General features: G+C 43.8%; 2 protein-coding genes across 2 annotated transcripts; one reads left to right on the forward strand and one right to left on the reverse strand.

The window, feature by feature from the left end:
* The first annotated feature begins 2,418 nt into the window (after positions 1-2,418).
* LOC136372806 (sodium channel protein type 8 subunit alpha-like) lies at positions 2,419-58,575 on the forward strand. Its single transcript, XM_066337620.1, is given in 39 exon segments — positions 2,419-2,730; positions 13,110-13,228; positions 15,959-16,051; positions 16,398-16,526; positions 19,036-19,127; positions 24,530-24,755; positions 25,144-25,206; positions 25,709-25,850; positions 27,523-27,730; positions 28,012-28,295; positions 30,152-30,287; positions 30,290-30,510; positions 31,609-31,669; positions 31,672-31,743; positions 33,661-33,899; positions 34,070-34,243; positions 35,128-35,327; positions 35,329-35,482; positions 37,518-37,537; positions 37,539-37,579; positions 37,582-37,752; positions 37,755-37,820; positions 37,823-37,906; positions 37,909-37,982; positions 39,655-39,772; positions 40,656-40,810; positions 41,745-41,820; positions 41,823-41,917; positions 46,671-46,793; positions 51,150-51,434; positions 52,155-52,208; positions 52,927-53,061; positions 53,758-53,812; positions 53,815-53,861; positions 55,519-55,789; positions 57,391-58,165; positions 58,167-58,378; positions 58,381-58,488; positions 58,491-58,575. Coding segments are annotated over 39 exon segments (5,901 nt in total). The 5' UTR covers positions 2,419-2,454; the 3' UTR covers positions 58,538-58,575.
* A 10,392-nt stretch (positions 58,576-68,967) lies between these two features.
* Positions 68,968-69,632, reverse strand: TMDD1 (transmembrane and death domain 1). Its single transcript, XM_066337431.1, is given in 2 exon segments — positions 68,968-69,516; positions 69,519-69,632. Coding segments are annotated over 2 exon segments (663 nt in total).
* Between the last annotated feature and the right edge of the window lie 1,455 nt (positions 69,633-71,087).

The raw sequence follows: 71,087 nt of genomic DNA on the forward strand, positions 1-71,087 counted from the left end.
CCTTTGTGCCTGTGTTTGCCCCTCCCAGAACGTTCAGGATTTAAGAATTTGAGGAGCAGGGTGCTCCATGTGTGGTTTCTGACCCTTGTCCCTGTGTTTGCTCCCTGTAGACCTTTGAGAATTTGAAGAACAGGATGCTCCATGTGTATTTTCTCACCTTGTGCCCATGTTTGCTCCCCCCAGAACTTTCATGATTTGAGGAACAGGATGCTCCATGTGTGGTTTCTGACTTTCTCCCCGTGTCTCCCCCCAGAACTTTGAGAATTTGAGGAACAGGATGCTCCATGTATGTTTTCTGACCTTGTGCCTGTGTTTGCTCCCCCCAGAACTTTGATGATTTGAAGAACAATGTACTCCCTGTATATTTTCTGACCCTCTCCCCATGTCTCCCCCTGTAGACCTTTAATGATTTGAAGAACAAGGTACTCCCTGTGTATTTTCTGACCTTCTCCCCATGTCTCCCCCCAGAACTTTAATGATTTGAAGAAGAAGGTACTCCCTGTGTATTTTCTGACCCTCTCCCCGTGTCTCCCCCTGTAGAACTTTGATGATTTGAAGAACACTGTACTCCCCATGTGTTTTCTGACCTTCTCCCTGTGATTGCTCCTCCCAGACCTTTGAGAATTTGGGGAGCAGGGCTCTCCCCAGGTGTTTTCTGGCCTTGTGCCTGTGTTTGCTCCCCGAGAACTTTGATGATTTTAAGAACAAGGTACTCCCTGTGTATTTTCTGACCCTCTCCCCGTGTCTCCCCCCAGAACTTTGATGATTTGAGGAACAGGCTCTCCCTGTGTATTTTCTGACTTTCTCCCTGTGTCTCCCCCTGTAGAACTTTCATGATTTTAAGAACAGTGTACTCCCTGTATATTTTCTGACTTTGTCCCCATGTCTCCCCCCAGAACTTGGAGAATTTGAAGAACAGTGTACTCCCTGTATATTTTCTGACCCTCTCCCCGTGTCTCCCCCCAGAACTTTAATGATTTTAAGAACAAGGTACTCCCTGTGTATTTTCTGACCCTCTCCCCGTGTCTCCCCCTGTAGAACTTTAATGATTTTAAGAACAAGGTACTCCCTGTGTACTTTCTGACCCTCTCCCCGTGTCTCCCCCTGTAGAACTTTGATGATTTGAAGAACACTGTACTCCCCATGTGTTTTCTGACCTTCTCCCTGTGATTGCTCCTCCCAGACCTTTGAGAATTTGGGGAGCAGGGCTCTCCCCAGGTGTTTTCTGACCTTGTGCCTGTGTTTGCTCCCCCCAGAACTTTAATGATTTGAAGAACAGTGTACTCCCTGTATATTTTCTGACCCTCTCCCTGTGTCTCCCCCCAGAACTTTAATGATTTTAAGAACAAGGTACTCCCTGTGTATTTTCTGACCCTCTCCCCGTGTCTCCCCCCAGAACTTTGATGATTTGAAGAACAATGTACTCCCTGTATATTTTCTGACCCTCTCCCCGTGTCTCCCCCTGTAGAACTTTAATGATTTTAAGAACAAGGTACTCCCTGTATATTTTCTGACCCTCTCCCCATGTCTCCCCCCAGAACTTTGATGATTTGAAGAACACTGTACTCCCCATGTGTTTTCTGACCTTCTCCCTGTGATTGCTCCTCCCAGACCTTTGAGAATTTGGGGAGCAGGGCTCTCCCCAGGTGTTTTCTGACCTTGTGCCTGTGTTTGCTCCCCCCAGAACTTTGATGATTTGAGGAACAGGCTCTCCCTGTGTATTTTCTGACCTTCTCCCCGTGTCTCCCCCTGTAAAACTTTAATGATTTTAAAAACAGCGTACTCCCTGTATATTTTCTGACCCTCTCCCCATGTCTCCCCCCAGAACTTTCATGATTTGAAGAACAAGGTACTCCCTGTGTATTTTCTGACCCTCTCCCCGTGTCTCCCCCTGTAGACCTTTGATGATTTGAAGAACAGTGTACTCCTTGTATATTTTCTGACCCTCTTCCCATGTCTCCCCCCAGAACTTTCATGATTCGAGGAACAGGCTCTCCCTGTGTATTTTCTGACCCTCTCCCCATGTCTCCCCCCAGAACTTTGATGATTTGAAGAACAGTGTACTCCCTGTATATTTTCTGACTTTGTCCCCATGTCTCCCCCCAGAACTTTGAGAATTTGAAGAACAGGGTGCTCCATGTGTGTTTTCTCACCTTGTGCCTGTGTTTGCTCCCCCCAGAACTTTAATGATTTGAAGAACAGTGTACTCCCTGTGTACTTTCTGACCCTCTCCCCGTGTCTCCCCCTGTAGACCTTTAATGATTTGAAGAACAGTGTACTCCCTGTGTATTTTCTGACCCTCTCCCCGTGTCTCCCCCCAGAACTTTGATGATTTGAAGAACAATGTACTCCCTGTATACTTTCTGACCCTCTCCCCGTGTCTCCCCCCTCGCAGAGCCCTGACCTGCCCAGGGGCCGCAGCGGTGCTGAAGACAGCTGCTGCAGGATGAGAAGATGGCAGCGCGGCTGCTGGCACCCCCGGGCCCCGAGAGTTTCAAACCCTTCACCCCGGAGTCTCTGGCCAACATCGAGAAGCACATCGCCGAGCTGAAGAAGAAACAACGCTCCAAGCAGGACAGCAGCCACCGAGATGAGGATGAGGACAGCAAACCAAAACCCAACAGTGACCTTGAGGCGGGGAAGAATTTGCCTTTCATCTACGGGGACATCCCCAAAGGGCTGGTCGCTGTGCCGCTGGAGGACTTTGACCCTTATTATATGACCCAGAAAGTGAGTCTCTGCGAGGAAGGAGTGGTTTAAAAAAGCGCCTTGTTACCTCGGGGAGTTGCAGGTTTGGGTATGGTGTGAAGGTGGAGAAAGGGAGATTTGGATGGGGCTGGTTTGGGTTGTTTGGCTTTTTAAAATGTTTTTTCTGAAGTATTTTTCTGAAGTAGTATTTTTCTGAAGTAGTATTTTTCTGAAGTAGTATTTTTCTGAAGTAGTATTTTTCTGAAGTAGTATTTTTCTGAAGTAGTATTTTTCTGAAATATTTTAAGTATTAGTCTTAAATATTTTTCTTAACTATTTTTCTGAAATATTTTTCTTAACTATTTTTCTGAAATATTTTTCTTAACTATTTTTCTGAAATATTTTTCTTAACTATTTTTCTGAAATATTTTTATTAACTATTTTTCTGAAATAATATTTTTATTAACTATTTTTCTGAAATATTTTTCTTAAATATTTCTCTGAAATATTTTTCTTAAGTATTTTTTTGAAATATTTATCTGAAATATTTTTCTTAAGTATCTTCTGAACTATTTTTCTGAACTATTTTTTTTGAAATATTTTTCTGAAGAATTTTTCTGAAGAATTTTTCTGAACTATTTTTCTTAAGTGTTTTTCTGAAATATTTTTCTTAAAATATTTTTCTTAATCAAGGTGATGCGATCAGAGTTTAAGGCTGGCTCGCTCTCCTGACGAGTTCTGTCAACTAAAACGAGTCCAAGTCGTGCTGCTGTGCTGATTTTAACCATCAGGGCAATCAGGAGAGTTTAATTGGAGGGTAACAGTAAAAGTTTCCGTGTGTGTTTCATCACTTACGTGGAATTCAGTCTGAAGGTGACGGTGACGAGGCGCTGGGACGCAGAAATGGCAAAAATGGAGAGTGATTTTTGATTCCCTTTCATCTGAATTTTTATTTGGCTGGAGCTAAGGTGGATTTTGTGGGGTGTTGGAGGAAATGGTGTCGATGAGGGGAGCAGTTGTCAAAGTCATTTTGGGGGTGAAGGGGAGGAACCTTCTGGTGATGGAACCAGGAGCGTGGTCACTGATTCCTTTAGAAGGGCTACACCCCTTCCTAAACACCAAAATGTTTAATTTCATGGCTTTTTTTTGATCCAAATATCATGGATTTGGGGATCTGCCTCTGGGGGAACTGCAGATTGTGTGTGACAGGAGCTGGGATGTGCCTCTCCAGAGCTCAGCAGAACGGGCTGCATCCCCAATCCGTGTCCTGGGTACCCAAAGCCGGATGAGTTTTTGTTTTGGGCCGTGCTCAGGAGGGATTTTTGTGGCTCTCAGGGGCGTTTCTCACACGGAATTTGGGGAGTGATGGGTGTGGCTGACCCTCCTTTTGCTCTGTTCACACTGATTCATTTTGGGGGATTGTTTCCTGTGCTGTGAAATTCGGGGGCTCCCAGCTGATGTCATCCTTCAGGAGATCCACGAGCTGCTCTGGGAAGAAGGCAGCTTAATTATCCTCAGGGAATCGTTTTTATCTATTCAATATTTTCTCTTTGTTAAACCAATCTGGTTCTGGTGAGAGCAGGGTTATTACAGGAGGGTTTGGAGGGATCTTAAAGCTCATCTCATCCCACCTCTGCCATGGCAGGGACACTTTCCACTGTCTCAGGCCGCTCCAAGCCTTTCCTTGGATTCTTCCAGGGATTTAGGGACAGCCTCAGCTCCTCTGGACACCCTGCCCACCTTAAAAAGGTCTCTTGACCCTTAGCACCCACCACAGAGCTGTCAAAAAATATCTGGGAGATATTTGAAGCCTCTTTTTCTCCTGTCAGATGGGAGAATTGGTCTAATTGATTTATTTTTTTATTATTATTATTTTTTTCTGGCTAGAATAGGTGGAGATCCTGAAAGGGCAGAGCTGTGTGGTTCTCCACATTCCAGCACCAACAGGAGGCTCAGGGAACCCCCCCTTTACCCCTCCCTGCCTTATCCATCTCCACGTTTGCCTCCCGACGCGAGGCTATTAATAAACCTTTCGTTTTTAGAGGGAGGAACGAGCTGCTTTCCCCTCTCTGAAGGCATCTGTCACATCTCTGGGAAGCTCCTGGTGGGAATCCTTGGCGAGCTGAGCTGCAGGGAAGGTTCTGGAAGATGGGAGGAAAAGCCTCCCCAGCCCTGCTGACCTTCCCCAAATAACCATTTTAACACCAGGCAGGAGGAAAAGCAGAAAAAAAACTCCTTGTGGTGGTTACTCACTGGTGCAGAGGGAGCTGCTAAAGGGGGAGAAGCAGCAGGTGAGATAGAAACATCTCCTGGGCCACGAGGAGTCCACAAAATGCCAGAAGGACGCCAAATTTTAAAGATAAAAGCTTGAATTTATCATTCAGGTGCTGGAGATCTCCCCCCACAATCCCTGCATCCACCAAGGTCCTGCCTGAGGTGCTCCTTGCTGCTTCCAGCAGTCAGTGACTTTCCACAAAGAAATTATTTTTTTTTTCCTTCTTTAAGGCCATTAAAAAAAAGGCCCTTCTCTGAATCATCAGGAATCTGCTTGAATCATGGGAAGTTTTCCAAGGTTTTTTTTTGTTTTTTTTTTTTTTTTGGTGTGTGTGTGTGTGTGTGTTTGTGTTTTTTGTTGGTTTTTTTTTTGTTTTTTTTTTCCTTTTTTTTCTTTTTTTTTTTTTTTGGTTTTTTTGGGGGGTGGTTATTTGGTTGTTTTTTTTTCTTTTTTTTTGTCGTTTTGGGGTTTTTTGGTTTGTTTTTTGTTTTTGTTTTTTTTTGTTTGGTTGGTTGGTTGGTTGGGGTTTTTTTATTATTATTATTATTTTTTGTGGGTTTTTTTTTAATTTATTTAATTTATTTCTTCCCTCCCCTCACCACAAAGCTTTGCATCACAGCTCTGAGCTTTTTGCAGGGACAAATCAGCTGCTTGGCTTTTCCCCTGCAGGAGGACACAATGATCTTGGTTCGTCTAAAGAAACTGAAACTGCATTTTTACCAGAGCAGCTGGAATCTCCCAGCACCTGTAAACTGATATTTAAAGGAGAAACAGTGTGACCTGGGAACAGAACCACGGCACAGGGAGCAGTCACAACTCCTGGGTTTTTACTCCAGCAGTGAGTTTGGCCAAGGTGCTGCTCTTTCCTCTGCTCAGTTACATCTGGCAGAACGGGAGAGTGACAGAATTCCAGGATATTTGAAGTTGGAAAAGAACCTCCAGGATCGAGTTTGACTTGTTCCCAGCTCTGGTTCAAGTTCTAGCCCCTCTGTCTGTTGAAGTGAGGGGTAAATCGTGGCTCTGAGGAGAATTTGGGCTCCCTTTGCTCACAGGTAGCAGCTTTGGGAGCTGCTTTAACTCCTTTTTGTCTCTGTGTAAAAACCAGAAAAAATTATTTTTTTCATCTTTCACAACTTGTGGCCTTCCAGTTCCTGCCCTGAAGCACAAGGTAGGAGCAATAGTTGCCCTTTTTTTGTTATGGAAACCAAAAATATTTCAATTAATATGTCCCAAAAGGCAGGTGACAGGAAATTCCTCGTTCACATGTGCAAACAAAATTCAGGAAAACTTCCTGTGTGAGCAGCCCCGGTCGTGGGAGCAGAGCAGCTTCATGGTGTCAAACCCTTCCATGGTTATTCAACAAGGCATCAGCTCCATCTTTCCTCTTTCATTCCTAAAGCTTCATCAGGATTTCCCTTTGGAATGGTTTTTTTCCATCTTTTACACCCTCTCTCTCCTTCTGATCCGTTTATGGCCCAGCCCACCTATTAAACAACTCCTCACCTTGATCTTCACCTCTGAAGGTGATGTTGGCCAGGTTGTGACTTTTTCATTTCTCTGAAGGTGATGTTGGCCAGGTTGTGACTTTTTCATTTCTCTGAAGGTGATGTTGGCCAGGTTTTGGACTTTTTCATTTCTCTGAAGGTGATGTTGGCCAGGTTGTGTCTTTTCCCCTTTCTCTGAAGGTGATGTTGGCCAGGTTTTAGCCTTTTCCCATTTCTCTGAAGGTGATGTTGGCCAGGTTGTGACTTTTTCATTTCTCTGAAGGTGATGTTGGCCAGGTTGTGGCTTTTTCCCATTTCTCTGAAGGTGATGTTGGCCAGGTTGTGGCTTTTTCCCATTTCTCTGAAGGTGATGTTGGCCAGGTTTTGGCCTTTTCCATTTCTCTGAAGGTGATGTTGGCCAGGTTGTGACTTTTTCTCTGAAGGTGATGTTGGCCAGGTTTTGGCCTTTTCCATTTCTCTAAAGGTGATGTTGGCCAGGTTGTGACTTTTCCCTTTCTCTGAAGGTGATGTTGGCCAGGTTGTGACCTTTTTCATTTCTCTGAAGGTGATGTTGGCCAGGTTGTGACTTTTTCTCTGAAGGTGATGTTGGCCAGGTTGTGACTTTTTCCCTTTCTCTGAAGGTGATGTTGGCCAGGTTGTGATTTTTCCCATTTCTCTGAAGGTGATGTTGGCCAGGTTTTAGCCTTTTCCCATTTTTCTGAAGGTGATGTTGGCCAGGTTGTGACTTTTCCCATTTCTCTGAAGGTGATGTTGGCCAGGTTGTGACTTTTCCCATTTCTCTGAAGGTGATGTTGACCAGGTTGTAGCCTTTTCTCTAAACGTGATGTTGGCCAGGTTTTGGCCTTTTCCATTTCTCTGAAAGTGATGTTGGCCAGGTTGTGATTTTTCCCTTTCTCTGAAGGTGATGTTGGCCAGGTTGTGACTTTTCCCCTTTCTCTAAACGTGATGTTGACCAGGTTGTGTCTTTCTCCCATTTCTCTGAAGGTGATGTTGGCCAGGTTGTGACCTTTTCCCTTTCCCTGGGTAGGAATTCCACATAACCAGGTGAAAATGCAAAGTTTCAGTGCAGCAGAAGGCCCCTGGGTGCTCTCTGAGGCTGCAGCTGGGTTCAGGTGGATGGATTTCAGTGAAAAAGGAAGACACACGTGTGAGATCTGAGGTGGGCTGGGATGTTTGAGGTCACCCACAGCTGCCAGAGGAGCCACCTGAGGAACGTCTCCTTCGTGCCAAGGGAGTGACTTGCAGCTTTGTCCCGTCACATGGCAGCTTTGGAAAGGAGCCCTGTGGGTCCAGAGTGTCACCTTGGCCCAGGGACAGCACAGGGAGGTGAGGGACCAGCTGCCAGGAGGCACGTCTGCCTCTGGGATGTGCCCGTGCTGTCTGCAGGGAGAGCTGGTGACTCTGCAAGGTCACCACGCCGTCCCTGCCTTTGCATCCCAGTGAAGTCACCAAAACACAGGGAACAGACTCAGAACCATCTCAAAAAAAAAAAAAAAAAAAAATCGGCTTTTTATTCTCATTTCCAGAGTCTCGTTGCCATTTCCAGAGTCTCGTTGCCTTTTCCAGGTCTTGAGTGCTTCGTGGTGGTTTTTTCTTCACTCTGCCTCTCCAGTTGGCTTCAAAAGAGCAGGAAAAATGAGTGTGGAAGGGGAGGAGTGGAGGCAGGAGGCTGGATTCCCTGGCAGTCGCCTGCAGAGGTTGGAGTGTGATGGGGCTGTGTGTGGCTGTAGCTGCTGTGGATCCAGGGAATGCCAAGTGAGGAATCTCTGCTCCCATCTCCTGAATAACTGCAGCCCACTGGTGATGGGGGAAAAGGTGGCGAATTATTTCTGGCCCAGAGTGGATTTCCTTGCACAGGCAGATGGTGAGGTCGTTAAAACATAAAAATCAAGGTGCTCTCTTAAAAATCAGCAGCTCCACGTCCCCTCTGTGCTGGGGGTGTGACAAATGGAATTTTGAGAAAAGAAATTTGTCTCTTTTACAAGCTAAAGAATCCCAGAGTGGTTTGCACTGGAAGGGACCTTAATGCCCTGACAGGGACAGGGTCACCTTCCACTGTCCCAGGGTGCTCCAAACCTGGCCTTGGACACTTCCAGGGATCCAGGAGCACTCACAGCTCCTCTGGGCATCTCCCCACCCTTCCAGGGAGGAATTCCTTCCCAATATCCCCTGTAACCCTGCCCTCTGGCAGTTTGAGGCCATTGCCCCTCGTCCTGGCATTTCAGCTCTCTCTCCATCCTTCCTGCAGCTCCTTCAGGCACTGGAAGGCCACAATCAGATCACCCAAAGCTTCTCTTCTCCAGCCTGAAGGCAGCTCTGCAGGTGGGCTCTCACCTGAGCAGGGCTGGAGGCTCAGCCCAGGTTTGGGGGGCTCCTGAGGCATCTCCAGCACCTCAACCCCTTCACCCCAGAGCTGCTCTCTGAACGTGTCTGTAATCCTTCAGCCCTCAGAGCGCCCGAGTTGGCTGTAAATCGATTTTCCAGCAGCTCCAGTGCCTCTCTCGAGGTGTCAGCAGGAAGTCATCCCTCTCCTCTGCTCAGACACGGAGCGTCATCGTGTCACTGCTGCAGGAATGGGCTTCCATATGTTTCTGAGGCTGTTCCTAAAGCTGTTTTCTTCTGAAAAAAAAAGAAAAAAAATTCCTCCTGCCCACTCCCCCTCGCTCCTCAGCCGTTACAGAGCTGCTCAGTGGAAAAGCTGCAGGAAGAAGAAGAAGAAGGAATGTTTTAAATCTTCCTGGAGCTGGAATGATTCTTGCCATCCCTCGGTCGCTTCTATTGCTCTCCCAAACTCAGTCGTGGTTTTGCTGATTGATTTAGGGAATTTATCTTTTGGGACCTTCCTTCTTTTTATGAACACCTATTTCCAAAACTGTTTGTCTTTTGGGACTTTTCCTTGTTTTTATATGAAACCTCTTCCCAAGGTTTTGGTGGGTTCCTGATGGGAACTAAAACTGAAGGAGTTTTTTCACAGCTCTGACAACGAAAGGAGGCTTTGGGAAGTCCAACCAGACTCAGCCAGCTCTTAAAATGACTGCAAAATTATTTTTTCAGGTGCTCCCTTCCTCTGAGTTTTGAGCTTTGCTTCAGCACATCTTAAAAGCTCTTAAAGATGTTCTTGGCCCAGGTCCAGAAGATGTTTTAAGAACTTGGAGCCATTTTGAAATGGAGTTTTCATCTGTCAGCAGCAGAGCAGAGAACTCAGAGAGGCTTTAAACTGCCAAACGCTTCTTGGCTTTTGGGCTTTTCTCTTGATGAGACCAAGTGGAGATTTTTGTGGGCTGCCCAGGGGAAATGTGGATCTCGGAACAGTCGTCATGGACGAGCAGAACTGGAATGATGACACCTGCCTGGTGTCAGGGTGGTGCTGAAAGGCCCAGGGGGTGACTGGGCTTTACAGGCAGGAATAACCCAACAGGTTTTGTGGTCTGAAAGGAGAAATCTGGGCAGAGCACGGAGAGAAAACAAAGAGCTGCCCTAGTTACATAAAACAGGCGAGGGGCGAAGCGAGGAGAGCGTGGGGTTGATGTTTGGTAGGAAATGGGATGAAAACTTGGATTTCTTTATGATCTGGCATTGCAAAGAGCTGCCCAGGGAGGTTTGGAGTCCCCATCCCTGGAGATGTCCAAGGAATGACAGGATGTGGCACTGAGAGCTCTGAGCTGGGCAAAAAGCTCACCAACTTTTGGGTTGTTCTGCCTCCACGAAGCCTGACACTATAATTTCTGTGTCTCCAGGGGAAGGATGGTTTTACTCCTGGCTGCCTGATTTTGGCAGGATGACCCACGGGATTTTTTCCCCGTGGGAAATGGAGATAGATTGAAAATTTGGGGAATTCCTTTCTCCTTCCAGCTCACTCTGCCCCACGTAATGTTCAGCACAGTCGTGTTGGGGGTTTCCTTGCTCAAAAACTGTGGGAGATCCCACAAGCAGGAGCTTGGGACAACCCTGGTGGGATGAATATCTTCCTTCAGAGCAAAAAGAGATTTAAAAAGGAAGGGGATGTGAGTCCTGGAAAGTTTGTGGTGTCAGGGAACAGGGGGGAGAGCTGGTTCCTAGAATTGGGTGTCCCCCGAGCACTCTGCGATGGCAATTTTGCCAATCCTTTTTAGGTGGTTTGTCCATGCCAAGGTGATCTGGTCATTAATTCTTGATGCTGCGATTGAAGAGCTGTCCGGGGTTGTCTTTAAAGTGCTTTTGGTGGGGATGCATTAGTGGCTCTGCTAACGAACCTTCCCCTCTCAGCGCTGGACCACAACCTGATTTGGATTTCCTTTTGCAAATAATAATTTACTGCTCGATGGTCCGATTCGACCAAACCCCTTGTTTCATTGAGGAGGGTGGAAATGACAAATTTCCTAAAGGAGTGAGTCTCCTGGGGGATGTGCTGGCAGAGAGCCCTGGTGGATTCCCTTGGGTTGGGCTCTGAGCTGTGCCAGAAAGGGGCTGGAGACAGGAGTGAGTCCTGCTGAGCTTTGGGGCCATCCTGGAGAGGATAAAAATGGCATTAATTTGTGCCAGGGGAAGGGGTTTGGCTTCTCAGTGAACACAAATTGGTGGTTTTTTTTTAATTTCCACCTCTGGGTTGGGTGGTGGGTGCTTTGGGTGGGCTGGTGTGAAGCACCCACAGACCCAGTGAGGGCTGAGCTGAGAGAATAAAGTAGATTTTTTTTATTAAAAGGGCTTAAAGGTACACCTTTAAGCAGGGCAGGGCAAGAGCCTGGCCAGGGCTATGCCCAAGGTGGCACAAATGGACCCACAATGGGCACAAAATGGGCACAAAATGGGCACAAAATGGGCATAAAATGGGCACAAAATGGACCCACAAAAAGGCATAAAATGGACACAAAAAGGCATAAAATGGACCCACAATGGGCACAAAATGGGCACAAAAAGGCACAAAATGGACCCGCAATTGGCACAAAAAGGGCACAAAACGGTCACAAAATGCACAATCAGTCACGAGATTTCACACTTTTATAAGTTTTGGTCCATTTGCGTCTTGGGGTTTAATTGTGCAATTACAGCTTCAGATTATGAGGTCCCATCCTTCTTGTTTTCTCACTTCAGTCCACTGTTATTTATGCTTTTGGGTCTGAAAACTTGGAATAGTTGTGCTTGGTCTTCAGCAGGAAAAGGATTTGTTTTGTGTCCCTGCTCTGTGCAGAGCTGAGTGACACTGACTGTGAGGCTCAGAACTGCCCAGACTCTGAAAAACCTGAAAACTTTAAATCCTCACTCCTGATGCTTCCACGTGCTCTCTGCAGGGAGCTGGAGCGGCGGAATTCCACGTGGAGCATTCCACAGGTTCTTCCTAAAGAAATGAACCTCACACCCCTGAACCTGGATGTGCTGGGGTTTGGGGGTGACCTGTGCTGGGCTGGGGGACACTTTTCACCCTGTTTTCATGGTTTTCATCCACATTTTCATCCTGTTTGCCTGTCAGCCTCTATTCCCAGTTCTTAACAGCGAGATTTGTTGTGTGTTGGATTATCCCTGTTTTTTAACCCGGAGATGAGGCTCCTGAGAGGTTATTTTGAAGACTTTTTAATCCATTTTCAGCATCGTAAGAGGGGTGAGGTGGTGCAGATGTTACAATTCACACCATCACAATCAAAATATTGTGATAATCTCCCCTATTTCCTAATTACAACCCGTTATCAGGTTGTTTTTTTTTTTTTTTTTTTGGCCTGTCAGCTTTTGCCAATCATCTAAAAATACCTCACGTGGGTCCTGCTACAAGACACCTTCCCTATTCTATTTCTCCAAAATATCTGGTCTATTTTCGAGGCCATCATTTAAAACTGATTTCCAGTTCAGTTTTTCTCTCTCAGCAAAGTCTGTCCTATCCCATGTGGCCTTTCTTAAACCAACATATTTTATCTCAGAGTTTGCACAGAGATGCATGAAACTGTGTGAACCTTCTGCTTCAGGCTTTGAGAATCCCACTACAAATCCGTTTTTCACGGTTGTGGTTATTCAGGGAGGGTTTTGGGAAGGCTGAAATTCCCAAATTATTATTTGGGAATAACCTGAAACAGAGACTGGACAGAGGTGGAGGATAAAGCAGGAATTTATTTGAAAAGCCTGGAATTTATTTGATCCACCTTGGGCAGGACCGGGAGCCTGACCAAGGGTCCGTTACTAATAATCACCAAAAAAAAAAAAAAAAAAAAAAAAAGTCGCAAGATTTTACATTTTTATAAGTTTTGCAGTTGCATTTTGGGGTTGAATTGTCCAATTCCAGCTCCCTCTTGTCCCTCCTTTCAGCCCACCCTTGTTTGTGCTTTTGGGCAGAAAGTTGTCTCCTTGGTCTTCAGCAGGAAAAGGATTTATTTTTGTCTCCCTGCTCCGTGAAGGGACAATTAATATGAGGCTTCAAAATAATGGATATTTCGAATTATTATCTGGAGGAATGGATATTTTTTCATTGATATTTTGTTAATTAACCACCAATGTCCCGCTGGGTGATGTACAGGTGAGTTGTACCCTAAAGGGAGCTTCATAAAGATTATTTTTTTTTTTAAAAAAGACAGAAAATGATGGTTATTTTACCCTGGAAGTTGTTTGTCTACTTTGTACGATTCCTGCTGTGATTTTCCTGCATTAACTCTCTCTTTCTCTTTTTTTTTTCTCTGCAGACCTTTGTAGTACTAAACAGAGGGAAAACACTCTTCCGATTTAGTGCCACACCTGCCTTGTACATTTTAAGTCCTTTTAACCTGTTTAGAAGAATAGCTATTAAAATTTTGATACATTCATATCCTTTTCGATTACTGAGTTGCCTTTGCCTTTCTGTATACTCTTGATTTTTTTTTTTTTCATTTGAAAATCTCTTCGCTGTTGTCTTCTGCTCAGTTCACAAATAATGAACGTCTATTCTTCAGAATAGACACAAAATCCAGGTTTTTACTGGATTAAAAAGAAGGATTTTTTTTTTTTTTAGCTACATCCAGTGAAGGGAAATTCTCCTTTATTTTCCCTGAGCGGATGTGACTTAAGGTTGTGCTTCATGGGAAGGGTTTAAGAGCTACTGAAATAACCATTTCAGTTATTATATTAATATTATAATTAATTACATATAAAAATATAAAATTTACTAATGTTATAATATTATAAATATATAATGTTATAATATTATAGATATACTAAATATAATATTATAATTATATTAATATTGAACGAATATAATAAAATAACACATCACAATATAATATACAACAATATAATAATCTATAATAAAGTAATATAATAATCTATAATAAAGTAATATATCATCTATAATAAAGTAATATATCATCTATATTATAAGTAAGATAATAAAGTAATCTATATAAAGTAATAGATAATATAATATAAAGTAATATAAAGTATTATAATATATATAAAGCAATACAATTTAATGAACTAAATAGGAAAATATTATCTAGAAATACATAGAATTATTAGCTGGAGAGCAAGCCATTGCTCCCTTGGCTGCAGTCAGACACTGAATAATTTCTTGCTCTTTTGGCATCTCTAAAACTTCTTCCTAAGTGCAAAGCTCTTCCAAAACGTCTAAAGGAGCTTTAGAAGCTGATGGAGTTATTAGGAGAAAAAAAAAAATAAAAAAAATAATGTATTTTATTGACTGAGCTGCTTCAGCCTGTTGATTTATTTACTTTTAGGAAATGGCTCTGAGATGGAAACACATCCTCATGGGTCAGAGGCTTCTGAAATCTCTCATTTCCCGTGTCCCAGATGGAGGAAAAGCTTTTCCATTTCTTCTGAAATCTCTCCTTTCCCGTGTCCCAGATGGAGGAAAAGCTTTTCCATCTTCTCAGGGTTGGCTCGGGAATATTTTTCTTTGGCTCTTTGTTGTTTTTCTCGTGGGTTTTTCCTCCCCTCTGGAGGTGCTGAGGGGTGGAATTCTGCCGAGGTGCTGCTCAAGGCTCTTGGGTCTGGATGGTTTGGTCGTTCGGGGAGTCGAAGAAATTATTTGGATCGAGTTGGGTTTTGGAATGAGTTGGATTTCCCAACACTGCTACTAATTCAGCAGTTAAAATATACACTCCCAGGCTTCTGATTTGGAAATTGTGCTGCCCAAATCAGTCAAAAAACTGATTAAAGTGATTAATCAGTCAATTAACTGATTAATCAGTCAATTAACCAACCCCAGCCCAGAGAGGGCAGAGAGGCTTGGAAGGTTCCTGTGGTTTTTTCTCCAGGTTAAATCCCGATTTCCCCTGGGCTGTGACAACAGACAGGACATTTTGATGTCACTGGAAGGAAAAATTTGGGGACACCGTTTTCGTTTAGGGGGTCTGAAGTCGAGTTGCTGAGACGTAGCAGAAATTGATTTATCTAAACCAATATTGGTTTATGTAAAACCGACATTGGTTTGTATAAAGCTAATTTTAAAACTTGATATAAAGCAGAAAAAATTGTTGGATGGTGACATAAAAGGCTATTTATGTGGTCATATATTTATAGAGTATGTTATGTGGTATATAAATAGCATGTATAATACAGTATATTAAAATATATCAGTCATATATTTATATATAATGTATTTATAGTATTTATTAGTATTTATTATTTAATTAATACTAAAATAGTAATTTTATTATTTATTTAATAGTATTTATTATTTTAATATATATCATTGTATTATGTATATTGTGCATAATACAGTGTATTAAAATATCTAAATTATATACATTATATAAAATGCATATTATATAGTATTCTATTTAATAGATATGTATTATACATAATGCAGTATATTAAATATCTAAATTATATACATGATATAAAATGTACCTTATATATTATTCAATTTTATATAATATGGATACACTAATACAGTATATTAAAATATTTAAATTATATACATTACATAAAATGTATTTATATAGTATTCTGTTTATATAATATAGATTATACATAATACAGTATATTAAAACATCTAAATTATATATATTTATAGAATGTATACTATATATCATTATATACTATTGTAGTATACATTATTGTGTTATATATAACATATATTATATTATCTATTATATATACTATTGTAGTCTACATTATTGTATTATACATAATATATATTATATATAAACAATCCAAACAATAATTAAAAACATATAAACATTGCATGCAACAGTGTATATCACATACAGCTATTGCATTTAATACAAACACAAATAAATATAAACAAATAAATAGAAATAGCAAATTAAAAAATAACAAATTAAAATAACAAATTGAAATAACAAATTGAAATAAAAAATTAAATAAAAATTAAAAAATGAAACAAACAACAGATAAATATTAAAAAAAACCCCAATAAATATGAATAACCTTATTTCCCATGACTCAGCCCTCATTAGTAACCACAGAGAAGAGGAAATGGTTGAATTTTCCTTCACTCAGTGACCTTTGGGGACTTTGAGGGAATGTCAAAAGTGTCAACGTGTGTCCCTTTGCCTCCTTGACTCTGTCCCACAGTATTTAGCATGATCCTTATGTGCACTATTTTGGACCAAACTGTGTATTCATTGACTTTTAGTAACCCTCCGGAATGGTCAAAGAATGTGGAGTAAGTACAAAATCGTTGCATTTAAAACACCTTTTAAACACGATTGAAACCTCTCCAAATGCTGAGTTTGTTCCCTTGAGGACCCTGCTCCTCCTTTGCCTTTTTTTATTTCCTTTTTTTTTTTTTTTTTTTTTGCATGAGCGCCTTATTTTTTTTGAGCTTTTTTTATTTCGATTGAAGCCTTCATAATTGCTTCATAATTCACTTTTTTTTTTTAATTTTTTTTTTTTGGAGCTTTTTTATTTCGATTGAAGCCTTCATAATTCACTCTTTTTTTTTTTTTTTTTTTTTTTTTTTTTTTTTTTTTTTTAATTGGGGTTTGGTTTTTTTTTTTTTTCCACGACAGGTACACATTCACCGGATTTACCACGTTCGAATCACTCGTGAAAATCATCGCCAGAGGTTTCTGTATAGATGGGTTCACCTTCCTGAGGGATCCCTGGAACTGGCTGGATTTCAGTGTCATCATGATGGCGTAAGTTGGTGCTCATTCCAGGGCTTTGTGTGTGCGTGGGGAGTGGATTTTTGTAAGGAAAAAAGGAAAAAAATCGAGGAAAATTTAAATTAAAACCACTCTCTCCACCTTGATTTTCCTCAAGGTTTAGCCTGGAGGGATTTCAGCTCTAAACTGGAAGAGCAGGGAGTTAGTGCAGCTGCTGCAAAAAAAATAAATTACGATTTTCTGAGAATTGCCTTGGATAATAGAAGATTTTAGGTGGGTTCGTGCACCAGAGGGGCCAATCAATATAGGAACCAAATAACTTTAAATTCCAGTCCTTTACCACTCCTTCCCTCTTGGGCTGTGACTGGAGATTGGACTGTGGTAACCATGAGAAGCTGTTAATTAGCGGCGCTTATTAACCCGTTTCCCATGGAGCTGCAGTGTCAGAAGGAGATTTGGTGGATTTTCCTTCCTCTTTCTCTTCTCTCGTGCCTCACTGGGCTGAATCACATCAGGAGACTCATCCCAATCCCTGATTTTTAATTTGTTTATTTTTTTTTTTTCCATATTGCCTTGAGCTCAAACTGATGGAAAACCTTTGTCACTGGCACTCTTCAGCTGCTGGTGGAAGAAATATTTTTTTCCCTTTTTACACTAATTTTTTGGAGCGTTGCACTTGGCGAGGTTGGGCCAATATTCCCAACGTCTGATGGAACAGAGGAAAGCTTCAGGAGCTTCATTTCCAAGGGTTCAGAGCACTTGAGTTGAAGTAAAAAAAAACCACTTCAATCATATTTTGCTGGGGTTCTACCCCAAGTTTGAGTTTGCTGAGTTTTTGGGTTTTTTTTTCTCCACCTTCTTAGCGTTTATTTAAACGATATGGAAAAAAATTGAACAAAATCCATGAAAAAGCCAATAATCAACGCCTGAGTTTCACTTCAGAGCAGTCAGGTGCCCCACGTGAGCACCCAGGTTGGCTGCCACCGACCAAATCCCGCCTGGGAATTGGCAATTCCTGAATTTCTCCCGAAATTACCAAATATCATTCTCGGGCACCTTCAAAAGAGCCCAGGGCATTGGTCTCCAAGGAATGTCTAAATCCCTCACTGGTGTCCATAACTCTCTCCTTTCAAGGTTTTGCTTCTGTATAATCCTTTTTTTGTGTCAAGGGCATTATTTAAAACACACTGAGAGGGTCAGAGTGGGTTTTTTTTAAAGCTCTCGAGGCGCTTTTTGCACCAGGAAAACCTTGAACGTTGAGCATTTTTTTTTTGTTTTTTTTCATACCAAGTTTCTCCTCTGGCAGCACAGAGGAATATTCTCTGGGCTGGGGTAAAATAGAGCCCAGTTCCTTTGCCTCTTCTCCCTTGATGATCTTTGGGTTTAACCCCCCAAAAAAATAAAAATAAAAAAAGAGGAGAAGTAAACCTTCCCGTGGCTCACCAGCAGACGTTGAAGCAGAAAGGATTAAAACTGGAGGATGCTAATTAAAACCAAGGATGCTGATTAAATGGAAGGATGTTAATCAAAGCAGAAGATGATTATGTTTGCTAAAAAAACACCGAAGCCAAGCGAATGAAGCCCCTGACCTGAGGTGATGGTGCAGTCAGGGAATCATGAGTGGGTTTGGATTGGGAAGGACCTTAAAAGCTCATCCAGTTCCAGCCCCTGCCATGGGCAGGGACAGCTCCCACTGGACCACGGTGGCTCTGGGTGGTGTCCTCAAATATTTAGTGCTTTTTTGAAATTGCTTTTTTGTGCCCAGATGGCAGAGTTTTGAACTTTTCTTAAAGGTTCTCTTCAAGTTTCTTCTTGTTTTTTTTTTTTGATATCGCCCCAAACTCCTCACAGTTATCCACCAGGACATCAAAAAGATGATGTTGGAGAGGGTCCAAAGCAGGGACAAGGGGATGAGGGAGGGTCTGGAGGAGTGGCTGAGGGCTCTGGGTGTGTTCAGATGGAGAACACACTGAGGGTGACTCCGTGGGGGCTGCAGCTTCATCCCGAGGGACAGCTCCGATCTCCTGCTCCCTGTGACAGGGACAGGACACGGGGGAATGGCTGGAGCTGTGTCAGGGGAGGGATATCAGGAAAGATTCTTCTCCCAGAGGGTTCAGGCACTGCACAGGCTCCCCAGGGAATGGGACACAGCCCCGAGGCTGCCACAGCTCCAGAAGCATTTGGATTCCACTCCCAGAAGATGCCCCAGGGTGGGATTTTTTGGGGTGTCTGTGCAGAGCCAAGGCTTGAACTGGATGATTTTTGTAGGTTCCTTCCAACTCAGGACACTCCATGATTTCCAGTGAGGATGAGTAATCCCAACCAGGAACCCTGGGCAAGCTGCTTGAGGAGCAGAGACACTTAAACCACATTTTACCCCTCTGCACTTCGCCTCTCTCTCTCTTTTTTTTTTTTTTTTTTTTTGTCTTTTTCAATGCCGATTCTGAAGCGTTTCAAATCACAAGCTGCTTCCTTTTTACGATTTGTGCGAAGGGGGGAGGTGACCCCAACGGTGCCATTTAACTCTGGTTTAATTCTGCAGGTATATAACAGAGTTTGTAAACCTAGGCAATGTTTCAGCTCTGCGCACTTTCAGGGTTTCTGAGAGCTTTGAAACTATTTCTGTAATTCCAGGTAAGGCGGCCGCCCCGCTTGGTGTTTAGCTGTCGGGTACAGGCCCCTGTGAGTGATGTATTTTGCTTTTTGTCTGTAAGTTGGTGTTTTATTTTTTGGGTGTGTGTATTGTCATTGGTGTTTTTTTTTTGTTTTTGTTTTGTTTTTGTTTTTTCCTTTTTTTTTGTGTGTGTGACCTCCCTCATTGCAGATATGTCACAGAGTTTGTGGACCTTGGGAATGTCTCAGCATTGAGAACTTTCAGGAGTTCTCCGAGCTTTGAAAACTATCTCTGTAATTCCAGGTGAGAACCATTCAGCATTAAAGGCTGGGCTTGTGTGTGGCTCCTCTCTGTATTTCCCTCTCCCTTCCCTGCACTGCTCATTCCTCACAACTGCCACTGGATGGGGGTTTTTTTTGGATGGGATTTGCAGTCTGTGTGACAAAACAGTTCGAATTCAAAGCTCCTGGGCCATCAAATTATGAGGATGAGCAGAGTGTCAGTCCATCCTTTCCTGTCCCTTTGTGTGCACATTTCATCCTGAAACTAGAGCCAGGCTTCAGAGTTTAATTCCAGATGAAAAGGATCAGGCTCCTCTTCAGTCTGAGCAGTTTCTGCCTCAGGGACTTGCCCCTGTTATCATCAGGATTTTTTGGAGTTGTTGTAGCAATAATTTTATAAAGCAGCAGAACAAAACCCAGTCGAGATTAAAACCTTTTTTTGCCCATTTCCTGGGGGAAATTTGCCCAAACCACCCAGAGCTGGATTTATCAGGAGCACCCTTCCCAAAACTGCACTTATAACTCACCTGGGTGTCACAGGGTGAGCCCTTCCTTTATTATCACAGTCACCCTGGGGACATTATGGGCTGAGAATCACAGAATCCAGTCTGGTTTGGGTTTGTGATTTTTTTTTCGTGGTTTTTTTTTTTTGTTTTTTGTTTTTTTTGGGGTTTTTTTTTTTTTTTGTTCCTTTTTTTTTTTTTTTTTTTGGTTTCTTTTTTTTTTGGTGTTTTTTGGTGTTTTTTTTGGTTTTTTGGGAAGGATTTTAAAGCTCCTCCTGTTCCTGCTGTGGGCAGGACACCTTCCCCTAGACCAGTTTAATCACAGCTCTGTCCCCTGGCCTGGAACAGTTCCTGATCCTGAATTCTTGTACAGAAAAGCTTTTTAAAGTGCCCCTAACTCTGAGTTCAAGCTCAAGGCTCAGGTCTTAGAGGCACTCAGGAATCTCTAGCTTTTTGGTTTTCCAGGTGCTCAACCTGTTTCAAAAGAACTCCTCAATGAATTCTTGTCTCAGTCCCTTTGTAGATTTTTATTTTTCCCCTCATCCATTCCTGATGACTGGTTCTGCTTTCTCCGGCTGCCGGGACCAGTTTTGGTCTCAGTCCCTTTGTGTTTTTTTTTATTTTTTCCTTCCTCCTGCATTCCCTGATGCGGGTTCTGCTTTCTGGAGACCAATTTGGTCTCAATTCCTTTGTAGATTATTTTTTTTCCCTCCTCCTCCATTCCCTGATGCTGGTTCTGCCTTCTCAAGCTGCCAGACAACCGGTTTTTGGTCTTGAATTCTTTGTGTATTTTTATTTTCCTCCTCATCCATTCCCTGATGCTGATTCTGCTTTCTGTGAATACCAATTTTGGCCTGAATTCCTTTGTGGAATTTTATTTTTCCCTGGTTCTGCTTCTCACTGCCAGGACCAGTTTTGTCTCAGTCCCTTTGAGTTTTTTTATTTTTCCTCCTCATCCATTCCCTGATGCTGGTTCTGCTTCCTGTGAATACCAATTTTGGCCTCAATTCCTTTGTGGAATTTTTATTTTTCCCTGGTTCTGCCTTCTCAGGCTGCCAGGGACCAACCTGTGGATATTTTTAGGGACACATTTGTCCCATCCCAGACTGCCAACCCCATCAGCTGCCTGTTGTGCATGATGATGATGATGATGATGATGATGATGATTATGATGCTCCTATGTGGCACCTGCTTTCCCTGCACCCAGTGACCACAAGCTGGAGTGATGTCCCCACTGAGCCTTTCCTTCGTGTTTGGTGTGTTAAAGAGCAGAACTTTTGGTGAATTTGCTGTCAGCAGTGGGTCTGAGGGGCTGGTTTGTCATTCTCTCAGCTTGCTCCAGGGAGGAAATTTCCTTCTCAGAGGAGAAGCAGCAATTAAAAAAAACCAAAAAAACCAAAAAAAAAAACAAAAAAAAGCAAAACCCAAAAAACCAAAACCCAAAAAAAAAAAAAAAAAAACCAACAAACAAAAAAAACCCCCAAAAAACCAAAAAACAAACAAAACAAAAACCCCAAAACAAAAACAAAAAAAACCCCACCAAAAAAAAAACCCAAAAAAACCCCCCCAAAAAACCAAAACAACCAAAACCCCCCCCAAAACCAAACAAAAAACCCCAAAAGACAAAACAAAAAACTCCACAAAACCAACAAACCTAAAAAAAAAAACCCAAAAAACCAAATTAACCCCCCCCAAAAAACCAAACCAAACAAAAAAAAAAAAAACAAAAAAAAAACCCCAAAACCAAACCAGTTTTGCCTGTATTTTGCTTTTTTTTCTTAATTGTAGCAGAGTGGAGATGATGCAGCTTGAGAGGAGCTGGTTGATGTGACAACTTTGCCTTGTGTTCCCCTGGAAGGAACAGAACAGCTCAGTTCTGGATCATTCCCTCCACAAAAAAAAATAAATCTAAATTTAAGGAGTTTTATTCCCAATGGCAAAGGGGTTGGGGCTGACTTCACAACATTTTTTAATATGATTTTTTTTAATGATTTGCTGCCTGTTTGGATTGGATAAAAGGGGTGATTTGCCAAGGGGATGCTGTTTGGGTGTTGGGGGACACTGAACACACCAGAAATGGCACAAATTTGGGGGTTTTTGTAGCTGTTTTTTGGGGCAGGCTGTTCCAGGTGTGGTTTTTGCAGCACAAATCTTGGCTCCTCCTTTCCAATTTGTGACAGCAGGAGGATTGTAAAACATCTGAATAATTGGCTTTTTTGGGGGATATTTAATGTGAAAGCATCAAGTGCTCTTTTTGTGGGGTTTACCACTATCATTTCGCAAGGAAAAGGGGATTTTTTTTAGAACACGCTTGAGTATTGAAATCTAAAAAAATCAAACCCCAAACATCCTAAATAGCCCAAAATTCCCCCAAACCACTAAAAAACAGACCCAAACCCTAAAATAGCCCAAACCCCCTAAAAAGACGCAAAACATCCTAAAATAGCCCAAAACACCTGAAACCCCATAAAAACAGACCCCAAAACCACTCCAATATTCCCCCTAAATGCCCCAAACCCACTCTAAAGTAACCCCAAATTGCTCTAAAACCAAAAAAACTGTCCCCAATATCAAAAAAAACCAGCCCAGAATAGCCCCAAAACCATCCCAGAATAGCCAAATACCCTAAAATAGCCCAACCCAAAAAAACCCCAAACCCCCTAAATAACTCAAAACATCCCCAAACCCCAAAAAACCCTCAGATCCAAAAATGCCCTTAAATAGCTCAAAATCCTTCAAAAAACGGACTGAAAACACTCTGAAATAGCCCAAACCACCCCAAAAAATCACTTTTTTGGGGGATTTCTCCTGCTGCCAGGTTTATCCCAAATTTCTCCCTGGCCCAGCTGTGAGAGAAGCAGCATCCAAAGCAGGAACCCAAGTGCTGATGCATGAGCAGAGCTGTGGGATTGAGCATGGCCAAAAGGTGCTGGGGGGGTGATGTGTTTGCCACAACAGCAAAAAAAATAAAAAAAAAATTAAAATTAACAAAAAAAAAAAAAAAAAGAAATTTAAAATTAAAAAAAAAAAATCCTGCTCTGCCTCGGGGAAAAAAAAAAAAAAACAAAAAACAAAAAACCCAAAAAACAAAAAACAAAACAAAAAAAAAATGAAAAGTTTTGGGTGACATGGAAGGAAAATGAAAAAAAAATTCTGCTCTGCCTTGGGAAAAAAAAAAATCCATGAAAAGTTTGGGTCACATGGAAGGAAAATGGCATTTTAAAGCAGGATTCCTTTGTAAGGAGTGGATCTGCAGCTGTTGCTGGTGTGTTTTGGGTGGGATTTGCAGTTTTGGGGGTTTTGTGGGAGGAGGTTGGGAAGGAGCAAGTTTTCAGGGTCCAGGATTTGTTGGAAAATGTTGATGTGGTGTCAGCTGGAAGCTTGGATCTGACTGGCCCCAAATCCAGCTGTGATTTATTTTATTTTTTTCTCTCTCTCCTTCCTCCCTTTCACTGCTTATTTATAAACGTATTAATTTATTAAATTTATTCGTTCGTATATAGGAGCATCCTACTCAACGCCAGAAAAAGGCTGATTAAAGGGGCCTAATTTTGGTGTTGTTTCTGCTTCCAAAATTCCAGCTACTTTACACCTGTCCCCTAAAAAATTAATGCTTGAGTTCAACCTCTCAAGGAGCAGACTGGGGTGGGAAATCAGCAGGATTTCTTTGGGAATGTTTTACTTTTGGTCCCAAGCCTTTTAATTTTCCCCAGTAAATTCCAAATGCTCGGTGAAACCAAAACCACCTGAGTTTTGGATGAAAGGGAAGATTCTGCTCCTGCGAGGGAAAGAAATGCTGAGACAGTTCAGTTGAGCAGAGAAAAAAAAAACCCCCGAGATGTGGAGAGTTTTATTTTTAAAATAAAATAAATACTCGTGGGGTAATTTTTATTGATCTTTGGAAATTGTTGTGGCCCCCACGTGGAGTTTTTGGGGCAGCAAATCCCAATTTGACCCTCCAAATTGTCAATGAGGCAAATGATTCCTCCACATTCCACAGTCCCGCTGCGAGGCTCGGGTGTTCTCAGGGGGACAAAATTCGGGATTTTGGGGTGGTTCTGACCATTCCTTGCCTCCACCCCAGGAACACCATTATAACCACAACCTTTCCCACCCTAGAGTCATTCCAAGGTGTTCCCTGGGGGTTTTCAGTGTGGTTTTTCCCTTCTGCGGGAATGTTGCGGTTTGAAACAAACCGAGTGAGAGGCTCTGAGTCAGAAATACAATTTAATGAGAAGAAAGGGAAAAAAAAATAAATAATAAAATAAATGCAATAAAAAGAAAAACCACTGACAGAGTTAGAATTCACCCTGATCAGGGTGAAGGAAGCAGTCCAGGTGAGGTGGTCTTCCTGAAGCAGTGATCATAGAAAGTTCTGGTAGCTCTGCTCCTCTGGGAATCCCTTGTACTGTCCCAAATCCCAGTTTATATCCGGGTGAGAACGCTTGGCTCCTCCCCCTGGGCGGAGCATCTCCCAGTGATGATGTCATGTATTTAGGTCCTTATGGCCCATTAAAGAGAGATAACGCCCAGGATATCTCTGATCATTGATGGGCCATGAACTGAAGATGGTGACAGAATAAATCCTAAACTCCAACCCAGGACAAGGTGATTTTAGTCTCCTCCCCTTCTCCCCAGGCTTGAAGACCATCGTGGGGGCCCTGATCCAGTCCGTGAAGAAGCTGTCGGATGTGATGATCCTGACAGTTTTCTGTCTCAGTGTCTTCGCCCTCATCGGGCTCCAGCTCTTCATGGGCAATTTGAGGAACAAATGTGTGATTTGGCCAATTAACGTCAACGAGACCTTCCTGGATAATGGCTCCAGGGGCTTTGACTGGGAGGAGTACACCAACAATATGTGTAGGTATTTTTGTTTTTTCTAAAAAAAAAAACCAAACTCCTGACTGGGCTCGATGCTGTTGTCCAGGAGTGTGTCAGATTTTCACAGTAAAAAAAAAAAATTAATTTCCAAGTTTTTCAAGTGTTTTTTGTTTTTTGTTTTTTTGGTTTTTTGTTTTGTTTTTTTTTTTTTAATCTGACCTTGTTGAGATGTTCCTAGTAGAGTTCATCCTTTAAAAAGAGTTTAGATGTGCTCTTTTAGCAAAATGATTTGTCCAAAATTATTTTTTACTGATTATAGTGTTTTTGGGGAGGGGCTTTTAAATGAAAGTTTTAATAGTGCTGTAGTTTTAAATCATCTGATTCCATATGGGTGTGGAAATAATCTCTTTATTTTTTTTTTTCATCTTCAGCAAATTTTTCATCATTCCTGGTGCCCCCGACCCTTTGCTCTGTGGTAACAGCTCAGATGCAGGGTGAGTGTTGAGCTTCATGAACAATCACTTATCACTGATGCTGCCTCGAGCTGGATCGTATTTGGAATTATTATTCCCTGTCACTTCCTCTGGTGGTTCTGCTGTTGCTTCACCGGGTTTCAAATTCCTTTATCTAATTCTGAACCCGCTGCTGGTGCAGTGGAGGGGACATTTTCCCTGCCAGTGATTGCCAGTAGCCTGATTCCCTCTGAATCCAATCTCAGGGATCATCAGAGGAGGTTGGCTGGAGGCTCAAAAATGGGGATTTGCCGTGAGCTGTTGGTTTTCCACCACAACCCAGCTCTGAAGACGCTTTTGGCTCGAACTCCTGCTTTGAGGGAAAAACTGTGTTCTGTAGGACAGCAAGATTTCCCTGAAATCCCTGAAATCCTGAAATCCCTGAAATCAGCCTGCTGCCCTCAACTGCTGTGGGAAGAGCTGTTTTTTGGGGTGATGGTGGGCAGGGACAGGGAACCCTGACCTGGCTGTTGTCCCTCCCCAGCCAATGCCCCGAGGGGTACACGTGCATGAAGGCAGGCAGGAACCCCAACTACGGCTACACCAGCTTCGACACCTTCAGCTGGGCTTTCCTGGCTTTGTTTCGCCTCATGACTCAGGACTTTTGGGAGAACTTGTATCAGTTGGTAAGTAAAGGCTTTCCCTTTGGCCTGGAAAACGCATGATCGGGGAGATGATTGCGTGGGGTGGTTTATTGATAAGAGGTCTGGGAGTCGGGGTACAAACGCAAATTCAACTCCAACGAGGGGCCAAGAAGGCTCCTTATTATATTATATATTATACTATATACGATATACTATATACTATATATGTAGTATATAATTATATTAGCATATTATTTATATTATTTTATTATATACGATATATTATAACAATTAATATTATGCATTATATTATTTATTATATTATTATTCATAAAATAAAAGAAAAACTTTTGTATATTATAATATATAATATATAATGTATATATTTAATATTTATAATATTATATAAATATAAATATATTTTATTATTTTATTTTATGTGATCTATTATATATAATATATATTGTGTTTTATATTATATATTGCTATTATTTATTTATTATTTTATTATATTTTTATATATTATTAATATTGATATTTATATTATATATTATAGATATATATATTAATACATATAATTAATTATATATAATATAATATAAATATATATATATATTATATAATACATATATATATTATTATAATTAATATATTAATTAATATATATAAATATATTAATAATAATATAATAGTAATAATAATAATTAATATAATATACCCCTCCATTACACAACTCTGTGTTAATCATTAAACCTCCATAGTTCTATTGTATACACCCAAACACGAGTTTTTTTTTTTTAATATCTTCCCTTGTGATTCTCACTATTCCAACTTGAGATAATAACCACGTTCAGCCACCAACAATCGTTACAATTATTTATCTTATGATGATTAGGTACAGTTTTACCCTAGTAAAGGATGACTTTATTTCCAAGTACAAACCATCCCAATCTTGTCTTTATCCCCCCACCCGATTACCCAAAGTTATCCTTGATTTGGTTGGAACAATGGGACAACATCCTGGCTGCAGTGAAGCTGAGGCTCTGTTCCCAGCTTTGTGGTCACAAAAATTATTAACCCATTTAACACAGTGAGAGTTTTGGGGATGAAGCAGGAAAGGGAAATGAGAGAAGCTTTGTTTTATTCCTTCTTCAAAAAGAGGGAGTGCAGGTAAAGCTTCACAGTGAGATTTTTTTTTATTTTTGGGTGAATAGGGATGTTACCTGTCAGCAGTGTTGGGCTTTAAGTCCAGAAGGGATGGAGGGTCCAGCTGAGCTGTGAATTAATTCAGGAGGAAGCTCAGAGGTGGCTGCAGGAGGCTGTGAGCGTTCAGCTCTGCTCACAGAGGGCAGAGAGTTGTCTCATGACCTCAGGGTGCTTCGGGGACCTTGCTGAAATCAGCTTTTCCTTGGTTTGGTTTGTTTTAAGGGAGTCTCAGCGTTGGGTTTCACGCTGTGCCTGAATCCTTTCTTTGTGTCCACTGGATGTTCCCTTAAGGGAAGAAGGTGGCTGTCACCTTTTTGTGCTCGTGGCTGAGGGGTTGTGCATTTCCCAGCGCTCTGCAGGGGAAATGCTGAGCTCTGGAATATTCACCACTGCTGGATTTTCTTAGAAACATTCAGCTCAAGAAACCTGGGGAGAGCTGGTGCATCCCACCTCAGTGAAGCCTGAAGCTTCTTCCCTTTCCTAATCCCTCTGGCTGTTCTTTTTCCAGACTTTACGAGCGGCAGGAAAAACCTACATGATCTTCTTCGTGCTGGTGATCTTCGTGGGCTCCTTCTACCTGGTGAATCTGATTTTGGCTGTGGTGGCCATGGCCTACGAGGAGCAGAACCAGGCAACGCTGGAGGAGGCAGAGCAGAAGGAGGCAGAGTTCAAGGCCATGTTGGAACAGCTGAAAAAGCAACAGGAAGAAGCACAGGTGAGAGGGGGAAAAAAATTACAAATTCCTCGCTGTGAGGATGGTGACGCCAGAAGGTATTTTTTACACCTGCACAACTATAAAAATCCGATAAAAGTGTACTATAAAGAAAGTAAACTGTAAAAATCCTAACAAATTCTGCCTGCGAGTTTCTTCCAAGGGGAGAATAAACATCTCGGTCCTGCCCCAAAGTCTTTCACTCGGGTGCTTTAAACCTTGGTTAAAGCAGAAAATGGAGCGTTAATGGTGGAAAAATGTGATTTATTTTTCCTTCCTCAGGCTCTGCCATGGTCACCTCGGCAGGGACGGTGTCTGAAGATGCTGTGGAAGATGATGGTGGGGGGAGGATGTCCAGGAGCTCCTCGGAGATTTCCAAACTCAGTTCCAAGAGTGCCAAGGAGCGTCGGAACAGGAGGAAAAAGAGGAAGGACAAGGAGCTGTCGGAAGGAGACGAGAAGTGCGACAATGAGAAGGTGTTCAAGTCGGAATCTGAGGATGGCATGAGGAGGAAAGCCTTCAGGCTGCCAGATAACAGGCTGGGAAGGAAATTTTCCATCATGAACCAGGTAGTTTTGTGTTCCCTCACTGATGTTTGTGGTTGCCCTGAGGTCGGGGTAACATTCTGCTTTAGATTTTTGTGGGCACCTCAATCTGGCCACTGCCCTGAGCTGTGTTGGGTCAGGAGAACATTTAAAACCCAAAGCTGATGACTCTCACACACAGTTCCCCTGGCAGGAATTATCCCTGAGGAATCTAAACCAGGTAAATCCTCCACTGGGGCAGCTCAACCAGGCAGGAGTGAGCAGCTCAGCTGCAGACCTGGCAGGGAGGGAAACAGATGGACGAGATATTTATAAAAACCTGGAATGCCAGGACAAAGGGGAATGGTTTCCCAGTGCAGAGGACACGGTCAAATGGGACACCAGGAAAAAATTCCTCCCTGTGGGTGGGAGGCCCTGGCACAGGTGCCAAAGAATCTGTTGTCGCTCTTGGATGTGAAAGACTCAAAATAATTCAGAAGGCAAAAGGGTAGAAAAAGAAGGCTCTTTATTGTCTAATTCTTGCTGCCTTTTTTGAGGTGTTCCAATAGAGACTGAACACGATTGGTGAATAGGAACACCTCTCTAATGGCATGGGTTAAACCAGAGAAACAGAAAACAGCTGGACAAAGATTGCTTTGAGAAAGGAGAGTTGTTTGCCGAGATCGTTTGGAGAAAAAGCTTTCCTAAAAAACTTTTCCTTAGGAAGGTTAGCAGCTGCTAAGCAGCCTAAAATTCTCTCAGACCCTCGAGCTGTGGCTGCTGCATTCCTGGAAGTGCCCAAGGCCAGGCTGGACAGGGCTTGGAGCACCACGAGGGAGTGATTCCTTGGAGCCCCTGAGGCAGTGATTCCTTGGAGCACCTTGAGGGAGTTATTCCTTGGAGCACCTCGAGGGAGTGATTCCTTGGAACACCTTGAGGGAGTGATTCCTTGGAGCACCTTGAGGCGGTGATTCCTTGGAGCACCTTGAGGCGGTGATTCCTTGGAGCACCTTGAGGAGTGATTCCTTGGAGCACCTTGAGGCGGTGATTCCTTGGAGCACCTTGAGGGAGTTATTCCTTGGAGCACCCTGAGGCAGTGATTCCTTGGAGCACCTTGAGGCGGTGATTCCTTGGAGCACCTTGAGGCGTGATTCCTTGGAGCACCTTGAGGCAGTGATTCCTTGGAGCACCTTGAGGTTATTCCTTGGAGGACCTTGAGGCGGTGATTCCTTGGAGCACCTTGAGGCGGTGATTCCTTGGAGCACCTTGAGGCAGTGAATCCTTGGAGCACCTTGAGGGAGTGATTCCTTGGAGCACCTTGAGGCGGTGATTCCTTGGAGCACCTTGAGGGAGTGATTCCTTGGAGCACCTCGAGGGAGTTATTCCTTGGAGCACCTTGAGGCAGTGATTCCTTGGAGCACCTCGAGGGGTGATTCCTTGGAGCACCTTGAGGTGGTGATTCCTTGGAGCACCTTGAGGCAGTGATTCCTTGGAGCACCTTGAGGAGTTATTCCTTGGAGCACCTTGAGGCAGTGATCCTTGGAGCACCTTGAGGGAGTGATTCCTTGGAGCACCTCGACGGAGTGATTCCTTGGAGCACCTTGAGGTGGTGATTCCTTGGAGCACCTTGAGGGAGTGATTCTTGGATCACCTTGAGACAGTGATTCCTTGGAGCACCTTGAGGGAGTTATTCCTTGGGCACCTTGAGGCGGTGATTCCTTGGAGCACCCTGAGGCAGTAATTCCTTGGAGCACCTTGAGGCAATGATTCCACCCTACAACAACAATGAGCAAAATGACACAATATCCCTTCCAAACCCTTGTGCGAGCTTCCGTGGTTGTTTTTTTATTTAACAACCCATCCTCCTCACTCCTTTCTTTTCCTTTCTCTTCCCTTCCCAGTCTCTCCTCAGCATCCCGGGCTCCCCTTTCCTCTCCCGCCACAACAGCAAGAGCAGCATTTTCAGCTACAAAAGTCGTTTCCGCGACCCGGGCTCGGAGAACGAATTCGCCGACGATGAGCACAGCACGGTGGAGGAGACGAGGGCAGGAGGGATTCTCTTTTCATCCCCATCCGAGGCCGCGACCGGCGCAGCAGCTACAGCGGTTACAGCGGTTACAGCGTGGGCAGCCGCTCGTCGCGCATCTTCCCCGCGCTGCGCCGCAGCGTCAAGAGGAACAGCACCGTGGACTGCAATGGAGTGGTCTCCCTCATCGGGGGACCCCCCTCCAGCATGCCCGGAGGGCGCATCCTGCCCGAGGTAACCCGCAGGGAGCACGGTGGATTTTTGTCATCGTCTTCTTCTTCTTCTTTCTTTCTGGAGTTTGTGGTTGGCGGAGAGAGGGGGTTCTAAGGGGTGGCGCTTGGTTTAGGGGTACGTGGGGGTTGTTGGGGAGGGTTTTCTTGGCTTCAGACAACAGCTTCGGTGATGGGAGGCCCCAAAGAGAGAAGGGGAGTGAGGGGTGAAAGGTGAGAGTGAGGGTAAAAGGTGAGAGAGTGAGGGTAAAAGGTGAGAGTGAGAGGTAAAAGGTGAGAGTTAGGGTTAGAAGGTGAGAGAGTAAATGGTAAAAGGTGAGAGAGTTAGGTTAGAAGGTGAGAGAGTGAGGGTAAAAGGTGAGAATGTGAAGGGTTAAAAGATAAGAGAGTGAGGGGTAAAAGTAAGACAGTGAGGGTTAAAAGGTGAGAGAGTAAGGGTTAGAAGATAAGAGAGTGAAGAGTTAAAAGGTGAGAGAGTGAGGGGTAAAAGGTAAGAGAGTGAGGGGTAAAAGGTGAGAGAGTAAATAGTAAAGGTGAGAGAGTGAGGGTAAAAGGTAAGAGAGTGAGGGTTAAAAGGTGAGAAAGTGAGGGTTAGAAGGTAAGAGTGAAGGGTAAAAGGTAAGCGAGTGAGGACTAAAAGGTGAGAGAGTAAATAAAAGGTGAAGAGTGAGGGGTAAAAGGTGAGAGTGAGGGTTAAAAGGTGAGAGTGAGAGTTAAAAGGTGAGAGAGTGAGAGTTAAAAGGTGAGAGAGTGAGGGTTAAAAGGTGGGAGAGTGAGGGCTAAAAGGTAAGACAGTGAGGGGTAAAAGGTAAGACAGTGAGGGTAAAAGCCTTGCCAAACTCAATCCAAGCTTCAGTGCCCATTTCCTTCCCAAACTCAACACCCCAAATTTCAGTGCCCATTTCTTTCCCAAACTCCACACCCCAGGCTTTTACTGCCCCATTTCCTCTTTCCTTCCCTCAAAGGGCTTGAGTTTTAATTTGGCCATTTATATATCGCAGGAAGGTGGGGAGGACAGAGGGACACACAGAACGTGGGAGTGCAGACCGAGTGCTGCATTCCTGGGAATTCCTCCCCATTAATCATCATCTGGATTTTTCAGGGTACCACGGAAATTGAGATTAGGAAGAAGCCTGGCGGGTCTCTGCTGGTCTCCATGGATCAGTGAACGCATCCTATGGAAGGAAGGATAGGACCAACAGTGTCATGACTGGCCTGACCAACACCCTTGTAGAGGGTAGGTGTGATTTGGGGACAGAGGGGACACCCTTGAGCCCCTTCCAGCTCCTAAAGGGGCTCCAGGACAGCTGGGGACAGACCTTGGCCAAAGGGCTGGAGGCACAGGACGCAGGGAATGGATTCTCCCCTGCCAGAGTTGGGTGGGATGTTGGGAAGGGATTGTTCCCTCTGAGGGTGGGGTTGTCCAGAGAGATTGTCCCATTCCTGGAGGTGTCCAGGGGCAGGTTGGGCAGAGCTTGGAGCAGCCTGGGCTGGTGGAATTCAGCTCCCCCTGCTCAGAGCAGAATCAGAATCTTTAGTTTGGAAGAGACCTCCAGGATCATCAAGTCCAACCCAACCCTAACCTCAACCAAACCGTGGCACCAAGTGCCACATCCAGTCTTCACGCATGGTTTTGCCTAAATCTGCTTCTTAGACCTCTGTAATAAAGAAATATTTATTAGACTTAATTTTACTTGGGTTTTGCACCCCGAGTCGCAGAGAAATGGAGGTAAAGGCAGCCAAGAGTTGTAATTTTACAATAAAGAGAGTGCAGTGTGGAGATCAGAGGAGCAAGGCAGCGTCAGGAAGGGATGTTCTGTCTTCTCCAGCTCTGGAGAAACTTCCCTTCGCTCCAGTCCGTGGGAGAGAAGGATTGGAGCTGCACTGGGAGCTGCAATGTGACAACTGCCAGAGGAGAAAAGGGGCTGGTGGATGGTGGGAACTCACTGTGGCGTGGACAGCACACGGAGATGAGATCTCCCAAAAGTTCTGCAGGAGCCAGCAAGAATCCATGGAACAGCAGCCACATGGCAGTTGATGATCTCAAAAATTCCTGCTGTCTCCTGCAATGAAAGTGTATGAAAACTGAAATATACTTAGAAACAGAGCAGGGTTTTGCTGCTGCTCCCCTCCTGCGCAAACGCCTACGGGCTCCAGTGCCACGGGCCTCTTTTTAACTTCAGAAATTCCAAGGCAACTAAATACTAAGCAACCAGGGAACCAATGGGAAGGAGAGCACGGTGGTCCTTTCCCTTCCCATTAAAAATAAAAAATTAAGGGTGAGGGGTGCACAGCTGCACAAAGTGGCTGGAAGCAGCAAGTCAATGATGAGGCAACTCCTCATTTGTGTGAGTTTATTTATTTTTTTCCTCCCTCTAAGCACTTGAGATAAGCCATGTGTAAAAAAAAAAAAAAAAAAAAAAAGAAAAAGAAAAAAAAAAAACGGACGCAGCATTTCTGTGTTTGATTTCTGTAAATGGATGTAGTTAGTCTTAATCAGGTTATTCCTGTTGAAAATCCTTCGCAGCGTTATGTCATCTCTTTCCTCTTTTAGACCTTGTCTGTGCTCAGCACAAGAATTCATCTCGGTTATTTAAAAACTGGCACCAAAGGCAGCTTAGGAAATCTGTAACTTTGGTTTTAACTCCTTTTACCTTGATCAGTTCCGAGTTAAATATAGCCCTTCATTTGGAATAATTTGCATGGAATCATCCTGGTGGGGCTGAGGCACAGGGTTTTAGAGCTGCAGGTTGTGGTGACCTGGTGCAGGTGTCGTGTAGGGACAGAGGAGAAGTCACGAAGCTCAGTAATAAAATAACAAATCCCAGAATCCAAGAACCCTTGAGGTTGGAAAAGAGCTCCGAGATGATTTGGTCTGAGCTGTGACTGATCCCCGGTGTCACCCAGCCCAGAGCTCTCAGTGCCACATCCTGCCATTCCTTGGACACCTCCAGGGATGGGGCTCCAAACCTCCTGGCCTCCTTCCAAAGCCTGACCACCTTTTCCAAAAAGAATTTCTTCCTGATGCTCAGCCTGCCCACAAATTGACCCGGCTCTTCTCTCGTGTGGCCATTTTTTCACAAAATTCACAGTTTGGTGATCCTTCAGCCTCGGAGGCGAAAGCCTGAACTCTGGTTTTGTTTTGTCCCTGCAGAGCTGGAAGAGTCCCAGAGGAAGTGTCCCCCTTGCTGGTACAAATTTGCCAACACCTTCCTGATCTGGGAGTGCCACCCGTACTGGATGAAGCTGAAGGAGATCGTGAACTTAATTGTCATGGATCCTTTCGTGGACTTGGCCATCACCATCTGCATCGTGCTGAACACGCTGTTCATGGCCATGGAGCACCACCCCATGACCCCCGAGTTTGAGCATGTGCTGTCTGTAGGAAATCTGGTGAGAGAGCTCTGCTCAATCCTCCCCGCAGACCTGCTGCTTGGGAGGCCGGAGTTATTGACCTGGCCGTGGGTTTAGAATCAGTTTCGTTGTTGAGATGTTATCTGCAGATCAAAAATAAGCCAATTTATTCTTCCTTGTTCTTTGTCTGTCTCTCCTCCCCGCTCCAGGTTTTCACTGGGATTTTCACGGCAGAAATGTTCCTGAAGCTCATTGCCATGGATCCATACTATTATTTTCAAGAAGGCTGGAACATCTTCGATGGGTTTATTGTCTCCCTCAGTTTAATGGAGCTGAGCCTGGCGGATGTGGAAGGACTTTCCGTGCTGCGATCTTTCCGATTGGTATTCCATCTTCCAGCTCTTTCTCAGTGTTACTGTCGTGGAGCTGCTGCAGAGAATCAGAGAATCATTCATAATGATAATCAGATATTATCATGACATAATAATTAATTAATCAGGTATTAATCAGGTTAAAGTCTTAAGTTGGAAGGGAGCCACAAGGAACCTCCAGTGCAGCTCCAGGCCCTGCACAGGCAGCACAATAATCCCACCCTGTGCCTCAGAGCGTTGTCCAAATGTCCTCTGAGCTCTGGGGCATTCCCTGGGGAACCTGTTCAGTGCCTTTTCCTGATATCCAACCTCTCCCTTCCCTGACAAAGCTCCAGCCATTCCTCTGACATAAGGAATTCTTCCCACTTAGGGAAAGGGAAGTAATTTTTCCCATAGGAGAAGGGGAAAGACCCACTTTTGTCTGGCCTTGGGGAGGACAGAGATGGAGTGGGGCCGTTTTTATGGTCTCTTCTTTCTTTTTCTGACTGCTCTTTATGAAATCTGAGCAGCAGCTTGTTGCATTTGAGCAGGGAGGGGTGACTTTTCCTTTGGGAAAAGGAGATCAGCCTGTGGGGAATAACTAATAACAAAACAGGCCAGCCCAAATTTCCAAAAAGGTCAAGCATTCTCTGCTCCCTGTAACCTCAGCAGAAGCAGCATGAACTTTATATAAAATACAAGATGGTGGTTCTCATTGAGGAGCAAAGCAACGAGCTTTATTTTCTTCTTCATTTAAGATTTTGTTCAAGCATTTTCTGCTCCCTGTAACCTCAGCAGAAGCAGCATGAACTTTATGTAAAATACAAGATGGTGGTTGTTGTTGAGGAGCTTTGTTTTCTTCTTCATTTAAGATTTCGTTTCGTTTTGCGTTTCTTTGTTTGTTTTTTTTTTTGTAGCTGAGAGTCTTCAAACTGGCCAAGTCCTGGCCCACTCTGAACATGCTGATAAAAATCATTGGCAACTCGGTGGGCGCCTTGGGGAATCTGACCTTGGTGCTGGCCATCATCGTGTTCATCTTCGCCGTGGTGGGGATGCAGCTCTTCGGCAAAAGCTACAAGGAGTGTGTCTGCAAGATCAATCCGGACTGTGAGCTACCCCTGGCACATGCACGATTTCTTCCACTCCTTCCTTATTGTCTTCCGTGTGTTGTGTGGGGAGTGGATTGAGACCATGTGGGATTGTATGGAAGTGGCGGGACAGGCCATGTGCTTGATTGTCTTCATGATGGTCATGGTCATCGGAAATTTAGTGGTCAGTAAAAACGGTTACTGGTTTGGCTTTTCTTGGTTCTGACTCTTGGGGTGGGGATAGGACTCGGAAAAGGCCCAGGATTGAGGGAGTGGATGGTTTTGTGAGTCTGTTTCTGCTCTGTGGAGGTCTTCCCCAGACTTTTGGTGTAGGAATAGTCCCCCCACAGATTTTGGTAGCACAACGTTCTTTGCTCCATGAGGACCTTAAACAGTCACCCGTAATTAAAAGCATTTCTCAATGAAAGCTTCAGTCAAAAGGGGACAGACCTGAGCTGAGATGGGGGAAAAAAAAAAAAAGCTGAAAAAAAAGAAGCAAAACCTGGCATTTTAACTGCCAGAAAACGGGATAATTTGGTGCACAAGGGGAAGGTCCTGAAGCGTTAAAACGAGGATGGAGGTTTTCTCTAAAACCTGCCCCCTGGCTCAGTCATGAGGTGCTGCTGTGCAGGAATGGGCTGTGGAGCTTGCAGGGCCTTGCTGTGTGGGAGGTTGGACCCAGATCATGATGCTTCCTTCTGGCCTTGGATTTTACGAAGGGAAGTCTGCGGAGGAAATTGTGAGCAGAATGAAGTCACGTGGACGGCCCCGATTCTTCAAAAGCAGTTGTGAGCTCCTCTCTCTGAGAGGTCGTGTCTTGCCAGAGGGTTTTGATCAAATGATCTTGGGTCACTAAAAGGGAGCGAGGAAATAGAGCTGGGAGTCATCACTCAAATGCCAAGATTTTTTTCCCCGTTTTCTTTGAGGCAGAGGTGAGACTAAATCAGGCTGAGTTTAAATCCCATGGGGATTAAATCCCTCTCGACATCTGCAGGGGGATCAATCCAGGGACCCCTGAACCCGCACTGGACCCCTGGGACTCCTCAGAGCCCTGTGCTGCACCAGGGTCCCTGTTCAGGGAACTTTTTGCAGCATCAGGGTCTCACAATTTGAACCTTGAGCCCCTGGATGACTTTTTGGGGGCTCACAGTTGGTTTTGGAGACAACTCTGCAGCAGCAGGGTCTCATATCTTGAACCCTGTGCACCTCGATGACTTTTTGGGGGCTCACAGCTGGTTTTGGAGACAACTCTGCAGCATCAGGGTCTCATATCTTGAACCTTGAGCCCCTGGATGAGTTTTTGGGGGCCCAGAGCTGGTTTTGGAGAGAGCTCCACAGCATCAGGATCTCATACCTTGAACCCCTGGATGAGTTTGTGAGACACTAGGGCTGGTTTGGAACACCTCTGCAGCATCAGGGTCCCATACCTTGAACCTTGTGCACCTGGATGAGTTTTTGGGGGCTCACAGCTGGTTTTGGAGAGAGCTCCACAGCATCAGGATCTCATACCTTGAGCCCCTGGATGAGTTTTTGGGGCACAGAGCTGGTTTTGGAACACCTCTGCAGCATCAGGGTCCCATACCTTGAACCTTGAGCCCCTGGATGAGTTTGGGAGACACTAGGGCTGGTTTTGGAACACCTCTGCAGCATCAGGGTCTCATAATTTGAACCTTGTGCACCTCAATGACTTTTTGGGGGCTCACAGCTGGTTTTGGAGACAATTCTGCAGCATCAGGGTGTCATACCTTGAACCTTGTGCACCTGGATGAGTTTTTGGGGCCTCACAGCTGGTTTTGGAGAGAGCTCCACAGCATCAGGATCTCATACCTTGAACCCCTGGATGATTTGTGAGACACTAGGCTGGTTTTGGAACACCTCTGCAGCATCAGGGTGTCATACCTTGAACCTTGTGCACCTGGATGAGGTTTTGGGGGCTCACAGCTGGTTTTAGAGACACCTCTGCAGCATCAGGGTTCATACCTTGAACCTTGTGCACCTTGATGAGGTTTTGGGGGCTCACAGCTGATTTTGGAGACATCTCTGCAGCATCAGGGTCTCATACCTTGAACCTTGTGCACCTTGATGAGGTTTTGGGGGCTCACAGTTGGTTTTGGAGACACCTCTGCAGCATCAGCAGGCTCATGTGCCGAGCAGCTTTGGGAACACCCCAAAACCCCCCGTTTGCGTGTCAGCCCAGAGCATCACCTCTTCCCTTGCAGGTGCTGAACCTGTTCTTGGCCTTTGCTGAGCTCCTTCAGCGCGGACAACCTGGCGGCCACGGACGCGACGGCGAGATGAACAACCTGCAGATCTCCGTCATCCGCATCAAGAAGGGCATCGCCTGGACCAAGGCCAAGGTGAGGGAGTTCATGCAGGCTCACTTCAAGCAGAGAGAGGCCGACGAGGTGAAGCCCTTGGACGAGCTGTACGACAAGAAGGTGAACTGCATCGCCAACCCACGGGCGCCGACATCAACAGGGACATCGACTTCCTGAAGAACGGCAACGGCACCACCAGCGGCATCGCAGCAGCGTGGAGAAGTACATCATCGACGAGGACCACATGTCCTTCATCAACAACCCCAACCTCACCGTCCGCGTCCCCATCGCCGTGGAGAGTCGGACTTCGAGAACCTCAACACGGAGGATTTCAGCAGCGACACGGATCCCGACGGCAGCAAGGAGGTGAGGGAAGGGCCGTGGGCGCCAGAGGGAGGGTCCAAATGTTCCAGAGGAAAAGCATGGAAAAAAATTTATTTTCTTTAGTTCTACTTTAATTTTACTTGTTTAATTTAATCCCCCTGTATAAGTGTTCTGATACGTGATTGGTGAATAGGAACGACACCTCTTTATTCTCTTTACTTAACTAATACGACACAAGAGGAAGCTCACAAATGTTCCGAAGACAAAGAGCATGGAAAGTTTTCATTTTCTTTAGTTCTACTTTAATTTTACTTGTTTAATTTAATCCTACCTTTATAAGTGTTCTTATACAGAATTAACGTGATTGGTGGATAGGAATGTCACCTCTTTATTCCCTTTATTCCCTTTACTTAAATAATAGGACACAAGAGGAAGGCTCCAAATACTCCAGAAGGCAAAGAGCATGGAGAAGGAAGGCTTTGGTTTTTTCTGATTTTGACTTCATTTACTTTGATTTTACTTCTTAAGTTGAATTCTACCTTTTAAAAAGTGTTCTGATATGTGATTGGTGAATAGGAATGTCACCTCTTTATTCCCTTTAGTTAACTAATGGGGCACCAGAGGAAGGCTCCAAATGTTCCAGAAGGCAAAGAGCATAGAAAAAATTTTATTTTCTTTAGTTCTACTTTAATTTTACTTGTTTAATTTAATCCTACATTTATAAGGTGTTCTTATGCAGAATTAACGTGATTGGTGAATAGGAATGTCACCTCTTTATTCCCTTTAGTTAACTAATGGGACACCAGAGGAAGGGTCCAAATGTTCCAGAAGGCAAAGAGCATAGAAAAATTTTTATTTTCTTTAGTTCTACTTTAATTTTACTTGTTTAATTTAATCCTACCTTTTATAAGGTGTTCTGATACATGATTGGTGAATAGGAATGACACCTCTTTTCCCTTTAGTTAACTAATGGGGCACCAGAGGAAGGGTCCAAATGTTCCAGAAGGCAAAGAGCATAGAAAAATTTTTATTTTCTTTAGTTCTACTTTAATTTTACTTGTTTAATTTAATCCTACATTTTATAAGGTGTTCTTATGCAGAATTAACGTGATTGGTGAATAGGAATGGCACCTCTTTATTCTCTTTAGTTATTAATGGGGCACCAGAGAAAAGGCTCCAAATATTCCAGAAGGAAAAGAGCATGGAAAAATTTTTTTTCTTTAGTTCTACTTTAATTTTACTTGTTTAATTTAATCCTACCCTTTATAAGGTGTTTTGATATGTGATTGGTGAATAGGAACGACACCTCTTTATTCCCTTTAGTTAATTAATGGACATGAAAGAAAGGCTCCCAAATATTCCAGAAGGCAAAGAGCATGGAAAAAGAAGGCTTTGTTTTTTCTAATTTTGACATTCTTTAATTCTACTTTGATTTTACTTTTAATTTTATATCATTTAAAATTATATATCATCATAGAACGGCCTGGGTCAAAAGGAACCTTGAAGATCATCTGGTTCCTTGGACACATTTTATAATAAAATAATAAATCCTATCCTGTCTGTCCTCTTCAGGTGAGACACAAGCTGGGTCAGGATCTCAGTGATTAGAGTGATGACAGTAAACATGGTCATGGTCAAGTCTGTGGGAATTTATTGATTACTGATTATTGATTATTGATTGATTATTGATTGGATTTGGGGTTCTGTGCTGCAGAAACTGGACGAGACCAGCTCCTCTGAGGGCAGCACCATTGATATAAAGCCTGAAGTGGAGGAAGTCCCCGTGGAGGCACCAGAGGAGTACCTGGACCCTGATGCCTGTTTCACAGAAGGTGAGGAGGGGCTGAAGGAAGAGGTTTTGGGGAAGTTGTGTCTGCTCTGAGCTCAGGCTCAGACCAGCCTGGATTAGGGCTGGTTCTTGGCTTATCTCAAGGCCTTTTTTGGCTGCTGATGGTGCCCTAATCCAGAGGAATTTGCACAGTGAAGCTGCCACTGCTGGGGTGTCGATCACGGAATAATTCAATATTTTATTGAATATACCTTTTGAATCGAAGCAACAGTTCAATTATCGAATAATTGACTATTCAATAATTATTCAATTATTATTACACTGAATCGAATTATTATATTCCATTGAATAATTATATTGTCATCGATATTATATTATCAATTATTCAATTATTCAATAATTCAATGTCAATTCCTTCCCTCTGTTGGGAAGGGACCTTAAAACTCATCCGGATTTACTCTCCCAGGTCATTCCAAGCTCCATCCAACCTGGTCACTTCCAGGGATCCAGCTTCTCTGGCCACCCTCACGGGGGAATTTCTAAAAATTAGAGCTGATTTTTTGTACAGCTTGGGAGCTGAAGTATTTTTCCTTCCCTGTAACTCAATGTCTTCCGAGATCCAACCCGTTAACAGGAATTCCCATGGTAAAAAAAATCCTTTCAAAGTGGTTCAAGGTTATTTTATCAGCAAGTTTTCCATTTGTCTCCTCAAGAGCACCAAATAGAATGAGCTGATCTGTTTCCCAAGTTGGTGTTAATTCTGGTTACGGGCGCAGAAGGAGGGGAAACAACCCTAAACCCTCAAGAATTCAAAAGTTTTAACTCACATTAAAACTTACTCGGCGTGGTTGGTTTTGGTGGCATCAAAACCACTTCTAGACAGTGAGAATTCCACGTTTTTTCACCTGAAATTCCGTGTTTTCCAGGCTGTATGCAGCGCTGCAAGTGCTGTCAGGTGAATATTGAGGAGGGGCTGGGGAAGTCGTGGTGGACCTTGAGGAAAACTTGTTTCCTGATCGTGGAGCACAATTGGTTTGAGACTTTCATCATCTTTATGATCCTCCTGAGCAGCGGTGCTCTGGTGAGTGAAATATGTGTAATCCATGTGTGTTGGGTTTTGGGGATATTTAATTGTATACAGGAAATTTTTTTGGGGGGAAAAAAGTGATTTTTTTTGTGGGAATTCCTACCCGGAAAAACGACACGACTCCTTCGTGGTGCTGCACAAAAGGTTTGAATTAATGTTTTTTTAGTTTAGTTTAAATTAAGAATAAAGCTTTCAAACCTGGGTTCTGATCCTGGTTTGGGTAGAATTTTGAGGATCTGGGGAAAAGTCAACGTGTGTCTGTGTCTGATTTCACAGAATCACAAAATCCCCCAAAAAACCCCTCTGACACCATCGAGTCCAACTCGGGACTGAAACAAAAATCAATTTTCTATGTTTGATTTGTATGTTTATATATAATAGATAGATATATTTGTATGTAAATATATATATTTATGTAAACAGATATTAATATATTTTATATACACTATATAAATATATAAAATATATTTTATATAATTACATATAAATAAATATAGATTATATATAATAATATATATAATACAATAATAATTATATACTATATAACATATTATATACAAGATATAATAATATTATATAATAATAAAATATTATATTTAAATATATAAATATATGTAAACATAAATATAAAAACAATATAATTTGTATGTAATATATATTATATATATTTTTATATATAAATAAATACATAATAGTAAATATGAAAAATATATTTAAATATATAAAATATAAAAATATATTTATAAACAAATTATAACTATATTTATATACAAATATATAAATATTATTTATATGTAAATATATACACAAAACATAAATGTTTACTCACCTATACTGTACACTGACCTCCTTGGTCTCATTTGAAGCCCCTGGAATAACTGGGACATAAATCCCATTTAATGACCCGAATAACCTGATGATTTCCCAGGCTTTTGAGGACATTTACATCGAGCAGAGGAAAACCATCCGGACCATCCTGGAGTATGCAGACAAAGTGTTCACCTACATTTCATCCTGGAGATGCTGCTCAAGTGGTGCGCCTATGGATTTGTCAAATTCTTCACCAACGCCTGGTGCTGGCTGGATTTCCTCATCGTGGCTGTATGTATCCTCTCCTCCTTATTTGCTTGGGAAAACGAGTGCTGGGAATGTTTCCTCCTCGCATCTGAACCATATCATAAAATTTAACGAACCCTCCTTTTTTGTTATCCCAAAATCAAGGATTTAAAAAAAAAAAACAAAACCCTTTGGGTGGGTTTTTTGTTTTTTTTTTTCTGTGTGCAGCTTGTGGGATTTCTGCCCTGCAGGGACCCGAGGAGGATTTTCCAGCCTTTGACTCTTCTGCTCTGCTGAAATAGAATTTCTAGGAGACCTGCCTTTGTTACCAGAGGGAAAACTGTGCAGATGTGACATCCCTGGGTGACATTTCGGAGTTGTTGAATTCTCTGCCGTCGTTTTTCTTGTGTATTAATGATGAGGGCAAAACCTCCCCATCCCACCACCCCACGAGGTCTGCTCTGGGATTTTTGAGAGTCCCAGTCCTTTGGGAAGTTCGTTGTGCAGCATCATCCATCCCCTGTTCAAAAGAAATAGGATAAGGGGGGGAAAAAAGCAGGATTATATCAAAAAAGAAAAACTCAGAGGATAGAGTGAGGGGCAGCTCCTCCCTGAGATTTCCCCCTGCAGAACACCTTGAGAAGGGAGGATAAATCAGTGAAAAAAAAAAAATTAAAAAATAAAATAGATAAATTGTAGAATTAGAAGGAAAAAAAAAAAAAAAAAAAGAACAGGGAGAAGTTTTAGCGATAAATTTGGCTCCGAAGCGCAGCGAGGGAATTTAAAACAAATGGAATTTATCCCGTCCAAAATGGCAGAAAAATTGTGTAATCCAATAGGAAATTTCAGAAGCAGGGTTTCCTTCTCCAACTCAGAGAAGGATGATTTGTCCAGGATTAAATCGAATTAAAGCAGGGAATTTAGGATCCCAAGTGCTTGGACTCTTTTAAAGTGTTCCATCACATCCATCTGGATTTGGTGGCTCTAGTGACCTGCCCCAAGTGCAAGGATGTTAAAAAAGAATTCCAGGTTTTTCCAAGCCTCTCCTTTGGAACACTCTGTGTATGATTCAGTTGCTGTTCAGCGCCATTATCACTCTGGAAATATTCCTGAGTAGGTGGAAGGAACTATGCTTGGAATTCAGGGGCAGAAGTGACTCAAACTCTTGTGTTTCCTGTAGGAAAAAAAAAGAAAAAAAATTGAAATTTGATTTTATTTTTTTTTAAAATTATTAAATACTCTCTGATCCCCTCAGCGCCTTTCCTTGGATACAACCTGCACGTTTTTAAGTTTTAATTTCTGGCAGTAACCCCTGGATCTCTCTGGCTGCCTGGAGATAAAGTAGGAGTTTCGTTCCAGTTGGTTCAGGTGCAGTTTAATGAGCAGATGTGGTGCAAGTTTCATTTCCTCCCCATTTATCTGGGAGTGAAGATCAGGAAGGGAACAAGTGCAGAAGGAGCTGGAATTCCCAGGGCTTCAGGAGGAATTCCTGTTTTCCCTTGCTGTAGAAGAATTGCACATTTTTCCCCCCGCAAAAAAAAAAAAAAAAAAAAATTAAAAAAAAAATCCAAAAAAGTGACTTTGAGAGACCAAAATATCCCTCAGCAAGATCTCAGCGCCGCTTTTATGTCCTGTATCTGTTGAATGACATCCTTTTGACCCGGATTTTGTGTGTGTTGTGGAAGGGGCTGGAGTGAAGTGAGAGCCCAGGGCAGCAGGGAAATGAGCTTTTGCCTCCTAACCACGCTCTTGGATGTTATTTTGCAGGTTGCAATAGCATTTGTCCATCCCCCTGATCCCCAAAGCTTCCTGGGTGTGTTTGTGAAGACTTTTCCTGGGTGATAATGAAGGAATTCTGCTTTTTCCAGTCAAAATGGGATTCCCTTTGTCCGACCTCGGTGCCTGCTGTCTTCTGTTGGAATTGTCCTCAGGGGAATGATCCTCAAAGATCCCTAAAAAATACCAAAAAAAAAATTAATCTCCAACAGCTTTTCTGTCGTGGTCTAAAGCATCCTGCTCAGGAGTAAGATGTTATCCCGAGGGGAAGAAACTCTTAAAAAAATGAGAATTCTTGTTCATGGAATCGTGGGATGGTTTGGGCTGGAAAAAAAGACCTTAAATTCAACTTTCTGCTACCCCAAACTGCTCCAAGCCTTGGCCTTGGACTTCCAGGGATCCAGAGGCAGTTTTCCAGGGATGGGACACTTCCAGTGTCGTATTTACAGGGTAAATTTACGTGTTTACATATTACATCTCCAAATCCATCAGATTTTTCTATTTAATTCTGGTTTTATTTAGGATTTTAACATACTTGGCATTGCCAAGGGCTCAGCCTGACTGAGCTGATTTTTTCCTCGCAAAGGATTTGTTGGAACCTTTGGGACAGCCCTGGCGTGGTTCAAATTGGTGGATTCTTAAAATCAGATAGGAAATGGCTTTTTTTTTTTTTTTGGAAGACACCACGGAATTGTGGAATGGTTTGAGTTGGAAGGAGCCTTAAAATCATCTAATTCCAGGTCCCTGCTGTGGCCAGGGCCACCTTCAATTTGAAGATTAAAAAGCACATGAGCCACACGCCCAAATGAGATGAAATCTCAATTTTCCCCACACATTTATTCATTTCTGACCCCCGATCTGACATTCCCTGAAATACTGGAGTAATATCGCCCTTACAATTAATTCCCTTATAATCGCCTTGATAATTAATTATATAATATAATTATTATTCTAACTCTCTTCTGTAAAAGAATGATCCATAGGAAGTGTCCTACTCTGAGAATTCACCGTTTCCAGGAGGAGATCCCGTGGTTTTTTTTGTTTGTTGCTGTACGTGGATGTCTTTTTTTTTTTTTTTTTCCTTTTATTATTTTTTCCTTATAAAAGGTTCATGTCTCTTCCTTATCTGTAAAAAAATGGGAATCGTGGCAGCTGCTGTGGCGTGTCTGTAACTGTTCACACGTGGCCAAGTCGTGTCTGGCACTTGGTGGGTTTAAGGAAATCTGATAATTCAGGAAATCTGATAATTCAGAAATCTGATAATTCAGAAATCTGAACCTGACACCGGGCTGCTCCACAGGTTGTCTTTGTGGTTGGAAAAAACCTTGGAAAACGGATCAAAAGCTGCTGCAGGGAATCTGAGCAGCTGTAAAAAAAAAAAGGATCAGGGCCGAGCATCACCGTTGGAGCAGGCAGAAAATAGAGATGATTTTTTTTTTTTTTTAACGTGACAGGCAGGAAAAAACCCACAAAACCCCACAAAAACCCACAAAAACCACAAAAACCCACAAAAACCCACCAAAAACACAAAAAACCACAAAAAACCCATAAAAACCCCAAAAAAAAAAAAACCACAAAACCCACAAACCCACAAAAAACCCACAAAACCCACACAAAACCCCACAAAAACCATAAAACCCACAAAACCCCACAAAAAACCACAAAAAACCCATAAAACCCCACAAAACCCATAAACCCCACAAAACCCAAAAAACCACAAAAACAAAAACCTACAAAAACCATAACCCCACAAAACACAAAAAACATAAAACCCATAAAAACCCCAAAACCCACAAAACCCACAAAACAAAAACCACAAAAACCCAAACCCCACAAAACCCCACAAAAACCCATAAAAACCCATAAAACCCCAAAACCCCACAAAAAAAGCACAAAAACCCACAAAAAACCCATAAAACCCAAAACAACCCACAAAAAACCCCAAAAAACACAAAAAACCCCAAAAAACCACAAAAAACCCACAAAACCCCACAAAACCCACAAAACCCACAAAACCAAAAAACACACAAAAACCACAAAACCCACAAAAAAAAACCCAAAAACCCACAAAACCCACAAAACCACAAAAAACACCAAACACCCAAAACCCACAAAACCACAAAACCCCATAAACCCATAAAAACCACAAAACCCCAAAACCCACAAAAACCCACAAAAACCCAAAAAAACCACAAAAAACACAAAAAACCACAAAACCACAAAACCCACAAAACCAAAAAATCCATAAAAACCCATAAAAACCCACAAAAACCCACAAAAACCCAAAAAACCACAAAAACCACAAAAAATCACAAAAACCACAAAACCCCACAAACCCCCGAGCTGCCATCCTTGGCCGGTCAGGCCGGAGGCTGAGGATTTCCGAAGCGATGTGAGGAGCGAGCTCTCGGCCCGGTGTGCAGTGTGTGTATTTATCTGTATTCTTTCTCATAGGTACCTTAACAATTTGCTTAAATTTCATGGGCGGGGCCGCGGATCCCAGAGCCGGTAAAAGGCGAGGGTAAGGTTTTTGTCATCGTTTGGGTTCTTCCTTCCGAAAACAGCCCCCCCTCCCCTTTTTTATTCCGTGTGTTGTGTGTCTCTCTGCCTCTTTCCTCCTCTTTTTTTCCTCTCTGTTCTCTCATGATCTTTCTCTTTCTCTCTCCCCTCTGTTCTTTTCTCAACCGATTATTTCCTTCCAGGTCGGTTCAGTCAAGTGAAGTAGCAGCTGGTGTCATGGCTTCGGTATTTGGGGTGGCCCAGGTGGCTCCTGGGCTGGGCAATCATGGTTAGGGGATCCAATCTAACAGTCTGGAACCTTTTTTTTTTTTCTTTTTCTTTTATTTTCATTTTTTTCATTTCCTTTCATTCTTTTTTTTTTTATATTTTTTATTCCGTTTCCGTTTTCTTTTCTTTCTTGTGCGTGTTGTTTTGTTTTTTTTTTTTCCTTTTTTATTTTTTTTTTTATTTTTTTTTTTTTTTCTCTCTTTCTTTTCTTTCTATTTGTTTTCATTTTGTGTAGGTCTCTTTAGTCAGCCTTATAGCTAATGCCCTGGGCTACTCGGAACTAGGTGCCATAAAATCCCTTAGGACACTAAGAGCCTTGAGGCCTTTAAGAGCGTTGTCCCGATTTGAGGGGATGAGGGTAAGAATTACCATTAGCAGCTGATCCTTCTGCATGCCCGTGGAGCGGTTTTTTTTTTAAAAAATAAAAATTAAAAAAAAAAAAAAAAAAAGCATGCTAGAACTGATCCAAACTTTGGTGGAAAGAAAATTCCAAACTTAGAATCATGATGCAGCTGCTGAACTCGATCACCTCGATATCGTGGTTGTAATCCTCCCTCACCCGTTTTTTTTTTTTTTTATTTTATTTTTTTTATTTTGCTGCACCCTCCCTCTAACAAAGGGAGATGCATTAAGCTGCCTCATTACATTAATTAATGGCCCAAACCACCTGCCATTCGTAGCCGATGTCGACACTTGGCTGTTCTCATTTGGCCTGGCTTTGACCTCGAGCATCCGAGGGCTTCTCAGCTGGAATTTTGGGTTCTTTTTAGTTCATTTTATTTTTTTTTTTGGTTTTTTTTAATTATTATTTTTTTCCATCTAGGGAGAATCACCAGGTGCAAAAAAGGCAGAATTGGAACACCTTCAGGGTCTCTCTCTCTCTCTGGGTGTCGGTGGAATTGGATTGAAAGATTCTGTCTGAGAGGGGTTTTTTTAAAAAAAAATAACCAAGGGGAAAACAGCAAATGTTAATTTAAAAAAAAAAAAAAAAAACAGAGGAAAACCAGCAAACGTTAATTTTTAAAAAATAACCAGAGGGAAAACAGCAAATGTTAATTTTTTAAAACAAATAACCAAGGGGAAAACAGCAACGTTAATTAAAAAAAAAAAAAAAAAAAAAAAAAAAAAAAAGGGGAAAAACAGAAAACCAGGAGAAAAAAGTGACCAGGAAAGGACCTGGGGGGGAGCTCACTCTTTGAAAACTTTGGGTTCATTCCTCTTGTTGCACCTTGTTGTTCTCAGTCCAGTCTGGTGGTGACTGGCAGCCTTGTCTGCTACTGAAGCTTTTTCCTTTCTGTCCTCTCCCTTTTTTTTTTTTTTCCATGCTTTTTTGGTCCCTGTCTTGTCACTGTGGAACCAGAACAAAGCACAAGCAAAGCACTGAACTTTTAACAATCCAATTATTGCGGTGTCTCTCGCTGCTTTGACACTGATAATTCTGCAATTTTGGTGATTTTTTTTTTTTTCTTTTTTTGTCTTTCCCCGTTTGGGATTGAATAGTCTCCTAAGAACATGCCAAAAAAAATTTAAAAAAAAAATTGTGTTTAAAAATGAAATTAGGGGTTTTTGTGGAAGGATTTCCCAGGTGCTCTCAGAAGAAGAATATTTTGTGCCAAATCCCAGTAGCTCATAACCAGAGATACTGCGAGATTTTTAAAGATTGAAGATTTTTAAAATCATGGATTTTAAAGAATGAGGGAAAAAGGGCAATAGCAGGCACAGTTTTTACTTCAGGGTCTGGGTGGAGCAATCCCCTGTGGATCCTTTTGGAAAATTCACCTGGATCCTGCTGATTTTTTTTTTTTTTTGGATTTGCTGTAGCCTAACTTGAGCCCAAAATCCAGCCCCAGAGAGGAATGAGCGAGGAGAGGTCCTCAAACCCTGAAGAAATACATGAGCTCCAATCCAAAGGAGGTTTTTCTTCTCCTGCTGTTATTCTTTGTGTCTAGTTTAATTCTAGACTTGAATCCGCAGCAGAAGCAATGAGGAAGAAAATTTCCACTGGCACAAAAGTGGAGCTTTTGCTGGGCTGGGTTTGGGTCCCACCCAGAAGTTGATCAGCAGGAACAAACCTGGCACTAAACCTGGAGAAACTAAAAATCTTTTTTTTTAAGCCCTACTGGGGAGAGATTTCGGATGAAATTATTAAATCCTCACGCTTAAAAGCGGGGGTTTTTTCACCAGGAAAATTGATAGTTACGACCTTGAGAGGTGCCTAGACCCAAACCTTTTTCACAGACCAGGCAGAGATCTTGAAATGCTTTTGCAAAGGAGACTGAAACTGGAGTTCTTTGCTTTCCTCCACAGCAATCTGCATTTCCAGGAGCTTGCTCTGCTCTGAGCTCGGTCAGGGAGTTGACAGTGGTGCTGTGAGGACAGCATGTGTTCTTGGCAGCCTGCACACAAAGCCACGTTCCTCCTTTCACTCCTGTTTGGAAAGCTGGGTGGATTAAGGAACCGTGTTTCAGGAGGATTTTTTGGGGTTTTTTTTTTTTTTTTTTTTTGTCAGGTAGCTGGAATAATTCGGTGTGTTCCCAGGAGGATGACCCTAAAAAGTGCTGCTGTGTGTTGATCCGCAGCTGAGCAGCCTCTGGGCTCTCACCTTCTTGGGTTTAGTGATGAATTCCTGACATATTTTAGCAGCTGGAATGGGAGATCCACTGTCCTGTGATCTTCAGTTTTCCTCCAATCCTCTATCTCAGGCTGGTTTGGGTTGGTGTTGGATTATCCCTTCTTTAACCCAGGGATGAGGCCCTCAGAGGTGTTTTAAAGACTTTTATTCATTTTTCAGTCTCACGTGAAGGGTGAGGCAATACAGATGTTACAGTTCACGCCGTCACAATCAGGAGCCAAATTATTTCCTAATTACAAAACATTTTAAACGGTTTTTTGGCCTGTCAGGTTTTGCCACACCACGCTGCTAAAGCCTGAATCATTAAAATCACCCCTCTGGGTCCTGTTAGAGTGCACCTAGTTTATTTCTCCAAAATATCTGGTCTCTTTGCAAGGCCATCATTTAAAATTATTTCCAGTTCAATTTTTCTCTCTCAACAAAGTCTGTCCTATCCCATGTGGCCTTTCTTAAATCAGCATGTTTTATCTCAGAGTTTGCATAGAAACGTGTGAGAATTTGAGAATTCTCTACAAATCCATTTCCCACAGCTGGGAGGGAAAAAAGCTTGGAGGTTTTAAAGCTTTAAAGCTCTTAAATAAGATTTATGGATTTAAACCTTAAAGGTGACACCTTCCAGCAGACCAGAGCTCCAAGCTGCTGCTGTGACCACGTCTGTGTGGTGGTGGCTTCCAAGAAGAGGATTTATTTTTTTGGGGAGGAGAAGAAGGGACCAGGACAAGCCGTGGCTCTTTTTTCCCACCCTCAGAACCTCCCAAATTCCCCGTGTGATTGTCTTTCAAAACTTAAGGCAGAGGGTAACCACAGCTGAAGATGATGTTCATCTATAAAGGAATCTAAATTAGGAGAAGGCAATAAAATATTTTGACCTGCCTCTATTAAAAGCTTTACATTCTGGCGGGGGCCAGGGATGCTCAGGGACACGGCGCTCCGAAAATGTGAGAGGCTAAAATTAGGAAGATTGGAGCTCTCAAACAAAAAACCCATCCTCGTTCCTGCCACGTTTGGAGGGAGGAACATGGCTTTTCTGTCCTCTGGAGCCTGCCAGGCTGCATGCTCAGCTCTTCTGCCTGGCACAACACGACTGGCTTTGCTTAGTCCACACTTGAGTATGATCTCGGTGTTACTCAGTGCTTTAGTGTGACCACAGTGATGCTGGGCTTGGTCCTGACCCCACTCCGGGGGTCCCTGGTGGGAGCAGGAACAGGCCCAGGATGAAAACAGCTTTGTTTGAATGTGGGGGAATGGTTGGAGAGGGGCCACTGGCTGATTAAAAAAAAAAAAACCAAAACAAACCTCTTGAATCCACAAAAAATTGTCCTCGCGCTTGGCTCTGAGAAAACTCCATCCAAATGACAGAGAGAGAGTCTGAGCCTCCTCTTCCTCCCTTTGGGCGATTAAAATTACATCAAATAATGAATAAATGACACCAAATGATTGTTGTTCAAAGAGCAAACGATCCAAACTCCGTGAATCCTCTTCCTCCTTCAGAGGATTAAAATTACGTCAAATAATGAATAAATGACACCAATGATTGTTGTTCAAAGAGCAAACATTCAAACTCTGTGAATTTCTTCCTCACTTGGATTAAATTACGTCAAATAATGAATAAATGACACCAAATAATTGTTGTTCAAAGAGCAAAATCCAAACTCCTGAATCCTCTTCCTCACTTTGGATTAAAATCATCAAATAATGAATAAAATGACACCAAATAATTGTTGTTCAAAGAGCAAACGATCCAAACTCCGTGAATCCTTTCCTCCCTCAGAGGATTAAATTACGTCAAAAATGAATAAATGACACCAAATAATTTTTCAGTCGAAGAGCAAACTCTGTGAATCCAGCAGAGCAGCCTGGTTTTATTTTTGAAACAGAGCTTCCCCCTCAGAGCCGGGTGCTTTTGAAGCAGAATTTGAAGCTCACTGCCAAATCTGCGTGGGGACAACCGACGTGTCAGTGGCCTGATCCCCTATTCCCCCGAAATAAAAAAAAAACAACAAAAAACAGCTGTACTGATGCTTGCTGTCTCCTGTGCCTCGTGTTTTATACTGAAACTTTTTCCCACCCCTTCCAACACAGGTGGTTGTCAACGCCTTGGTTGGCGCTATCCCTTCCATTATGAATGTCTTGTTGGTCTGCCTTATCTTCTGGCTGATTTTCAGCATTATGGGGGTTAACCTGTTTGCCGGGAAATATCATTACTGCTTTAATGAAACAGCTGAGCACCGCTTTGAGATAGAAGTTGTTAACAACAAGACAGACTGCGAGGCTCTGATGCCACCCAACTCCACGGAGATCCGGTGGAAGAACGTGAAAATTAACTTTGACAACGTTGGGGCAGGATATCTGGCTCTTCTGCAAGTTGTAAGTTTTTTGGGGTTTTTTTTTAATCTGGTTTGGCTCATGTAATGACAGGTAGAACTCGTGATTTCTTCAGAGGGTTTATAGTAAAGTTTATTGCGAGGCAGATTCTTTTTTTGCTGGTTTGGGTGCGATGAAGAGGATTGGTTCTTTAGGGCACCACTTTTTTGTAAATATCTCCACCAGTAAAAAAAAGTTGGGAAAATCACCAGGTGTCAGGAGGAGGAGATCTACGAGATTTTTTTTGGGTTCTTCCTCACGATTTTCCAGGCCAGACTGAGAAATTTGATCCTTGGCTTTCCCAAAAATCCAAATCAGTTCCACAGATTTCTACTATCACCCCGTTGGTGGGAAATACAAAACCCTTTGGTGCATTTTAAGTTCTTCCCTCCCTCTAATTCCACCGGGGTTGGAAAGAATTTACCGTTTTATATTTCTCTTTCCTAATTTATGGATCTCTTAACGATAAAGGGACCCCCCAAAATCTGTCAACTGCTTCAACCTCCTGAGGTTCTTGTGGCTCAGCTTCTTGGGCTTGATTTCTGTCATTCACACAAATTTTTTTTAAAAAAGTTAAATAAATAAATGATGTTTTCAAGAACATTAAAGTTCGTTTTACAGCGCCGTCAGAGTGCCAGGGAATCCTGGGAAGAGTGGCACAATTCAGGCTTGTTTCTGGTATTTTTTTTTTGGTGAATTCTGTCTCTGTGTTTTCTTTGCCAGGCCACGTTCAAGGGCTGGATGGACATCATGTATGCAGCTGTAGACTCCAGAAAGGTAACATACAAGACAAAATCATCATAAAATCATCGTAAAATCGAGGTTAAAATTTGTAGGTCTGTGTTGTTTGCACGTATTTCACGCTCAGGTGGTCTGAGGGGTTTTAAAGATGCTGAAGAAAATCCCAAAAAAATTGGGGCAGGTTCTCCTTTGGTTGGTTTTATTTTTATTGTTCTGCTCCAGCTGGAGTAGAAGCACAGTGAAGGAAAGACAGAGTGAAATTATAGATTTAATCATTAGGATAAAGAATTAGCCAGAAGGTGCCCCATGAATCTTATGTCTGTATGGAAATCTGAGCATTAATGTGAATCCAGTTGTGGAATTATTTCTGGGCTGGAGATCATTCCTCAGGCACTTTTCTGCTTCTTCAATGCTGCAATCATGCAAATACCACGACTTCCTTTTGCTTTCAATATTTTCCCCCCCTCCTCTATTCTCTTGGTTTTATATGAAACTTTATATTATATATTAATTATAAATATTATATTATATAAATTTTATATGAAAATTTTATTTTTAAGCGGATTTTCTCCCTGCACCGAATGCAGGTTTGAAACAAATAGGACAGTGCCAGGAAAGGTAAAAATGTTCTTCTGGCTTTTGAATTTTTTGGTCCTACATCCTTCAAAAGAATAATTTGGCCACACAGCTTTTTGCTCCGTGTTTGTGTGATGTCTTCAAATGTCATTTGTTGCTTTCCTTTTGTCCCCTTCAGCAAGAAGAGCAACCCAAGTACGAGGACAACATTTACATGTACATCTATTTTGTTATCTTCATCTTCGGTTCCTTTTTCACCCTGAACTTGTTCATTGGCGTCATCATCGACAACTTCAACCAACAGAAGAAAAAGATAAGTTGATATTTATGCTTGAGTCTTGGCTCTTCAGGCTGGTGGGTTTTTATTCTGCAAAATGAAATTATTTTGGGGCACAAACCCCCTTTTTTTTAGAGCTGTGGGCGAAACACAGCGATGGCTGAGCTCAACTTGCACGTCAAAGTTTGATTTAAATTACAGCCAGATTGTTTTCCCTAGGCTATATTTCTGTGCATTTTTAAAAATATTTTTTAATTATTAATAATTTTTAAAATGTATTTTAAAAATATATATAAAAATATTGGGGTGTTTAAAATATAGATCTCTTCTTGCTCTCTGTCTCTGTCTCATATCCTGCTTTTTTTCCCTTAAATCAAGCTGAGGGTTTGCATCCTGCAGCTCCTGTAAACGCCCTCACACCTTTTCACCACAGAGGGAGAGAGGGATGGGGAGGGAGGCAGTGAAACAGGAAAGGAAAAAAAAGAAAGGAAAAAAAAAAAAAAAAAAAAAAAAAAAAAAAAAAAAGGAAAAGGAAAAAAATTAAAGAAAAAAAAAAAGTAATTTTTTAAAGAAAGATCAGCGCATCCAGGTGTGAGTTATTGCTGTGTGAAATTGCTGCCACCAGGCTCTTTCTGACCTGCAGGTCTCCTCCTTCCTCTGCTGGGGTTTGCTCCTTCCCCTTCTGGTTTCTGAGCTGATTGTAACCAAGTTTTCCTTTTTTTGCCCCTTTACTTTGGAGGTCAAGACATTTTCATGACGGAGGAGCAGAAGAAGTACTACAATGCCATGAAAAACTGGGCTCAAAGAAGCCTCAAAAACCCATTCCCCGACCTCTGGTGAGTACATCAGAGTGAGTTCCAAACCCGTGGAGAGGATTTCAAGGAGCTTTGTCTCCAAATCACTTTGTTCTAACTCAGTTGGGCTCCTGCTCTTGCCATTTTCTCTGGTGTCACCTGCTAAAAATTAAAACACTTTGTATTGGGGTGGGTGTTAATCAGTTCATCGCCCAAATCGAGAAAATAATCCCCTCCCAAAAAAAAAAATCACCAGGTGTGGAGTGGGAACCTCCTGGCACTTTTGTTAATTCCTCAACCTTGGGGGCTTCACTGATGGAGAGCTGAGCTCATTTCCCTGCTCTCTGAGGGGTTTTGAATCCCCTCAGAAAGACAAAAAGGGGTTTGGGTTGAGTCCCTGAGCTGGATGGATGAAATATTCTGCTCCTGAGGCTGTGCTGCTGCCAGGACACAAAAAAGAGGGTGGATCCTCCTGCAGAATCCTGCCAGGATCTGGCTGCTTTCCCCAGCTGGGACTGGAAAAGCTCGGCCAAGAGGAGAAGGTGCACGTTGGGGTATAAATAATTGCATTTTCCTGCCTCTGCCCTAACCAGAGTGGCTTCTGCACAGGGTTTGCCTTGAAAGTTTTCCTCAATACTGAAAAAAACTACGTCGCTCTTCCACCATGGTGAAATAATTTGTTGATTGATGGTAAATTAGGCAGAATCTCCTCCCTGTGAGGGTGGTGAGACCCTGGAACAGGCTGCCCCATCCCTGGAAGTGTCCAAAGCCAGGTTGCACAGGGAGTATATCACAATTATTTATTAATAAGTCAGCCAAGACTCTATTTTCTTCATGAAAACTTTATTCACATCACTCATTTTACAGTTTTCACAGACTCATGTGCAGCACCTGTTGGCTGGTGGAGTTTTCTTACAACTTTATTTTTTTGGTCAGAAGGTGATGTGTGTAGGTGCCAGATTCAGGTCATTTACATTTTTTTCCCTCTGTGGCTTCTCATGGAACAGATCTTATTGTTTACACAGATGCACTTATTTTTCAACCCCAGAACAGATTGTTGTGTTAAGAGACCTTTAATACTGGTGAAATAATTTGTTGATTGATGGTAAATTAGGCAGAATCTCCTCCCTGTGAGGGTGGTGAGACCCTGGAACAGGCTGCCCCATCCCTGGAAGTGTCCAAAGCCAGTTGCACAGGGAGTATATCACAATTATTTATTGTAATAAGTCAGCCAAGACTCATTTTCTTCATGAAACTTTATTCACATCACTCATTTTACAGTTTTCACAGACTCATGTGCAGCACCTGTTGGCTGGTGGAGTTTTCTTACAACTTTATTTTTTTGGTCAAAGGTGATCTGTGTGTAGGTGCCAAGATTCAGGTCATTTACATTTTTTTCCTCTGTGGCTTCTCATGGAACAAATCTTATTATTTACACAGATGCACTTATTTTTTCAACCCCAGAACAGATTGTTGTGTTAAGGGACCTTTAATACTGAGATTGTTTTCACACAGAAACTTGAAAATTTCTTAATTACGCTCGGAAGAGACGACAGCTATTAATTTAATTTAATTTAGGTTTTCACCAGGCCGTTTTTTTTATAATTCTTCTACATGAGAATGGGGAACCTTTTAAGGACCTTTCCGACCCAAACCCTCCCACGATTTCTGCGCCCACCTTTGTCCCTTGTCCCCTCAGAACCGCATCCAAGGAGCCGTCTTCGACTTCGTCACGCAGCAAGCCTTCGACATCGTCATCATGATGCTCATCTGCCTCAACATGGTGACCATGATGGTGGAGACGGACACCCAGAGCAAGCAGATGGAGGACATCCTCTACTGGATCAACTTCGTCTTCGTCATCTTCTTCACCTGCGAGTGCGTGCTGAAGATGTTCGCCCTGAGGCACTACTACTTCACCATCGGGTGGAACATCTTTGACTTCGTGGTGGTCATCCTGTCCATCGTGGGTGAGTGGGGACACCGCCCTCGGGGGTCTTTGGGGGCAGTTTCAGCGTTGTTTGGAGGTGGAACGTGGTGGTGTTTCTGAGGGGGGTGTGGTGCCAGGAGCTGGAGGTTCTCTTTGAGCCTTGGTGGAATTTGTCGGCCTTGTTGGCCCTTTTCCCTCTGTTCTGACCTTCCTTTCCAGATGTTTCCAGCTGTTTCCAGCTGTTTCCAGCTGTGTGCAGTAATCCACTTCCAGCTGTTTCCAGCTGTGTGGAGAAATCCATTGCCAGCTGTTTCCAGCTGTGTGGAGTAAAACCATGCCAGCTCTTGTTAAAAACTGAAATTTCACTCACCTCAGAATATTTTAATGCTCAGTAAACTCCTGAAAACTGCCCTTTGGGGCTCCCTGCTGCAGCACAGGGTTTCCCACCTTCTTTGCAGTTTGTTTGAATGTTCAATCCACGTTTCCTCTGACAGGTTTTTTGGGTTTTTTTTCTGCAAAATTACAAGCTCACAAATGACTCAGAGTGAGGCTTGGCAGGGCCCAGGGCACGCTGACAAACCTCCAGCCTTCAAAGAGTCTTGCAGCCTGAAAACTCGGCCCTGGTTTTTTCTGCTGCTTGAAATCAGGTTTATTTTAACCACTTTTGGCACTTTTTTCAGTCTGTGGCCTGGCTCCCTTCAGGCACTGAGGGCAAACACCCCCAAGAATCAACTCGTTTATCGTTATCCAGATCTCAATTCTGCTGTGAACCTCTTCCCCTCTCCTTGGAGAGCTATTTTTGGGGAGCCAGAGCATTGAGTTAAGAGCCTAGAATCACAGAATTCTGCGTCAGAGGTCTGTTTACCTGTGGTGTCCCCTGCTTTGTTTGGGAATTCTTTACTCGGTAAAACATCTTTTTTTCTTTCTTTCTTTGTGGTCAAACGTGCCTTTGCTTCAGCTGAAAAAACTCCTTTTAGTTGGACTCAACCTTTGCTTTTTAGAGTTGTCCAGCAACTGTTACTTGAGAAGTTTCTAGCTTCGAGCTTCTTTTATTCTTCTGTGTCAAAACCAGCTTCCGTTTCTAATGAAATTTCTAATTTCTTTCTAATTTCTAATGGTAAAAACCGTAAAAAACTTTCACTCCTTGTGATTTGAAAACAAACCGAGTGAGAGGCTCTAAGTCAGAAATACAATTTAATGAGAAGAAAAGGAAAAAAAAAAAATAATAAAATAAATGCAATAATATAAAAAGAAAAAGCATGACAGAGTCAGAATACAACTGAGCAGGGTGATGGAAGCAGTCCAGGTGAGGTGGTCTTCCTGAAGCAGTGATCCCGTAGAAAGTTCTGGTAGCTCTGGTCCTCTGGGAATCCCTTGTGCTGTCCCAAATCCCAGTTTATATCCAGGTGAGAACGCTTGGCTCCTCCCCCTGGGCGGAGCATCTCACAGTGGGATGATGAGTCATATATTAATTAAGTCCTTGATGGCCCATTAAAGAGAGATAACGCCCAGGAGGGAGTTATCTGTGAGTCATTGATGGGCCATGAACTGAAGATGGTGACAGAATCCATCCTAAACTCCAACCCAGGACACTCCTGTCAAAACTTCCCTGTTGAACTCCCCACCACTCTCCTTTTTTAGGGATGTTCCTGGCCGAAATCATCGAGAAGTACTTCGTGTCCCCCACGCTGTTCCGAGTCATCCGCCTGGCGCGCATCGGCCGCATCCTGCGGTTGATCAAGGGGGCCAAAGGGATCCGCACGCTGCTTTTTGCCTTAATGATGTCCCTGCCCGCCTTGTTCAACATCGGCCTCCTGCTCTTCCTGGTCATGTTCATCTTCTCCATCTTCGGCATGTCCAACTTCGCCTACGTCAAGCACGAGGCCGGCATAGACGACATGTTCAACTTCGAGACGTTTGGAAACAGCATGATCTGCTTGTTCCAGATCACCACGTCTGCCGGGTGGGACGGGCTGCTGCTGCCCATCCTGAACCGGCCGCCAGACTGCGACCTGGACAAGGAGCACCCCGGCAGCGGCTTCAAAGGCGACTGCGGCAACCCTTCGGTGGGCATCTTCTTCTTCGTCAGCTACATCATCATCTCCTTCCTGATCGTGGTCAACATGTACATCGCCATCATCCTGGAGAACTTCAGCGTGGCCACGGAGGAGAGCGCCGACCCTCTGAGCGAGGACGACTTCGAGACTTTCTACGAGATCTGGGAGAAGTTCGACCCCGACGCCACGCAGTTCATCGAGTACAGCAAGCTGGCGGACTTCGCCGACGCCTTGGAGCACCCTCTGCGCGTCCCCAAACCCAACACCATCGAGCTGATCGCCATGGACCTGCCCATGGTGAGCGGGGACAGGATCCACTGCTTGGACATCCTCTTCGCCTTCACCAAACGCGTGCTGGGCCAGCGGCGAGCTGGATATCCTGAGGCAGCAGATGGAGGAGAGGTTCGTGGCTTCCAACCCTTCCAAAGTGTCTTACGAGCCCATCACCACCACGCTGAGGCGCAAACAGGAGGAGGTTTCGGCGGTGGTGATCCAGAGGGCTTACAGGGCTCGTTTGGCACGGCGCGGCTTCGTCAGCCGCAGGCCGGCGGCCACCAAACTGGAAAACGGGGGAGCAACAGGGAGAAAAAGGAAGGAGGAACCCCGTCCACGGCCTCCCTGCCCTCCTACGACAGCGTCACCAAACCCGAGAAGGAGAAACAGCAGCGGGCGGAGGAAGGGAGGAGGAAAAGGCAAAGAGGCAAAAGGACGCCAGGGGAGCCAAGTCTTGAGAGAGAGAGAGAGACACGCAAACACACAGACAAACAAACGACACGCCCAGGCAAAAGGAAAAAAAAAAAAAACAACAAAAAAAAAAAAGGAAAAAAAATCATAATAATCGCCAAAAAAAAAAAATTAAAAAAAAAATAGTAGAATTGTACGAATTCAAATATTTGCAAGCGGGAAAAAAAATTAAAATAAAATAATAATAATAATACCACGAATAAAAACAAAAACAAAAAAAAGAGATTGTTTACAAACTTCCTGAGATATATCAGTGCAGAAACAGCAGTGGAGACACTTACCTGAAGATCTTATACCAAACATAGTCTGCTTACTGTGTGACGGCGTTGCATCTAAAGCAGTGACCTACCACTTGTTTAAAGGACCCTGTAAACTAACATTTAAACACACAGAAAAAAAAAACCACAAAAAAAAAGGAGAAAAAAAATTACAACAGCAACAACAACAAAAAAAAGGATTTTCTATCGTTTGGGCAGGTGGATACTGCATGTTCCACATCAGTCAATGCAACTTAGGACAAACAAGCGAAATAAATCAACACACACACACACAGAGAGAAAAAAAAATAAATCCTGCTGCTGGGATTCGTGTATTTTCCAAAGCAGCCCCAAATGGATTTTATTTGCCCATTTTGTTGATTATCCTCGGAAGAAAACCCAGAAGTCACAATGTCGATGGGTTTGTTCATGCAGAACTAGATTTGCATTTAGTTAAGCAGCAAAAAACAAACAAAAAAGCCAAAAAAAAAAAGAGAAAAAAAATTTGAAAAAATAGTTAAAACAAGTAGAACAACAACAACAAAAAAAAAGAAGGGAAAAGGGAACAAAGCGCCCACCGAGTTACCATAGTTTATTTTGGATTTATGATTTGCATTCTCCCTCTCTAAACATGGGCTTCACTTGGTTTTGGGAGATGGGGTAATCGGGTTCCTTCAGCCTGGAGCCAGCTCGGGCTGATCCCTCACCCTCCACCAAACAAAACACCCCACAAAAAAAAAAAAAAAAACCAATAAAAATAACGATCCAAAAGTGCTCGTTCACGCGTAAGAAGCGATTTTGCATGACGGCATGACCAGGGACCATTGCATGAGGAACCACCAGGAGACACGCAGTCACCTGTCCACGGAGGTGTGATAAAGCCATAAATTCGAGGCACTCCACTCTCGAGCATCTGCTGCACACTGTCTTTGGAGAGAGAAAGGAAAAAAAAAAAATTATTAATAATAATGATAATAATAAAAATAAAACCGTAGTGATGCTCCTGCCCGCCAGTCCCAGTTCGTAGAGAATCTTCCGTTCTGCCAGAGAAACAAAAAAAAAAAAAACCAAACCCAAACAAACAAAAAAAAAAACCAACTGAAATACCCTCTAAAACTCACCAAAAAAAGAAAATAAAAACCCCAGCAGAACCCAACAAGGTGAATGATTTGTGTGTGTCTGCTTAACAACTTGCAACTTTCTTTTTTTTTTTTTTTCCATACAGCCATGGAGGTGTTTTTATTATATTTTTTTGGTTTGGTTTGGTTTGGGTTTTGGTTTTTTTTTGGCACACTGTAAAAAAAAAAACAAAAAAGGACAAAATTCCAAAAATGCTGCTCTGGACCTCACCGAAGGGGAGAGGATAAATCTGGGAATGGCTTGTTATCCATGTCACTGCAAATCCAAAATCCTAGGGCTTCAACCAGCCCAGAGGTCAGTTGTATCCTGCAATATTTAGCTTTAATATCAATTATTGGTTCAGCCTCCGTCCTGCAGCGTAGACGCTTCTTTTGGTGTAGAGAGAAATGGTTTTAAAAGGAGGAAGGGTGGAAAAAAAATTAAAAAAGAAAAAAGGGAGCAAAAGCAGCAGTTTGAGCTCAGCTGGTGGGAATTTGGGGGAGCGTTGGAGGCGAGTTGGGGGCTGACTTTTGGGGTCTCCTGCGGCTCCTGCTCTGGGTGGGGGGTCACAGCTGGACCTCGGGGGCCTGGAGGGGAGTTTTTGGGGGTGCAGCCCAGGAGGGGCTCGGGGCCTTCCCCTTCTCCCCCCGTTTCCCGGCCCTGAGCGGCCTCAGCGCAGCAGAATGAGAGTCAGGAGCCACGTCCAGCTGTTCTCTGTGTCCCCAGATGTGCCCTGGGGTGTCCCCAGATGTGCTCTGGGTGTCCTGAGATGTCCCAGCTGTGTCCTGGGGTCCAGATGTGCCCTGGGGTGTCCCAGATGTGTCCTGGGGTGCCCTGAGGTGTCCCAGATGTGCTCTGAGGTGTCCCAGCTGTGCCCAGCTGTGCCCTGGGGTGTCCCAGTTGTGTCCTGAGATGTCCCCAGCTGTGCCCTGGAGTGTCCTGGGTGTCCCTAGATGTGCCCTGGAGTGTCCCACCTGTGCCCAGGGATGTCCTGGGGTGTCCTGAGTGTCCCCATCTGTACCCTGAAGTGTCCTACCTGTGCCCTGGGGTCCCACCTGTGCCTAGGGTGTCCCAGATGTGCTCTGAGGTGCCCTGGGTGCCCCACCTGTGCCCTGAGGTGTCCCACCTGTGCCCTGGAGTGTCCTGGGTGTCCTGAGTGTCCCAGCCGTGCCCTGAAGTGTCCCAGCTGTGCCCTGGCGTGTCCCCAGATGTCCCCTGGGGTGTCCCCAGCTGTGCCCGGGGGTGTCCCAGATGTGTCCTGGGGTGTCCCAGATGTGTCCTGGGGTGTCCCCAGATGTGCTCTGAGGTGTCCCAGCTGTGTCCTGGAGTGTCCTGGGATGTCCTAGGATGTCCCCATCTGTACCCTGAATGTCCCACCTGTGCCCTGAGGTGTTCCAGCTGTCCTGGGGTCCCAGCTGTGCCTAGGGGTGTCCCAGATGTGCTCTGAGGTGCCCTGAGGTGTCCCACCTGTGCCCTGGGGTGTCCTGGGGTGTCCCCAGCCCGTTCTCAGGTCAGCCCCACTCGGTGTCCCTTCAGGTGGCCCCAGAAGCCAAAGGTCACTGCAGAGGTGACATCGGGACTGAGAGTTCCCCAAACCAACGGGAGGAGAAAAACAAACCCCAAACCCAAAACCCAAATAAAACAAACCCCAAGCCGCCAGAAACTCGATGGGAGGACGAATCTCAGTTTGCAGCATCCCATAAACTCAGAAAAAAGACAGGAAATCACCCAAAAAATCCACCCCAAACCCGTTGCTCCAGGATGGGATATAATATTAAAAAAACTAAGAAGAAACCAACAAACAATTAAAAAAAAAAATGTGTGTATGTACAGGCTACGTTGTAAACAGCACAAAAAAAAGGGAAAAAAAAGGAAAAAAAAAACCAGATGAAAAGCGTGGTTGAAACTTTTTAAGAGAATATTATAAATACTGTAAGATATCGTTTTATTTTATTGGCATGCCTTTTTTTGTAAATACAAAGAACTACCAAAAAAAAAAAAAAAAAAAAAAAAAAAAAAAAATTATAGAATGGCTTCTGGCTTCTGCCATTGTCCATGGTTATTTTTATTTTTTTAAGATTTTTTCTTCTGTTCTCTTTGATTTTAGATAGCCAGGAAATGTCCCCTCAAATTAAAAAAAAAACAACAAGAAGAAAAAAAAATCCCAAACAAAAACCTGATCCCCCCTCCCTCGAAATGGATTTTAACAAAAGCTTTATTGCAAGTGGCTTTTGCAATAAATAAGTGTCTGGGTTTTTGGGGGTTCCAAGGTGCAATAATCGACCACTTCTATGCAAGATTTGGCTGAACTTCATAATTGTTCTCCAAGGCTGGCAACTCATGAAGCTGCTCAATGATTTTAAAATAATTAATAATAATATAATAATATATAATAATAATAATATAATAAAAGTCCTTCGAACTCTGTTATATTTTTTTTTTTTTTTTAATTTTATTTTTTTGTTGTTTTATCAGCGTGAGAGGCAGCAGCAGGGAGGGAGGGAGGAGGTTGAGGCTGGAGTTTGTTCTTGTGCTCACAAAAAGGAAAAAAAAAGAGTTTTGGGGAGTTGTTTTGTTGGTTTTTGGGGTTTTTTTCTCCTTGGTTTCCTCCTTGGGGAGCAGCGGGGTCTCCACTGGGTGAAGCCAAGTTTTTTGGGTGAAAAGCTGCAGAATTTGGGCTAAGAAGCCAAATTTGGGGGAAATTTTTGGGTCAAATCGTCAGAATTTGGGCCAAGAAGCCAATTTGGGGGAAATTTTTGGGAGAAAATCCTCAGGATTTGGGCCAAGAAGCCAAATTTGGGGGAAATTTTTGGGTGAAAGCCGCAGAATTTGGGCCAAGAAGCCAAATTTGGAGGAAACTTTTGGGTGAAAAGCTGCAGAATTTGGGACAAGAAACCAAATTTGAGGGAAATTTTTGGGTCAAAAACCTCAGGATTTGGGCCAAGAAGCGAAATTTGGGGGAAATTTGTGGGTCAAATCGTCAGAATTTGGGACGAAGCCGAATTTGGAGGTCAGACAGGGAATTCCTGCTCTAGATTTGGGGTTTGGGGCAGAGTTCTGGGGCTGGTGGTAGAAAAGTGTAGCCAAAATTTCACAGCCACATCAGGTAGTTCCCTTCCCTCCCCTAACCTCTAAAATCCTCCTTTTTGGGGTGAATTTTGTGACTCCCAAAGTCACGTTAATGAAACGCCACTCCTTTATTCACTTCCCTCTTCACCTTTTTTTTTTTTTTTCTTAAAATATAGAAACCAATGTCAAAAAAAACCAAAAACAAAAAAACCAAATGTAAAAAATAATTCAGGTAACCCCGTGATGTTCTGTAGAGGCCACACCTGAGTCTGAACGATTTTTCTGCTGCAAAAAAAAATAATTTTAAAAAAAAAATATACCAAACAATGATTTGTTCAAGCTGTAAAAGCTCATTAGTGAAGATCAGCGTGTTAGAAATTGCAACGCAGGTAATGACCATAAGCCAAAAAAGGCTTATGGTCATTAAAATTAAATTAAAAATTAAAAAAGAAATTAAAAAAAGAAAAGAAAAAATAAATTAACCCTTTCCGCTGTCCGAGGGAAGGTTGTTTTGGTGTCCAAGGAGTTTTTTTAGGGTTTGATGAGGAGCTGCTGGAAGGTTTTGGGGGTTTTAGGTGTGTCAGGTGTGCTGGGGTTTGTGGGGTCGGTGGTGGCTGCTCAGGGTCTCTGTGCTGGGACAGGTGAGGACCCCAGGCAGGTGAGGACCCTAGACAGGTGACAATCCCAGGCAGGTGAGGATCTCAGGAGGTGAGGACCCTCAGGAGATGAGGACCCTCAGGAGATGAGGACCCTCAGCAGGTGAGGATTTCAGGCAGGTGGGGACCTCAGGCAGTGAGGACCTCAGGAAGTGGGACCCTCAGCAGGTGACAACCCCAGGCAGGTGAGAACCTCAGAGAAAAGGACATCAGGAGGTGAGGACCCTCAGGCAGGTGACAACCCGGGCAGGTGAGGACCCCGGCAGGTGAGGACCTCAGGAGAAGAGGACCTCAGGAGGTGAGGACCCTCAGGCAGGTGACAATCCCAGGCAGGTGAGGACCTCAGGCAGGTGGGGACCCTCAGGCAGGTGACAACCCCAGGCAGGTGAGGGCCTCAGCAGGTGAGGGCCCCAGGCAGGTGAGGGCCCCAGGTGAGGATGCTCCGTGCTGGATCGCTCTGGCAGGGGGGACGTTGTTCTGTGATGGCTCAACCTGTAACTGCTCACCCTGGAGCCCCTCACCCTGCAGCCCCTCACCCTATAGGCCCTCATCCTAGAGACCCTCACCTGTAACCCCTCACCTGTAACCCCCACCTGTAACCCCTCATCCCATAACCTCTCACCTCTGACCCCTCATCCTATAACCCTTCATCCTATAACCCCTCACCTGTAACCTCCCATCCTATAACCTCTCATCCTGTAACCCCTCACCTCTGACCCCTCACCTGTAATCCCTCATCCTGTCACCCTTCATCCCTAGTCCCTCACCTGTATCCTGTTATTCTGTAACTCTTCATCCTATAACCCCTCACCTGTAACCTCCCATCCTATAGACCCTCATCCTATAACCTCTCACCTCTGACCCCTCATCCCATAGCCCTTCATCCTATAACCCCCCACCTGTAATCCTTCTCCTATAACCCCTCATCCTACCTTCATCCTATAGCCCTTCATCCTATAACCCCTCACCTGTAACCTCCCATCCTATAGACCCTCATCCTATAACCTCTCACCTCTGACCCCTCATCCCATAGCCCTTCATCCTATAACCCCCCACCTGTAATCCTTCTTCCTATAACCCCTCATCCTACCTTCATCCTATAGCCCTTCATCCTATAACCCCTCACCTGTAACCCCTCATCCTGTAACCCCTCACCTATAACCTCTCACCTCTGACCCCTCATCCTATAACCTTCATCCTATAACCCCTCATCTGTAATCCCTCACATCTGACCCCTGATTCTATAACCCCTCATCCCATAACTCTTCATCCTATATCCCTCATCCTATAGCCCTTCATCCTATAACCTCCCATCCTATAACCTCTCACCTGTAACCTCTCACCTCTGACCCCTCATCCTATAACCCTACATCATATAACCTCTCTCACCTGTAACCCTCACCTGTAACCCCTGATTCTATAACCCCTCATCCCATAACCCCTCATCCTATAACTCTTCACCTATAACCTCTCATCCTATAACCCCTTATCCTATGGCCCCTCATCCTATAACCCCTCACCTGTAACCCCTCACCTGTAACCTCGCATCCTATGGCCCCTCATCCTATAACCTCTCACTTCTGACCCCTCACCTCTGACCCCTCATCCTATAACCCTTCATCCTGTAACCCCTCACCTGTAACCCCTCCCCTGTAACCCCTCACCTGTAACCCCCATCCTATAGTCCCTCATCCTATACCCCTTCATCCTAAAACCCTTCATCCTCTGACCCCTCACCTCTAACCCCTTATCCTATAGCCCTTTCCTATAACCCCTTTTCCTAACCCTCACCTCTGACCCCTCACCTCTAACCCCTCATCCTATAGTCCCTCATCCTATACCCCTTCATCCTATAACCCTTCATCCTCTGACTCACCTCTGACCCCTCACCTCTGACCCCTCACTTTAACCCCTTTATCCTATAGCCCCTTTTCCTATAGCCCCTTTTTCCTCTGACCCCTCACCTCTGACCCCTCACCTCTGACCCCTCATCCTCTAACCCCATAAACCCCGTGTCCTTCCCCCCGTGCAGGGCTGCTCTGGGGGCTCCTGCTGCCTCCCAGTGCTCCCAGTGCTCCCAGTGCTCCCAGTGCTCCCAGTGCTCCCAGTGCTCCCGGTGCTGACACACTGGGCCTCCCACCCCTGTTCCGAGCTTCCCTCCTCAGCTGGGGTCACTGGGGTGACAGGGTCACTGGGGTGACAGGGACAGGGTCACTGGGGTGACAGGGACAGGGTCACCCTGGGGTGACAGGGATGGGGTCACCGGGGCTTCTGAGTTTCGAGTTTTGGAATTATTTGCGTAGGAAAAACGTAACTCTGTATTTCGAGGTTTGGAATTATTTTAGGTAGAAAAAACCTGAGTTTCAAGTTTTGGAATTATTTTTTGTAGGAAAGATGTAATTCTGAGTTTCGAGTTTGGAATTATTTTACGTAGGAAAATGTAACTCTGAGTTTTGGAATTATTTTGTGTAGGGAAACGTAACTCTGAGTTTCGAGTTTTGGAATTATTTTACATGGAAAAAACGTAACTCTGAGTTTCGAGGTTTGGAATTATTTTACGTAGAAAAACGTAACTCTGAGTTTCGAGTTTTGGAATTGTTTTGTGTAGAAAAAACGTAACTCTGAATTTCGAGGTTTGGAATTATTTTATGTAGGGAAACATAACTCTGAGTTTGGGATTATTTTAGGTAGGAAAACATAACTCTGAGTTTCGAGTTTTGGAATTATTTTAGGTAGAAAAAACCTGAGTTTCGAGTTTTGGAATTATTCTGTGTAGGAAAACGTAACTTTGAGTTTCGAGTTTTGGAATTATTTTGGGTAGGAAAAACGTAACTCTGAGTTTCGAGTTTTGGAATTATTTTGCGTAGGAAAACATAACTCTGAGTTTCGAGTTTTGGAATTATTTTGTGTAGAAAAAACGTAACTCTGAGTTTCGAGTTTTGGAATCATTTTAAGTAGAAAAACGTACTCTGAGTTTCGAGTTTGGAATTATTTTACATAGAAAAAACGTAACTCTGAGTTCCGCTCCCTTTGTTAAATAAACGGTCCCGAGTTCATTTAACACAAATGTCAGTTTTGCTGCTGGGCTGAGGCCGGTTTTAAGCACACCCAGAGCGTGGCTGTGCCCTCCTGCGCCTCCCCAGCGTCACACCCACTGGTTGAACTGGTTGAACTGGGCGCAGGGCCGGAGGATTCCCAGTTCTCCCCGTCTCCACACCTCCCTCGTTCCCCACCTCGCGGGGCTCTGGTGAGGCTTTACACCTCAGGTGTGTGCAGGTGTGGGTGTGGCACCCAGGAGGGGCTGACAAAAAAAAATAAAAATAAAAATGCTGCTGTGAAAGAGCAAATTCTTCCCTCTGAGCAAAATGGGGTTTGCTCCCCTTTTCCACCCCTGGTTTGTTCTCTCTCGTGTTTTCTTTCACCTGAGAGGAGGAGGAGGAGGAGGAGGAGGAGGAGGGTGGAGGAAGGCTCCGAGGAAGGGAGTTCCATGGCTGAACTTATTTTTTGGTTTTTGGTTTTTTTTTTGGAGTTCCTTTGTACTGTGTACATCTTTTTACTTTGGAATTTGCAATAAAGAGGTTATGTCCATCTTGTTTTAACGACTTCTCTCCCGGCTGCCCTGCTTCTGTCACTCTCCCTGGTGCCCCAAAGATTCGTTTTGGACAGGTCATGACCCCTGGGGCAGGACAGGACAGGACACCAGGGATGTCCCCTGGGGATGTCCCTGGGGTGGGACAGGACACCAGGGGTGTCCCCTGGGGCAGGACAGGACTCCAGGGATGTCCCTTGGGGTGGGACAGGACAGGGCAGGACTCCAGTGATGACCCCCGGGTGGGACAAGACCACAGTGATGTCCCTTGGGATGGGACAGGACTCCAGTGATGTCCCCTGGGTGGAACAGGACAGGACAGGACTCCAGAGATGTCCCCTGGCGGGGGACAGGACTCCAGGGATGTCCCCTGGGATGGGACAAGACCCCAGTGATGTCCCTTGGGGTGGGACAGGACAGGACAGGACACCAGGGATGACCCCGGGATGGGACAAGACCACAGGGATGTCCCCTGGGGCAGGACAGGACTCCAGGGATGTCCCCTGGGGATGTCCCCTGGGGCAGGACAGGACTCCAGGGATGTCCCCTGGGGTGGGACAGGACAGGACAGGACACCAGGGATGTCCCCTGGAGATGTCCCCTGGGGTGGGACAGGACTCCAGTGATGTCCCTTGGGGTGGAACAGGACAGGACAGGACTCCAGGGATGTCCCCTGGGATGAGACAAGACCCCAGTGATGTCCCTTGGGGTGGGACAGAACACCAGGATGTCCCCTGGGGCGGGACAGGACTCCAGGGATGTCCCCTGGGATGGGACAGGACAGGGACAGGACTCCAGGGATGTCCCATGGAGCAGGACAAGACTCAGGGATGTCCCCTGGGATGTCCCCTGGGGTGGGACAGGACCCCAGTGATGCCTTTACAACCCGGGGTTCCTCTAAAATGTGGGTGTCCAACCCCAGCCCCTGCCCTGAAAGAGAATCCAGGGATTTTTTGGGTGGTGGGGAGGGGGTCATGGCTTTGAACCCCCCCGAGGCACCACACAAATCCCACCCCGACCCTCATCCTGGCGAATTCTGCTTCAGAGAGGTCAAAGGGAACTTCAGGGGACATTTCCTGCCACCACCACCCTGCTCCTGTCCCCAATCCCTGCAAACCCACGCTGTGGATGGGACTTTTACGTCATTTTGATGCAGAAACATCTGGGTTTGTTGGCAGAACGTCCATCCAAATAAAACCCAGGTTGGGACTCGAGCCCTGAACTGGATTTTAAAGATTTGATTTTAAGTTTTTTAAAGATTTTAAAACAAAGCTCTCAACCACAGCAGCTACGAAATGCTTGAGCAGCTAGGAAATAAAAGGGTCTTGAAGTGACACGTGTCTTTTGGATGATCAGTTCGCTCAACTCTTGGCGGTCATAATTACACGGGTTTCTTAATTAACCCCTCAGCCATCAGGGATTAGCCCCAGGTGCTGGCTCAGGCAGCAGAGAACCCCGCTCCTGTGCTCTTTTTTCACCTGGAATTGGGGAAGTTTTGGCTCCTCTGGGCACTGAGGAGCCCTGGCAGTGAGGACACACATCTGAGGGAGCTCTGTCCCCACCAAGGGGGACTCGGTGACAAGCTGGGGACATCTCCAGCTGCTGCTGGTGGCGGCTGGTGCTCACCTCACCCCAACAGAACGCTCAGACTCCACTCTGGGATATCAACCCCTCCACTTGGAGCTTTACTGGGTCTCGTTTCACCCTCCAGCACCTCCTGGAGCTGCTCAGCTTTTCAACAACCTCCTCCAGTGACAAAAATACATCGCGGCGCCCGTCAGGAGCACGGAGGTGAGGAAAGCTCCTAAAACCCCCCAAACCACGAGGGGCAGCCACCCCAGGAGTCCTCGGCCGTACTGGGAGGGTGGCCGACGTTCAAAGAGCAGAGCTGCAACCAGAGGAGCCCTCCTGCCCCTGGGCTGCAGCTGCCAGGAGCTCAGGTGCTTCACGCCGCGGCTGTAACCCTCCACGTTCCTCCTCATCTCCAGGCTCCTGTCTTGGTTCAGGTTTTTCCCCAGCTCCTTGGCGACGTCCCAGCGGCCGATCCGACGGAGGGCACGCACCAGGCGGTCCCAAGTTGTCACCTCTCCCCTTGTCACCAACCACGAGCGCAGAGCTTCGGAGCATCCCCGAGCGCTGCGGATGTCCCGACGGCGACGACGAGCGGGGTTTTTCTCCTCGGGGACAACCTGGAGCTCCTGGAGCTCCTCCAGCTCCTGGTCGGGGCCGTTGAGCTCGGCCTGCAGCTGGTGGCACTCGGAGCTGCCCAGCAGCTCTCGGCGATGCGGCCCATGGTGTGCCCACCCACGGTGGCCGCCACCGAATCGTCCCCGAGGCCGCCCAGGGGCAGAGAGAAGAGCAGGGCCAGCCCCAGGTGTGCCAGCAGCATCATCCAGGTGTGCCAGCATCAGCCAGGTGTGCCAGGTGTGCCAGGTGTGGGTGTGACACCCCCTGGTATCGAGGTGTCCCCGTGGAACAGCGCTGATGTCACAGAGAGTGACAATGGGTGGCCCCGGGGTGGTGGCCCGTGTCACATCCCATGGTGGTGGCACCTGCCAGCCCCCTGTGAAGGCTTAATGTTGAATTTTTTCAGATTTTTCTGTGCTGCCAAAGGGTGTTTTCCATGGGGTTTTTTTGTTTGATTTGGGTTGATTTGGTTTGGTTTGGTTTGATTTGGTTTGGTTTCATTTGGTTTCGTTTGGTTTGATTTAATTTGGTTTGATTTGATTTGGTTTGGTTTGGTTTGATTTGGTTTGGTTTAGTTTAATTTGGTCTGGTTTCATTTGGTTTTGTTTGGTTTGATTTGGGTTGGTTTGATTTGGTTTGATTTGGTTTGGTTTGATTTGGTTTGATTTGGTTTGGTTTAGTTTAATTTGGTTTGGTTTAATTTGGTTTCGTTGGTTTGATTTGGTTGGTTTGGTTTATTTGGTTTCGTTTGGTTTGATTTAATTTGGTTTAGTTTAATTTGGTTTGGTTTGGTTTGGATTCATTTGTTTTGATTTGGTTTGATTTGGTTTGGTTTGGTTTAGTTTGGCTTGATTTAGTTTGATTTTATTTGGTTTAAATTGGTTTGATTTGGTTTAGTTTGGTTTGGTTTGATTTGATTTCATTGGTTTGGTTTGGTTTGGTTTCATTTGGTTTCATTTGGTTTGGTTTGGTTTGGTTTGATTTGGTTTGATTTGATTTTGAGACCATTTTGTGAATATTTTTTACCCATTTTGTGCCCATTTTGAGACCATTTTGTGCCCATTTTATATCCATTTTGTGCCATTTATTAATCTCAGGGGGTTCCAAATAAATCATTCTCTCATAATCATTTATTCCCCTGGGGGCTTCCCAATAAATTATTTATACCCATAATCATTTATTCATCTGGGGAGATCCGAATAAATCATTTATCCCATAATCATTTATTCCCTTTCGGGGGGGTCCCAATATATAAATATTATTGCTAATAAACCCAATAACTATCTATAATCAATATTATCGACAATAATCTAATAAACCTCTGGCTACCCATCAAAAAATTCCAATTCTTCCACTTTTCTCCTTTTCCCCCTTGGACCCCCCTTTGAACCACCCCAAAAACACAAAAATCAATAATTCAGGTAATCTCTTTAATACTGTGTAATTCTTTTTTTTTTCTTTTCCTTTTTTTTTTCCCTTTTTTTTTTTAATCCTCTTTTTTTTAAAATACAGCATTTCTTGAGGTAGACATCGATAAAGACGTGAATTTAAATATTTCCATGTACAATACGTTGCAAAAAAATTTTAAAAAAATGAGGTAGAAACGGTTACAGAGCGTGTACAAATAGGATAATAATAATAATATATAATATATAATAAT

The sequence above is a fragment of the Sylvia atricapilla genome, chromosome 29, assembly GCF_009819655.1.
Source record: "Sylvia atricapilla isolate bSylAtr1 chromosome 29, bSylAtr1.pri, whole genome shotgun sequence".
Taxonomy (NCBI): domain Eukaryota; kingdom Metazoa; phylum Chordata; class Aves; order Passeriformes; family Sylviidae; genus Sylvia; species Sylvia atricapilla.